Here is a 60,948-nt window from a genome sequence, read left to right as displayed (position 1 = left end):
GGCACAGTGGATAAGAATCCGCCTGCCAGTGCAAGGAACATAGGTTTGATCCCAGGTCCTGGAACATTCTACATGCCTCGGGGCAACGAAGCCTCGGGTCACAGCTGTTGAGCCTGTGCTCTAGATCCCCCAAGCCGCAACTCCTGAGCCCACGCGGTGCAAGTACTGAAGACTGTGTGCCTAGAGCCGGTGCCCTGCAACAAGAGAAGCCACTGCAGTGGGAAGCCCGGGCCCCACAAGAAAGAGTAGCCCCGCTCGCCACACCTAGAGAAAGCCTGCACAGAGCAATGAAGACCCAGCGCGGCCCTAAATAACTAAATAAAATTATATTAAAATAAGAGTTCCGGTGTGATTTGTTCCATGCAACAGCTAGCCTATTCTGGGGTGGCAGAGGCAGAGAGATGACCAGCATCCGGTGGTCACTGAGGCCCCAGCGTATCCCCTTCAGACACGTTCTGTGGTGTGATCGTGGCTGGGTTATGGTTGGAGGCCAGCTGCCCGTTGTGTTCCCTCGATCACTTTCCGATCCTGATTCTCTAATCACTTCTGGGAATCTGTGAGTGATCCCAAGTCCTCTCAATCAATTCCCTTCCTGCCCCAGAGGAGGCTTCTGTTCCTTGTAACTAAATCTGTGACGCATGCTTCCATGTTCTGTTTACACTGAATTACCTTTTAACTCATCTTTTCAGATGCAGCTGAGATGTTCCCTCCTTCTAGAAGCCCTCCCTGACCTTCTCAACTGAATCAGCTGTTTGCTCTGGGTTCCTGCAGCCCTCTACGTTGCCCTCCTTGCCTGGCCTGGGACTGAGCACAGGGTGGGGGCTACCGGGATGGCAACTGGTTTAAACTTAGGCAGAGGGAGGCTTGGGTTCCTTCGGGATTGGTGATGCAGTGGGGAGACACGTCCATTGCCACTTTGGAAGAAGGATCCCACGAGGAAAGGAGGAGAGAGAGATGAGAATGGACCGTGGGAAGACTGGGTGTGTCACTCTCAAGGAAACGTGGGGGCTTTTGGTCTAAGGGAATTAGAACTTGGGTATCTGGGTTTAAGGGCTTCCCTGATAGCTCAGTTGGTAAAGAACCCACCTGCAGTGCAGGAGACCCCAGTTCAATTCCTGGGTCAGGAAGATCCGCTGGAGAAGGGATAGGCTACCCACTCCAGTACTCTTGGGTTTCCCTTGTGGCTCAGCTGGTAAAGAAAGTGAAGTGAAAGTCGCTCCTGAGAGACCTGGGTTTGATCCCTGGGTTGGGAAGATCCCCGGAGAAGGGAAAGGCTACCCACTCCAGTATTCTGACCTGGAGAATTCCATGGATTGTATAGTCCATGGGGTCACAGAGTTGGACACGGCTGAGTGACTTTCACTTTCACCTCACAGGTAGCTCAGTGGTAAAGAAACTGCCTGCCAAGCAGGAGGCTCGGGTTCGATCCCGGGGTCAGGGATGATCCCCTGGAGAAGGAAATGGCAACCCACTCCAGTATCCTTGCCTGGGAGAAATCCCATGGACAGAGGGGCCTGGCAGGCTCCCTGCACGGGGTTGCAAAGAGTCAGACACGACTTAGCAATTAGTAGCAGCAGCATCTGGGTCTGGGGCCAGGATTTTTTTTTTTTTTTTTTTTGCCCTGATGAGGAAAGGCAGTCTGATGCTTGATTCTCTGAGAATTCCCAAGTTCTAAGTCCTGAGGGTGGGATTCCTGGGTCTGAGAGGGGAGGAGTCTGGGTGTCTAGACTCCTGGATCCAGAGGAGCTGGGTCCTCCACTCTTGACTCTGGGAACCCCAGACGCTTGTGTTAAGCAAGCCGGTGGGGATCAGGCCTCGGGCACCGCCGCCTACGCCAAGCTGCCCCCTAGTGGCTGCCACACTCCTCCACACACCAGAGGACAGACTGGGCTCGGCAGTTTATTTTGCATCGTAAACCCCTTCCAGCCCCTGGGGCTCCCTTCACGCAGCACATCTTGGTGCCCTGTGGGGCGGAAAGAGTGGCAGTTTAGATAGTATCACAGCAAGATAGGGTGGGGTTAGCAGGGCCAGGCTGAGGGCATGAACCTGGATGGGAAGGGGGCCTCACCTGGCATCCAGGCCTTCACGGATCCCTCAGGGGCAGATGGAAGGGGAGATTTTAGCTTTAGGAGTTTCTGCAATGGCAAGAGTTTAAAGGTGATGTTGATTTCCTAGCACCAGTGTTCCCCTTCGGCCCCCAGACCCCAGAGTCCCAGGCCCCAGCTCCCCTCTGCACTTACCCTCGGGCTCCCTCCCTGGCCTGGGGGCTGGAGGTGACTTCCCACGGGGCTGAAGCCTCAGTCCAGAATCTTGGCAAGGGAAAAGGAGCTCGAAGTCTGGGAAGGGTTGGAGGTGCCTGCAGGGGAGGAGATTAAGAAATTTCACAGATAAGCTGCAGCAGTACTTCATCTTCCAGGCCTGGACAGGGGTAACATGGTGATGGAGGGAGCAGGGGTGTGGAGTGGGGGGCAACCTGGTATGGTCTTGTCCCTAGTCCATGCTGTTTTGTTCCCCTAACACCTCTGGCTTGAGTAGAAAAAATTTCTGTTTGTCTATCCATACATCCACCCATCCATTCACCTATCCATCCATACCTCCACCCATCCATCCATCCATTCACCCATCTAGCCATCCATCCATCCACCCACCTGCTCACCTAGCCATCAGTCCATCCATCCATCCATCCATCCATCCATCCATCTATCCATCCACCCTTCCATCCATCTATCCATCCACCCTTCCATCCATCTGTCCATCCATCCATCCAGCCATCCATGCAGATATCTACCCATTCATCCAGGTATCTATCCATCCAGCCATTCCCCCTTCTGTCCCCTCATCCATCCATCTGTCCGACTGTCCATCCATCCATCTGTTAATCCATCCATCCATCTACCCAGCAATCTACCTATTCATTTGTTTATTCATCCATCCATCCCACAAATTTCCTGAGTAGCTACAGTGTGTCAGCCACTGTTGTGGGCTCTGAAGAGACAGTAGGAAGGAGACAGACAAAACTCTCTCTCCTCATGGAGCCAATAGTCTATTAAGGAAGAGGTTTAACATGAGTCATCAGTGCACAAACAAGGAAATATCCCAGAAAGTTGTGCATCCTTCAACGACCTGACAGTGGATAGGGTGAGGAGGGTGGTGGTCAAACCTGAGGGTGGCTGGGGAGAGCTTCTTGGAGGAGGGGGAGACTGAGCAGAAGTCTGAGTGCAAGAAGGATGTGAGCAGAAGTGTTGCAGTCGGGGTGGGCTTGCTGGTTTTGTTAGAACAGTACGGAGTCCATTGATGCTGGAAAGGAGTTGAGGGGGTGCTGGGAGGTCAGAGTGCTGGGGAGGGGTCTGATCTTCAGGCCTTATGGGCTGATGGAGAGGACGGTGGCTTTAATTCTTGGAGTCCTGAGGTCTTGGGGGCTTCTGAGAGGTGAGGGAGGGGATCTGATTCAGGTTACAAATGCCCAGTCTTGCTGACTTCCTTACAACCCCTGGGGTCCATGCCATGCTTGTCCCCATATACTCCACGTGTAGGCACTGAGGATGGGAGAGGTCCCCAGTGGCCGCAGCAAGGTGCCTGGGTCCCTTTGAATGACTGTTTCAACCCCCAAAGGGGGATTTCTCTGCTGGAGAACAGCATTGTGAGGGAGCATGCCCAGTCAGGGGATTCATCATACCCACATGGCAGGGACTGGCATCATACCCATTTCACAGACAAGAAAAACAAGGATGGACTCTGGAGTCTGAAGCCAGGGGCCTGGGTTCCAGTCCTGACTCTCATATCCTTGAGCTGGGTGGCCTTCAGATCTTGGAGCCTCAGTGTACCCCTCTATGTAACAGGGGTCATAATAGCAACTACCTTATCAGGTTGTCATGGCAACTAAATGACTCCATTAAAAAGCAGCACCAGGGAGGGACTTCCCTGGTGGCACAGTGGATAGGAATAGGCCTGCCAATGCAGGGGACAAGGGTTCGATCCCTGGCCTGGGAAGATTCCACAAGCCACCGAGCAACTAAGCCCGTGTGCCACAGCTAGAGATGCCTGAGGAGCCCAGGCACCTTGAGTACAAGTAGCCCCCACTGGTTGCAACTAGAGAAGGACCATGCAAAGCAATGAAGACCTGGTGCAGCAAAAGCAGAACCAAGCCAAACAGTGCCAGGAACTTCCCTGGCAGTCCAGTGGTTAAAACTTCGCACTTCCCCTGCAGGGGGCACGGGTTTGATCCCTGGTCAGGGAGCAAAGATCCCGCATGCTGTGTGGCATGGCCAAAAAAGAAAAAAAGTAGCCCTAGGCCTATAGCGAGAGTTACACACACATATATGAGCTATTTTCATTATGACAGTCACCTTGCTGGGAAGTGGCAGACCGGGGCTCCCTCCTGCAGCATGTTTCAAGCAATGAAGGGAGAAGAGTTGACTGGAATTTGAACTGGGAAGGGTCTGGGCAGAGGAGGAAAGAGTCTGCCGGGCGGAGGGCACAGCCTCGGTGACGGTGAGACCATCTGGCCAGAGGGGCCCACTGCCCTGTGTCCCTTTCATCGCCCGCTGGGAGCCGGCTGAGTGCTTCTCACTGTTCCCATTTGGTTTTGGCTGCAGGTCGAGATCTGTTTTTAGCTTCCCTGGCTGGTGTCACCGTCCACCTCCCCGCCTCCCTGGCCCCCCTTTCCCCGGCTGGTTCTTCTGTTTTCTGTGGCCGAATAATGTTCCCGGACTTCCTGAGCTGTTTGTTTGAAGACTGCCCAGTATCGATTGGATCTGGTGTGTATTCAGCCTGAAATCTAACAGAGACCTCCCCTTACCCCCCGCCCCCACTCCAGGAAGCTAGGATTTGGAAAATGCTTGGGTGAAGAGTGCAGGGGGAAACAAGCAAGGTGGGGGCTTGCTAAGAAAATAAACAGATTTTTGTTTGTTTGTTTAAGGGTTTTCTCTTCTTTTAGGCTGTGTGTTTGGGCAGGTGCAGTCTCCTCTCTGAGTTTTTTTTGTTTTGTTTTTTTCTTCTGGAAAACGAGGAGAGGAACATTTTCGACTTCCTAGGGCTATGGGGAAGGCTCATTCCACTGGCTCATTCAGTGTCTGTTTCTTGAGCACCTACTGTGTGTCAGGCACAGTTCACATAACAGAGAATGAGGCAGAGTCCTAACCTTCGGGAAGATGACAACCTGCTGATGGTGACGGAAAAGAATGGATTATATGCTCTGCCAGCCTGGTGAGAGGACAGGGAGAATTCAGACAGGCAGGGGCTTGGAGGGACGGGAGGGTGGGGGTGAGGGGCACTCTTTTCTTTCTTGGCCACACCTCGTAGCATGCAGAACGTCCCTGACCAGAGATTGAACCCGTGCACCCTGAAGTGGAAGCTAGGAGTCTTTACCACTGGACCACCAGGGAAGCCTCCGAAAGTGAAAGTGTTAGTCCTCCGTTGTGTCCAGCTCTTTGCAACCCCATGGACTGTAGCCCACCAGGCTCCTCTGTCTGTGGGATTTTCCAGACAAGAATACTGGCGTGGGTAGCCATTCCCTTCTCCGGGGGATCTTCCCAACCCAGGGATCGAACCCAGGTCTCCTTCATTGCAGGCAGATTCTTCACTGTCTGAGCCACCAGGGCAGTCCAGGGAAGCCCCATGGGGGCGCTATTTTCAATAAGTGGTCAGGGAAGGCCTCCCTGAGGAGGGGATGGGAAAGTGAGCCTTGGGAAAGGAGATCTAAGCAGAGGAAATAGCTGGCGCAAAGGCCCTGGGGTAGGGCATGCCTGGGATGCTGCAAGAGGAGCCAGAAAGCCAGTGAGGTGGGGTGAGTAAGGGAGAGAAGAAGAAAAGAGGCCCTAGAGGTATGGATGTCAGATGGCATCTGTAAATGGGTGCAAAGAATGGGTGCCTGGCCTGCACCCCTAGGCATCCAGCCAGACTGGGGACCCCAGGGGTGAACGGGAGCCACCTGCCCACCCCAGACCAGTGCCCCACTCACCACCTCCAGCTGGCCTTTGCTGCTGGGGCTCTTGGGGCGCAGATCCAGCCGAGGGGGCAGGGGAGGACCTGAAGCGGCCATCTAAGGGAGACAGAGGGTGGGGAGGGCGTGTGAGCCGTCATTTTCTGCTCACCTACATGTGCCCCTGCCAGGAGGCCCAGCATTCAGGTGCTGTGTAGGCTTTGGAGGCAGAATGGAAAATGAGACAAAGTCCTACACTCGGGAGGGTTATACTAGAGAAAGTCATAGCCCCAGACCTTAGGGGAGGCGAAAGTTCGTGTCCTTGGGAGCCCAGAAGCCTGTCACCAGCTCCCTCCTCTCTCAGACCCAGGGGTCCAGACCCCCATCCCTCCTCCCTCAGACCCAGGATCCAGACCCCCAGCCCCTCCTCCCTCAGACCCTAGGGATTCCCGCTCCAGCTCCTGCCTGGCCCTGCTCACCTGCCCCAGCTCCTCCTCGTCACTGCTGTGCTCTGGATCCTCCACCGTGGTGCTGACTTGGAACTGATGGATACTCACAGCCTCTTGGCCCTTGATCTCGCAGCGGCAGAAGGGGCAGGTCTGGCTGTCTGAGCACTGGGGGAGGTGGAGAGGGAAAGGATCAGGGTCTCCTTGTTCCCACCACGTCCCCTGGGACGGCAGGGGCCTTTATCCCCCACCAAGTGATGTGGGGAGGACAGAGGGAGGGAACCAGAGAGAGAGAGGAGGAAGAGAGAAAGATGGAGAGAGAGATGTAGGATGGGAAGGAGGGGCTGCCTGAGGTCAGGAGGAGCCCAGGGAAGACAGGGTGCTATGTGGGTCTCAGCCTCGTGGTAGAGATGCTATGGGGTAGGAATGCCTGGGGAAGACTCCTAAGAGTCTCTTGGACTGCAAGGAAATCAGACCAGTCAAGCCTAAAGGAAATCAACCCTGAAGATTCATTGGAAGGACTGATGCTGAAGCTCCAATACTTTGGCTACCTGATGCTAAGAGCTGACTGATTGGAAAAGACCCTGATGCTGGGAAAGATTGAGGGCACAGGAGAAGAGGGTGACAGAGGATGAGATGGTTAAATAGCGTCACCGACTCTATCAAATGGGTATGAGTTTGAGCAAACTCCAGGAGATGGTGAAAGTCAGGGAGGCCTGGTGTGCTGCAGTCCATAGAGTCACAAAGAGTCAGACACAACTGAGTGACTGGGCCGCAAAAGGAATGCCTGAGACACTTGCCTGGCCTAACGTATTCATTGTGGGGGGGCCCCCATAGACACCCCCTGCCACTGGGGCCAGCGTTGTGGCTGGACCGGCCCTTTGGTTCTTAAGACTGCCGGGCGCATCTCAGCATCAACCATCAGGGACTTTGAAGAACAAGACTTCCTACTCACAGGTCCTGGAGGGTGGAGGGCAGAGGAGGCAGACCTGGGGCTCTGCCTTTATTGGGGGTGGAGTGGGGTGCCTAGGATTTCGGGCATTCACTGTTGACTGGCAAATTTAAAGCAGGGACTGGAAGAGAGAAGCGGGACACTCCATGCTCAGTTACTTAGGGCTTTCTTAGGGGAAACTTCAAGGCTCAGGCTTGATAGTCCCTTATCTAGTTGTTTTGCTAGTTGCTGAGTCCGGCAGAGGGATGTCTTTGCTACGATAATCCCCCCAATCAAAAGCTTAAGACCAATCACTTCCGTCACAAAGGAAAAGCTGTGTATTAGGCACCCTTTACCCACAGGGGCTCCCTCTACCCAGAGGCCTGAATCCTCCCCTGAGGTCACTAGCCTCAGCCGCATTCCCCTGAGAAGGCAGATAAGGCTCAAAGAGGTAAAGCCTCTGGTCCAGATCACCCAGCGAGGGACTGCTGATGCTCGGGCATGTGAAATGTGGCCAGTCCCGTAGACACCACTGTCTCCCACTGGGGCCAATGCAGCATTTTCCATGAATAATATAACTGGAGATGGAGAAACAGAGGCGGCCGGTGTAGAGCGAGAGAGGCAGAGGCATAGGTGGAGCAAGCCTCTGCTCTCCCTGGGCCTCAGTTTCCCCATGTGGTCGACGAGGCATGTGGGAGATGCTCTCAGTTCAGTCGCTCAGTCGTGTCCGACTCTTTGCGACCCCACGGACTGCAGCACGCCAGGCTTCCCTGTCCGTCATCACCAACTCCCGGAGCTTGCTCAGACTCATATCCATCAAATTGGTGATGCCATCCAACCATCTCATCCTCTGTCATCCCCTTCTCCTCCTGCCTTCAGGGGAGACGCTCTACTGGAGGAAAGGGGTATGGGACGGGGTGGTGGGGAAGGAAGGGCGGGGTCAGACCCACCAGCCAGGCAGCCAGGCAGCGGCTGCAGAGCAGGTGCCCGCAGGGCTCTATCTTCACGTCCTTGTTGCTCTCGGCACAGATCTTGCAGAGCTCAAACGTGGAGTCCATGGCCCAGTACAGCTGCAGCTGCTCCTGCCAGGTGAGAAGGGGACCACCAGAAGCAGGGGTGCTGTCAGCCGCGAGCAGGCAAGTCGGGCCACTGGGAGTGAGTCCTGAACCTCAGCACCAGCCTTGAACCCTCTCCCAGGTTCAAGGCTGTGTGTCCAGCTGCCTCCTACATGTGCTTTTGTTATCAGACTTGTTCTCTGGGGCTGGTCTACACTGAGGGTTGCCAGATTCAGCCAATAAACATACAGGATGCCCTGTTAAATTTGATTTTCAGATGAACAGTGAACACATTTTGAGATCTAAGTGTGTCCCAGATATTGCATGGATACACCTTAAATTAAAAAAAATTTTTTTTTAATTTTTTGACTGTACTGCATGGCATGTGGGATCTTAGTTCCCTGACCAAGGATCCAGCCTGTCCCCCTGCACTGGAAGTGCGGAGTCTTAACCACTGGACTTGCAGGGAAGTCCCTGCATGGGATACACTTATACTCAAAATTTTGTTTGTCATTTCTCTCACCCCTTGGGATGGTTGGAAGACTAAAAGCTGCCACTGGTGAATGTACAAAGTGCATTAGCTGCCCTGATGATCTCAGCAGTATCATTTCCTGGCTTCATTACCAGGAAAGCCCCGGGGTAAGAGGCAGGAGGGGCAGTGTTTTCCAGAGAAGGAACAGAGAGGTCAAGCAATTTACCCCAGGTCACATGGCCACCAAGCCAGCACAAAACCTGAAGGCTTCTGGGAGTCTGGGGCCTGACTCATGGGAGAGGATCCCTGAGCTGCAGTGCAGTGTGAGTGGGGGGCAGGTGAGCCGGGGTGGGGGCCTGGGTCTCACCTCCGACACGTGGATGTGCTGATGCGGTTCCATGTGGCAGAGTTTGGTCAGGTCCGGGTTGTGGGTCTTCCCATCTGGGTAGAGGTAGCTGGGAGAAGGGAGGAGGTGGGTACAGGGAGGGGGGCATCCAGCGCCCCCACCCTACCCTGGAGCGGCTGTCCCAAATACATGGCCGACCTGGGGATATTTCCCTCCCTTCTCTTCAAATAGGAACTTGGGCAAACTGTGTCCCCTCAGACTCCCATAGAAGGACTCCAGCTCTGGAAACTCCAGATGAATGAGAACCAGGAAGCATCAAACCTCAGGTCCAGCCCTCCCAGAACTTCACTCATCCTAGAGTCTTCAGGCCCCAGTGTAAAAGCATCTTTTTTTTCCCCCTAAAACTGCAAAACCAGCTTCCTTCACAGCTCACCCCCATCTTTTTAAAAGTTATTTGGCTGGGACACGTCTTAGTTGCAGCATGCAGGATCTAGTTCTCCAATCAGGGATCAAACCTGGATCCCTTGCATTTGGAGTGCAGAGTTTTAGCCACTGGACCACTGGGGAAGTCTCCATAACAGCATCTTTGTCACAGATTGCAGGAGTGACCAGATCCTACAGTCTTAGGCCCGCAGGGCTGGAAGGACCTACACTATTCTCACTTCACAGAGGGTGACCGGGTCTCTGAATGAGAAAGGCGATGCCTGAGGCCATGCAGTCGTGCTGTGGGCCAGGTCTGATTGACAGGCTCTAGGACACCCCAGGCTCTGTACACCCTGAGTCTCCCATCTGAGTCATAAGTGAACAGTATTGGGCAACTCTACCTCACTGGCCTCAGTTTTCTCTTCTGTAAAGTGGACATAATCATACCTAGGCTAAAGATGGGTAATGAGGATCAAGTAAGACAGTGCTTAGAGAACACACAGGACTCAGTCCCCACACGTAAACACCCAGTGAGAGGGGAACTGCTAGGGTCAATGTTTAAAGACCTAGAAAACTGTCTCACTGTGAGGTAGAAATAGCTTGATGTCCCCTCCCCGCCTCTCTCTTGACTTGTCCATTTCTAGAATTGTGTGTGCATGCGCGCACTCATGTACATAGATCAGAGGGGCTAAACCAGATAGAAGGTGCTCATATTTATTTTAACTCTGGAGTCCTCCACCGAAATCTGACCTGGAACTCAGTACCTTAGAGTATATAGTATATATATATATGGTACATAGCATAAGGCATATAGCATGCCAGGGAAGCCTGGGGTGCTGCAGTCCATGGGGTCATAAAGAGTCAGGCATGAGCACACATGCTTACGTAAATACACACACACACACACACACACCCAGTAGATTTTCATTACTTGTGGATTTTGTGTGTGCAGACTTGCCTACTTGCTAAACTGTACTTGAAGTGAAGTGAAGTCGCTCAGTCGTGTCCGACTCTTTGCGACCCCATGGACTGTAACTTATCAGGCTCCTCCGTCCATGGGATTTTCCAGGCAGGAGTGCTGGAGTGGATTGCCATTTCCTTCTCCAGGGGACTTTCCCGACCCAGGGATCGAACCCGGGTCTCCCGCATTGCGGGCAGACGCTTTACTGCGGGAGGCATCAGGGAAGCCCAAACTGTCCTTGGAAGCTCAAAATCCATATTCCCTGCGGCACTTTCAGGATCATTCACAGCCAGGCCTGCTCCTAGCTGAGACCGAACTGGGCAGCGTTTGGCCTTTTCCTTTGAGCTCTCATATTATAAACGTGTTCTTTCCGCAGTCTGTGTAGTGCCCCATTTCAGTGCTCTGTCCTGGTGACTGCACCCCCGGGGCAGAGTGCTGAGGTGCTGTCTCCTGTCCCAAGCACAGGAAGGCTAAGATGTGCCTCATGGAGAAAATACGTGTGGGGATGAGCTTCATTCAGGCGGGAGTTATGTGCTGCTGGCCACAAGTTCAAAGCGAATGTATCAACGAAAGATATTAAACCAGGTGTCTTTAAATAGAAATACGGGCTTCCCTGGTGGCTCGGTGGTAAAGAATCCGCCTGCCATGCAGAAGATACTGGAGACGTGGGTTCGATCCCTGGGTCAGGAAGATCCGGGGAGGAGGGCATGGCCACCCACTCCAGTATTCTTGCCTGGAGAATTCCATGGACAGAGGAGCCTGGTGGGCTACAGTCCATGGGGTTGCAAAGAGTCGGACACGACTGAATCGACTTAGCACACACACAACTGCATATCTACCTGCCTGTCCATCCATCCATCTACTTATCTAGCCACCTGTCTAATCTACCTATCCTGCATTTTATCTGTCTCCCTATATCTATCCATCCATCCATTCTATCTATCTATCCAACATCATCCATCCATCTACCTACCTACCTATCTAATCTATCTGTTCATCCATTCTTTCTTCCTATCTATCATCTATGTATCCATCTATCATCGATCTATCCATTATCTATCTCAGCATACCATATAGATAGGATCGCTAGCTAAGGAGGCTCTGGTTAAACCTCCAAGGTGAGACTCAGGAACCCTGTCTACCTTTTTCACCCCTGCTGTCCCACACAAGTCAGACTCTGGAAAGAGGGGCCCTGGGGCGGTCAAGATTACAGACTGAAAACCCCCTTTTTGCTCAGTTCTCCTTCTGCCCTCACAGTCTAGATTGTAGAACAGGACAAGGCTATCTAGAAGCAAAAGCCTTGAGGGCAAGTCCAAGGAAGGGGACCCCTGGGGTTGTGCCTAGCTACCACACACTCCTCCTAGACCTGCGGCTCGCTTAACATGGCAGCTGTGTGGGAACTGACAAGGCCTGCACCTCTGCCTGCCACCTGGTGGAACACTGCAGTATTGCAATTTTATGTTGCCAGAGGCATGCTGTCTGTGAACCCTGTGCTCTCAGACGTGGTCATCCCTCCTAGGATGGTGACTCACAAGCCTTCCTTCTGTCCTTCCAGGAGCACCTGGAACAGGGGTTTGTTGAGAGGGATGGTCTGCAAGACTCTGCCGTCTGAGCTCACGTATCCGATGGCCCACTTCCCCAGGCGAGTGCAGCTGGGCCGGAAGATGTAGCTGGAGGAAAAGGTAGGACGGGATGGGGGAGGGAGTGGTCACCGCTGACCCTCTGGAACCCCCCGGCCCCTCACCCTGTTGGGGGCCCAGGTGTCTAGATTCTTGCTCCCGCATAAACTTCCTACCTTTTACACAAAAGAGGCACTACTAGGTCCCTGTCCCCACTTTAGCGAATGTCTGCGGTGTTTACCTGTTAAGCTCCTCCACCACCGTCACTGGGTTTAGACGACGCTGGGACTTTGGCTGGAAGTAATAGGAGCAAGGCACCCCATTTCTATAGGGGATGCTAAGCTGGTAGGGTATAGAGCTGTGGCTTCTGGAAAGCATTTGCCACCACAAGGAAAGACTATGTCTGAGAATGAGGCTAGCACAGAGGAAAGCTGGGGAAAGACAGGAACTGATTTCCAACAACAGCACTTGAGCACCTGGATACAGCTGTTCCTGAAATCCACACCTGGTCTTCTCAATTATGGCCATTGATTCATTCCTTTTTCTTTCCCTTTACACCAGCCTCAAGTATAACTGGAAAAGTGCTAACATTCCATCTTGGGGGTCCTGCACCTCTGTCCTGCAAAGACTTAGGAATCTGACATCCTATTCCTTTAACCTCTTGGTGTTCCAGGTAGCTCAGTGCCTCAATTTTTAGCCCTCTAGTGGGATCCAATGGCTCAAAACTCCCAGCTTGAAATACTTTAAGGACTCAGGTGTCTGGTTTCCCAGCAGGTGGGAGGTCATATTCCAAATATTTAACAGATGTGTGGGTTCTAACCTATGAGAAACAGATTGTATCCCAGGGCAGGATCTTCAAGTCCCCTTGCTGGACCAGGGGTATTGTCCCTTTAGCTACTGGACTGTGGGCGGGTTTAGGTGGTCCCAGGACAACCTAGGTTGCAGGGGCACTCAGCATTCTTCCTCTGAGTTCTCGACTCTCTGGGGTCCCATGTACCACGGCCCTTCAGTGCTTACTTTCTGAAGGATGTCTGGGTCACCCAGACACCCCAGCCCAGGATCCAGACCCTGCAACCCCCGCAGCCTCCTCCTCATGAGGCCCGGCCCTTTTACCTGCCTGGCTTGTCTCTGAAAGTCTGCAAACGGGCTCGGACCTCGTCGTATGTGAGGAAGGCCATGTAACCCGGGTGGTTGACCGCCAGGAGCTGCCAGTTCTTGAGGAGTGTTGGCCACGGCTAGGGCGGGGCAGCGCTGAGGTCAGGGAGGGGCTGAGGAGGCTGCCCACGCTCCTAGTGCCTCCCAGGGTTTAAGAACACAGACACCTCACTCACACCCACCATGGGCCTCAGGAATATCTTTGACATAGAAGATTCCAGGCCCTTCCACCTCCAGGACTCAGGAATCCAGGCCCCCAGCCCCTCCTCCCACAGACCCAGGAGTCTGGGCTCCCAACCTCTCCTCCCCCAGGGCCAAAAGTCTGGGCTTCAGACCCTGGCCTTCTCTGACCTGGAAGAGCCTGGTGAAGATGTCAAACTCGAAGATGGACACGTGGCCATTGCAGGTGAGGTCGATGGTGGAGCGCAAGGCCAGGGCCGTGGAGCCTGGCTCCACAGGGTGGCAGATGCATAAGACTGCCTCAAACTCAGCCCAGGGCAGCACACATCTAGATGGGGGTGGGGATGGGGGTGCAGATGAAGCCTCTGGGAGCCTAGCATGGGAGCATTCCTGGGAAGGAGCGGGGGCTGGACTCCTGGGTCTGAGGGATGAGGGGCTGGGGCCTGGATCCTGGGTCTGGGGGAGGAGGGGCTGGGGTCTGGATCCTGGGTCTGGGGGAGGAGGGGCTGGGGCCTGACTCCTGGGTCTGGGGGAGGAGGGGCTGGGGCCTGACTCCTGGGTCTGGGGGAGGAGGGGCTGGGGCCTGGATCCTGGGCGCCTGGTCAGGGGCAGGATGGGGCTGTAGCCGCTGCGGGTCCTGGGGTGGGCGCTCACTCACCGGGCTCCGCATCGCTCCCTCCAGAAAGTGTGGGCGGAGACCTCGGTGAGCTGGTACGTGTGGCCGCAGTACCTGCCGCCTGGGAAGAGCGCGGCCAGCTCTGCGTGCATGTAGCTGAAGATGAGGGCCAGCTTGGCCAGCTGCCGCCTGTGGGGATGGATTCTGAGGACTTGGACTTGACCTTGGGAGCCCCACTGACCCTTCCACGCTGTGTGGGGAACACCCGCAGGGACGAGGCCCCCAGCCTCTAAGATGTTAGTGCACGATGAAAGTCGGTTCTGAGACCACCTGTTACAGTCCTGACGCGTCCCCTCTGGGGACCTCTCTTTCCCCATCTGTGAAGGAAAGGGAGGTACCGCCTCATATCTGAGGCATCCCCCAGCAAGTGAATCCCAGTCTCTGTCCAAAGCCTTGCCTAGTCAGATGTGGGGAGCATTGGGGCTGGGGCCATTTAGGGTAGTCTGAGCTCGGAGACTCCCTATTGGTTTAAGCAGCCCTGGGTGGTGGACCCCTGGGCTTCCTCCTGCTCACTGCCTCCCTGAGAAACCACTCAGGGTGTGGGGAGTAGCAGAGGATAGCCCTGACACTTAGCTCTGTGATTTTTGACAAGTTCTTTTTTCCCTCTTCAAGCCTCAGTTTCCTCGGCTGTGAAATGCGTATAAATACAGGATAAGTACAGCCCCTACCTCATGGTGGGGTGGGGGGTGGTACGTGATGAGGATTCTTACCCATCTTATGAGCACATAAGATGCCAGGCACAACCTGGTGTACAGTCGGCATTCAGGGCATGCTACTTAGTTACTGTTCTTATTATTTTCTATTAATAGCCTCCAGGTCTGTCGGATTCTTGATGCCTTTAGGTTAAAGCGTCTGCCTCCAATGCGGGAGACCTGGGTTTGCTCCCTGGGTCGGGAAGATCCCCTGGAGAAGGAAATGGCAATCCACTCCAGTATTCTTGCCTGGAGGATCCCATGGAAGGAGAAGCCTAGTCCATGGGGTTGCAAAGAGTCGGACACGACTGAGCGACTTCACCTTTTATAGGGAAACCCTTGATAGTTTCTAAGCACCCTCCCTTCCCACAGTCTGTAATGCAGTCACTATTCACATGTGACTGGTCCAACTTGAAATGTGTTCTAAATGTGAAATACACACTAGGTTTCAGAAACTTAGTGCAGAAGTGAAAGTGAAAGTCGCTCAGTCATGTCCAGCTGAGTGGGTATCCTTTCCCTGGTAGCTTAGCTGGTAAAGAATCCACCTGCAATGCAAGAGATCTGGGTTTGATCCCTGGGTTGGGGAGATCCTCTGGAGAAGGGAAACGCTACCCACTCCAGTATTCTGGCCTGGAGAATTCCATGAACCATATAGTCCATGAGGTTGCAAAGAGTTGGACACAACTAAGTGACTTTCACTACTGCAAAAGGAAAAAAAAAAAAGAATGTGAATTATTATATTAAGCATCACCTTATATTTATTGATTATAAGTTGAGCTCATAATATTTTGGATATAATGAATTTTTTAAAGTTTCTGAAATTCATTTCACCTGCTTTAAAAAACATTTTGTAATATGTCTACTGGAAAATGAAAAACTGCATGTGTTGCTTCCATTAGATTTTTGTGGAAAGTCCTGGTCTAGAATCTCCATCAAACAGCTGCTAGGACCTCATGACTCTAGAAAATCCACTGAGCCACTCACTGAGTCCCTAAGCTTCCTAGTTTCTAGAACCTACTGAATCTAGAACAGTGGGCTCAGTGGAGTTATACTACCCTTCTAAGGAGCTTCTAGAAATTTGCTTGAGGCTAGATTGTGGGGGACCATCCCCTCCAGTAAGATTTTACCCACCCCCTACTCAACTTTCCAATGTCCCATCACACATTTGTGAAGATGGAAAATCTGGTTACAGTGCTCTGAGCTTAGAGTCCAATTCCATTTTACATAAGCTTTTCTTTTTTTGGCTTGCGGGATCTTAGGTCCCTGACCGGAGATCAAATCCTGGCTCTGCAGTGAAAGCAGAGTCCTAATCCTACATAAGCATTTTTTGCACATTGAAAATCGATTCCGAATTTTCCAGAAATTCACTATCCTATGTGTCAAGGGAAGTCTCTTTCATTCAGCAATGGATGATTATTTTCCCAGGTACAAGTGTACAAGAACCAGTCAATTCTACCTTCCAGAGTAACTGTAAGAGTACCTTAGCATTTTCATTCCAAATATAAATAATTTTATTATAAAGAACATTCCTTTGATCATTCCCTTATACTACAATTTAGGCATTATAGTGTTTTTTTCTTTTTTTAAGAATTATGCGTAAGTAGGTTATTCACTTGATGTATGTCATTTCAGAATAGATTTAAAGAGACACCACAAAATACTTGCTCTAAAGAAAGGGCTTGGGGGCCTGTTGGGGTTGAGAGCTACTGTTCCAACCCCTGTTCTGGCTTATATCTCAAAACTCTGCCCCTGTCACTCAACAGCCCTTTCTTGGAAATTCAGAGCAGGCAGCCTGCAGACAAAAAGGGAAAAAAAAAAAAAAAAAAGCCCTAGGTCCTGAGCTAGCCACCCAAGGAACTAAAGACGGGCTAAGGAACTAAAGACAGGCTCTGAGAGTGTCCCAGGCAGGGTTGGTGATCGGGGCTTCAGAGCCCTTTCTCCAGTGCTCCCCACTCAGGAAGCTTCCTGGGGTCCTCACGTTCCGTAATGTGTGTCTAAATCCAGGGGACGAACAGCTCGCTTCTGAGCCAAGAAAGGAGGGGACATGGTGAGCTCAGGGTCTCCATGCCCAAAAAAGAAAAAAAAACCTGGGAGGCTTAGTTTCCCAGGTTCTTTCACGGAGAAGGGCTTGCGATCGGGACTCCCGGTCGGAGGGAGGAGGATGCTCGGAGCCTGAGGGAGCCCCACTGACGATCTCAACCTTGTCCCGGCGCAAGGGCTCACCTGAGTCTGGAGCCCTCCCGGAAGAGTTCGTCGTTGGCAATCTTTCGGCCCGGGGGTGGCAGCAGCGCCGCCACCTGCCTGCTCTTGGCCTCCAGGTTAGCCAGATAGACCACCAGAAAGTCCCACGCCCCCCCGGGACCCTCGGGGACGCCTCTGCCGGCGTCCTGCCGGGCTTGCGCCACCTGGTGCAGCAGCTGCGCGGTGCGGGGCAGCAGGTCCCGAAGGGAGGGGGGACTCGAGGAGAGCCGGGGGTCCCCGCATTGCTCTTCCAGGCGCTGCAGCAGCCTCACCGCCCGGCCGAACGCGCGGGATTCTCCCCACTGTCGTCCCCGCAGGGCCACCGCAGCCATGGGTCCCTCTGATGCCGGAGGAGGGACGGGGCCCGCGGAGAAAGGCCCGGCACTGCCCAGCCCCAGGTAGGGGCGGGACGAGGCGGGAGAGGTAAGGGCGGGCCCTGGAGAACCCGGGGAGGTGCCGGTACCCGTGTGCCCCAAGGGGGCGGGGGCTGGGGGCTCTGGCACCTGGGTTCCTTAGAGATGGGGTTTCTCACGTCCGATCCCAAAGGAAAGCCGGATGGGGTGGCTTTGATGGGTGGCGACAGAACTTCCTGGGTGGGTGGGAATCGCAGGTCCGATGCCTGGGCCCTTTCTGGGGAGGGGTGGGGGGGCTGGGTCCCAAGTTAGCAGTGGAGGAGGGGTTGGGGGAATCTAGGACTTTTGTTGGGGGCGAGGGTGGGGCTGGGAGTTTAGCTACCCAGACCGTGAAGGGGAGTGGTGTTGGGAGGTAGCTTTCCTGGGTCGTGGGTCAAAGTTTGAGTCATTGGTCGTGGTATGGGATTAAAGGTTGGAGCTGAACCTTCTAGGAGGAAACGTTAGGGAAATAGTGAGACCCTTCTGTCCCAGAGAAGAAACACAGCGTGCCCAGACCCGTGGGTCCCCTAAGAGCAGGAGTCGGGAGGAGGGTGTCTGAGGGAGCAGGAATCTGGTGACATAATTCCTGGGTCCCCATAAGCAGGGGCCTGAGAGCAGTCAGGCTGGAATTGAGACACTCAGATTTCCAAAGGAGGTGGTGGGGGCTTCTGGGTCCCCAGCGGGTGAGGGGGGAAGATGGGGCTCATGACTGCAGCAGCTGCCCAGAGCAGGGCTGGAGAGAAGCTGCTACCCAGCCAGGGCTGCGCGCTGGGCAGCCACGCTGGGCCCTGGTAGGTCGGACCGTCCCTCGTCCCTCAAGGGATCCAGGCCACGCCCCCTGGCTTCCTGGCCACGCCCCGGCCAGGAAACTGGCCTACTTGTGATTACAAATGTGCCCATATCTAGAGAATTTCTTCCCTGGTGGCTCAGACGGTAAAGAATCTGCCTGCAGTGCGGGAGACCTGGGTTCGATCCCTGAGTTGGGAAGAGCCCCTGGAAGAGGGCATGGAAACCTGTTCCAGTATTCTTGCCTGGAGAATCCCCATAGACTGAGGAGCCTGGAAGGCTACACTTCATGGTGTCACATAGAGCCGGACACGACTGAAGCGACTAAGCACACAGCACAGAGAATTTCTAATCAGAGAATAATAGTAATAATAATAGTAGATCAAACCAGTCAATCCTAAAGGAAATCAACCCTGAAAATTCATTGGAAGAACTGATGCTGAAGCTGAAGCTCCAATACTTTGGTCACCTGATGCGAAGAGCTGACTCATTAGAAAAGACCCTGATGCTGGGAAGGATTGAAGGCAGGAGGAGAAGGGGACGACAAGGATGAGGTGGTTGAATGGCATCACCGACTCAATGGACATGAGTTTGAGCAAGCTCCGGGAGATGGTGAAGGACAGGGAGGCCTGACGTGCTGCAGTTCGTGGGGTCGCAAAGAGTCAGAAACCACTGAGTGGCTGAACAGCAGCAACAAGGCATTTATTTAACACTCTCTGTCGAGCCCTGTGTGTCAGGCTTTACATTTTCTCACTGAATTCTCAAAACCTGAGGTAGAAGGAGAGGGAGAAGGTTTAGGGTAAGATCTGAGGCCCCCATCGCACTCTACTTCCCTCCTCAGCCCCCATCCCTTATCTCTTAGAACCTGAGAATCCTTAATTTGTGGAATCTTTGAATTTTCATCTCAAACTAAATGAAGACTGGGTCTTTGTGGTCAGGACAGAAGGGTCCACCTCCCAGCTCCTTGACTTCCTGCTCTCTCTCAGCCTGTTTCCACCTCCAGGAAGCAGGGTGACAACCCACTGGCCTGGCAAAAATTCAAAATTTTGACCATGCCAAGTGTTGACCAAGAGTTGATGGAAGTATAAATGGACAAATCAGGTTTGAGAGTGATTTGACAGGATCCAACAAAGCCTTGGCAGGGCAAGTCCATTGCCAGCTCCGTCCTTCAGAGCTATGGCTTGTAAACACTTTTGCTCACATTGAGACATTATATACCTGAATCAGTTCCACGGGGCAAGCCTTACCCCATCTATGCACATGCGCTCTCGTATCTTTTAGTTAATTTCATTTCATTAAAGGAAAAATTGTGTTTGCAACCCACTAAATTGATTTCACAACCCACTAATGGATCTTGTTGGGCAGGTTGAAAAATACTGCCCTAAAAAACTCCAGGAGACAGGTTCAGGGATATCAATTGCAGCCTTGTCGGAAATGGAGAAAACTGAAGACAAGGCAAGTTTCACTATGAGGAGAAGGAATGAATACATTGTGGTATCCTTCCACAAAGGACTTCCATACAGCAGTCCAAATGAATGAAATGGACACACATTCCAATAGTGTGAATCGTAAAAACGTAATGATGAGTGTTACCGGGTTGAATAGTTCCCCTCCCCCATTTGTGTCCACTAGAACCTATGAATGGAGCTAGAAAATGAGGTTTTGTAGGCTTTAACCAAGTTTAGATGAGGTGTGCCATACATCCAGTCTTCCCAGGTGGCCCAGTGGTAAAGAATCCACCTGCCCATGCAGGAGACGCAAGAGATGCGAGTTCCATCCCTGGGTCGGGAAGATCCCCTGGAGGAGGAAATGGCAACGGACTCCAGAATTCTTGCTTGGAAAATCCCATAGACAGAGGAGCCTGGTGGGCGGTAGTCCACCAGGTCACAAAGAATTGAGAACAACTGAGCGACTGAGTATACACACACTACGTCCAGTATGGCTGGAAACCGGGACGCAAAAACAGGTATCCTGCCTGGGAGAAAGCCATGTGACGATGGAGGCAGCGGATGGAGTGATGCGCATATAAACCAAGGATTGCTGGCAGAAGCCTGAAGCCAGGAAAAGGCAAGGAAGGACACTCCCCTAGAGCCTTCAGAGAGAGCGGCGCTCTGCCAGCACACTGATCTGGGGCTTCTGGTCCCCAGGACGGTGAGGGAAATGTGTTGTTTTAAGCCGCTCAGTTCGTGGTTCTTTGTTACAGCAGCAACAGGAAACTAATACAATGACTTTAGGAAAAAAAAAAAAAAAACAGCAAGTACAGAGGAGTTAGTATAACACAATGTTATTTACATGTGTCTGCTCAGTCATGTCCCGCTCTTTTTGCGACCCCGTGGACTAGCCCTCCAGGCTCCTCTGTCCGTGGGATTTTGTAGGCAAGAATACTGTAGTGGGTGGCCATTCCGTCCTTTTTTATACCAAGTAAGAAAAATTGCGAAACCAGTACACTATATTACCTGGGGAATGCATTGTTTGTGATAATAGGATGAAACCATGAGTGGTAACGCTGAGCACAAAGTATAAGACACAGCAAAGGGAAAAGACGGACTCCGAGGATATCGTTAATGCTTTAAAAATATCTGGATCACATATGGCAAACTGGTTAAGAGTTCATGTAGCTGCAAAGTGGATACAAACGAAGTGATGATAAGAAAAGATACTGAAAAAGACATGATAAGTCAGGGAAACGAAAATCGAAACCACAAGGAAATCCGACTTCACACCTGCCAGGAAGGCTGTAATAAAAAATACAGATACTAGGATTTCCCTGGTGGTCCAGTGATTAAGACTCTGTGCTTCCAATGCAGGGGGCATAGGTGCCATCCTTGGTCTGGGGCTAAGATCCCACAAGCTGTGTAGCGCTCCCTTCTCCAAAGACAGACAATAAGTATTGGAGAGGCTGTGAAGAAACTGGAAGCCTCAGGCACTGCTAGTGAGGATGTAAAATGTTGCAGCTGCTGCAGAAAATAGTTTGGTAGCTCTTCAAAATGTTTAACACTGTCATCACATGGTCCAGGAGCTCCATGCCTATCTCGACCTATCGCAGAGAATTAAAAACATACATCCAGGAGCTTCCCTGGTGGCTCAGTGGTAAAGAATCTGCCTGCCAATGCAGGGGACAAAGGTTTGATCCTTGATCCGGGAAGATCCCACACGCTCTGGAGCAAGAAAGCCCGTGTACCACAACTATTGAGCCTGTGTTGCAGAGCCGGGAGCCACAACTACTGAGCTCTCAAGCTGCAACTGCTGAAGCCTGCACAGCTTAGAGCCCCTGCTCCACAACATGATAAGTCACTGCAATGAGAAGCCTGTCCACCGCCACTAGAGAGTACCCACCCCCGCCACTTGCCACAACTCGATAAAAGCCCGTGTACCAATGAAGACCCAGCATAGCCAAAAAGAAAGAGATAACATTTAAAGACATATATCCACACAAAGATTTGTGGAAACAACTTAAATGTCTGTCAGATGAGAATGGATAAATGGGTAAATTGAATGCAATATACGATGGAATATCATTTGACCATTAAAAGGAATGGATGAACCTCAGAAACATTACGCTAAAGTAAAAGAAGCCAGTCATAAAAGACCACACGTTATATGATTTGATTTATATAAAATGTCCAGAATAGGCAAATCTACAGAGACAGAAAGTATATTGGGGATTGCCTGGGGCTGAAGGAAGGGAGTTAGAGGGAAATAGGGAGTGATTTCATGCAAAGATGGGCACAAAAAAGGACAGAAATGGTATGGACCTAACAGAAGCAGAAGATATTAAGAAGAGGTGGCAAGAATACACAGAAGAATGATACAAAAAAGATCTTCATGACCCAGATAACCACAATGGTGTGATCACCAACCTAGAGCCAGACATTCTGGAATGCAAAGTCAAGTGGGCCTTAGGAAGCATCACTATGAACAAAGCTAGTGCAGGTGATAGAATTCCAGTTGAGCTACTTCAAATCCTGAAAGATGATGCTGTGAAAGTGCCACATTTAATATGCCAGCAAATTTGGAAAACTCAGCAGTGGCCACAGTACTGGAAAAGGTCAGTTTTCATTCCAATCCCAAAGAAAAGCAATGCTAAAGAATGCTCAAACTACTGCACAATTGCACTCATCTCACACGCTAGCAAAGTAATGCTCAAAATTCTCCAAGCCAGGCTTCAACAGTTCATGAACTGTGAACTTCCAGACGTTCAAGCTGGATTTAGAAAAGGCAGAGGAACCAAAGATCAAATTGCCAACACCCGCTGGATCATCAAAAAAGCGAGACTTCCAGAAAAACATCTATTTCTGCTTTATTGACTATGCCAAAGCTTTTCATTGGGTGGACCACAACAAACTCTGGAAAATTCTTAAAGAGATGAGAATACCAGACCACCTGACTTGCCTCTTGAGAAATCTGTATGCAGGTCAGGAAGCAACAGTTAGAACTGGACATGGAACAACACACTGGTTCCAAATAGGGAAAGGAGTACATCAAGGCTGTATATTGTCACCCTGCTTATTTAACTTATATGCAGAGTACATTATGAGAAATGCTGGGATGGATGAAGCACAAGCTGGAATCAAGATTGCCGGGAGAAATATCAATAACCTCAGATATGCAGATGACACCACCCTCATGGCAGAAAGTGAAGAAGAACTAAAGAGCCTCTTGATGAAAGTGAAAGAAGAGAGTGGAAAAGTTGGCTTAAACCTCAACATTCAGAAAACTAAGATCATGACATCTAGTCCCACCACTTCATGGCAAATAGATGGAGAAACAGTGGAAACAGTGACAGACTATTTTCTTGGGGTCCAAAATCACTGCAGATGGTGAGTGGATCCATGAAATTAAAAGACACTTGCTCTTTGGAAGAAAAGTTATGACCAATCTAGACAGCATATTAAAAAGCAGAGACATTACTTTGCCAGCAAAGGTCCATCTAGTCAAAGCTATGGTTTTTCCAGTAGTCATGTATGGATGTGAGAGTTGGACCACAAAGAAAGCTGAGCACCGAAGAATTAATGCTTTTGACATGGGGTTTTGAGAAGACTCTTTGAGAGTCCCTTCGACTGTAGGGAGATCCAACCATTCCTTCCTAAAGGAAATCAGTCCTGAATATTCATTGGAAGGACTGATGCTGAAGCTGAAGCTCCAATACTTTGGCCACCTAATGTGAAGAACTGACTTAATTGAAAAGACCCTGATGCTGGGAGAGATTGAGGACAGAAGGAGAAGGGGACGACAGAGGACGAGATGGTTGGATGGTATTACCGACTCGATGGACGCGAGTTTGAGTAAGCTCCAGGAGATGGTGATGGACAGGGAGGCCTGGCGTGCTGGCGTGCTGCAGTCCATGGGGTCGCAAGGAGTCGGACACGACTGAGCGACTCAACAGTTTTTAAAAGTGGAGGCCACACACCAGGGGTAGCCACAAGAGGGCGCTCTAGGCACAGATTTACTCCTCCCTTGGGAACTCAGTTTCTCAGGCCCTATTGGTAGGCTCTGGCCACACCTCTGAGAATCTGTCCACACCCAAGGATTTGGCCGGCCCCTCATTCTGGCCACGCCTGAAACTTTGGCCACGCCCCCAGGGCCTTGACCACATCCCTAGACCTTAAACACACCCTAAAACCCAGGTCACACCCCAAAGCAGTCTGAAGCAGCAAGTTCACTTTTTGCGACTCCCCGAGGTCTGAGCACAGATGCGTGCACAGACTTATCCTCTTAGAAACGTGGAGCCTTAAAACCGTGACTTTTAATTTGCAGACTCTTCTCTGTTCCAAAATCATTTAAAACTTACAGAAAAGTCGCAAGAATAGGACAAAGACGCCTTGTATACCCTTCACCCAGATTGACCAGTTGTCGGTTTGCCAATTTGCTTAATTATTTGCTCTCCTTTCCTCGAACAGTTTGAGAGTAAATTTCAGATTTTATGCCTTTTTGCTTAGAATCTAAGGACATTATCTTACACATTCACCGTATGGTTATCAACAGCAGGACATTTAACAGTGATCCAATACTGACATCTAACAACACAGTTTATATTCAAATCGCCAGTTGTTCCCAAACTGTCCTTCATAGCAAGCTATTTTTTTTCAGTCCAGTATTCAATCTGAGATCACAAGCTGCATTTAGGTGTTTTTTTAAATTATTTTTAATGTGGACTATTTTTAGTCTTTATTGAATTTAGTACAATATTGCTTCTATTTTATGTTTTGGGTTTTTGGCCACATGCCATGTGGGATACCAGCTCCTCCGCCAGGGATGGAACCCACATCCGCTGCACTGGAAGGCGAAGTCTTAGCCGCTGGACCGCCAGGGAAGTTCATGCCCTTAGTTTTGATGTCTTTTTTAGTGTCTTTCAGTCTGGTACAATCACTCAGCCTATCTTTGTGCTTCATGAACTTGTTTTGAATCAATCGCAGGCCACTTCTTAGTTCTTTAGTAACAATGTCTAGGATTGGGTTTGTCCGACATTTCCTTGTGATCAGATTCTGGTGGCAGGACTATTATAAAGTCCTGATGCTGTGTCCTTCTCTGAGCATCACATCAGAAGGTACACGGTATTGGTGGTTGCACTCTTGATGATGAATTCCATTGCTTGGTGAAGGTAAATCCTGGAATCCCGGACTCATCGCTGCACCAAGTCAGAGTTTCCCCTTTCTGGGCCTCAGTCTCCCTTTCTGTTAAATGGAGGTGTGGCTGACCTCAGGGTCTGCTCACATACCTGGAGCTCACACCTACACTCTCATCAAATCCTTACCAACCAGCTGATGCACTCTGTTTAGTTCTAATGCTCTTAAAAGCATCTGAGGGGAATAGCACCCATATTTAAGATTTGGAAAATTTCTTGCATGCACTTGGAGCTTCCCAGGTGGTGCTGGTGGTACAGAATCCACCTGCCAATGCAGGAGACAAGGGTTCGATTGCTGGGTCGGGAAGATCCGCTGGAGAAGGAAATGGCAACCCACTCTAGTATTCTTGCTTGGGAAATCCCATGGACAGAGGAGCCTGGAGGCTATAGTCCATGGGGCTGCAAAGAGTCAGACACAACTGAGTGACTGAGCACAGCACACAGAAACAGCAATGCAGGCACTTGGAGGTGATATTCTCTGACTGAGCGTGCAGGCTTGCCCAGGGTGGTGGTTACAAGTGAAACTTTCCAACAGGAGTGAGGCTCATGGAGAACTGCTTCGGAAGTATGACTTCTGGCTCAAGAATGCACGGACTTTCACAGAGGAGAACGGTCTTGGTGGCACTGGTTGAGGGAGGCGTGTTTAATTCTGGGAGAGCTGGTGTAGGGGGGCTGGAGACCCTCTCTATGACCCTCCTCTCTACCTCCTAGGAGTCTGCCTTTCTTCAGGGGAAGGGGGCTGGGTGTGGAAGGACACGTGCCCAGTCCCAAGGTCAGGAGGCTGAGTGGGGATTTCCATTCGTGGAGAAGCCAGATCCTTTGTTTTAGAGAAGTAGCTTGCCAAGGTCAGGGGCTGGGTTCAGCTTTTGAACCCAGAGATAGTTTCCCACACACAAAGAGGCACATCACCCACTGTCTGGACCCACAGATACAAGGAGATCCTGACACACACATTCCAGGCCAAAGATGAGGCTGGTTCCTCTCCTCTCATCAAACCATCGTCAACCCATTGACCCCGAGAAGTGGACATTATTCCCATTTTACAGTTGAGGACGTGGAGGCTCAGGGCTGTGAAAGTCACCCAATCCAGGTCACACAGCTAGGGAGCAGAAGCGCAGGACTTGAGCCCAGTTCTGACTCCAGGGCCTGTGCTCTCAATCACACACCTGCTCTCCTTTCCACACACAGGTGCCCACGCACACACTTAAAATAATGGACACAACCACACACTACCTTCCTGTGAGTCAAGAGGGCCCGGGGACTGTGAACGTGGGTTTAGGAGGCAGCAGACCTGGCCTTGGACAGGCAGCTTGCTCTCTGTGAGTCTCAGTTTTCCCATCTGGAATATGGGCACCATTATGGTCAATGCAGGACTTCCCAGGCAGTGCTTGTGGTAAAGAACCCACCTGCCAGTACACGAGACGTAAGAGACAGGGGTTCAATCCCTGGAGGAGGGAATGGCAAGCCACTCCAGTATTCCTGCCTGGAGAATCCCACGGGCAGAGGAGCCTGGCGGACTACAGTCCACAGGGTCTCAAAGAGTCAGATGTGACTGAAGCGACTTAGCACGCATGGTCAATACATTGCTGCTAATATTTGTCCCCACGTTGGCCACACTGTGGGACAAGGGATCAGACACAGTCATGAAGAATCACAGACACCGTAGTGCATTCTGCCATCATTTCTCAGGGGTCTGCTCCGTGCCAGGCAGTGTGCTGGCTGCTGTGGGTCAGGCAGCAAGAGGACACTGCCCTCCCAGAGCTCACTGTCTGCTGGAGAGACCAGTCATTGCACATGACCTTGCTCATGTGGTGGGATTATCACAAGGGAAGTTCTCACATGCAGCTGCTTACAGCGCCCAAAAGTCCCCCATGTAGTGGGTTGAGCTGTGCGTGCGTGTGTGTGTGTGTGCGCTCAGTTGTGTCTCTTTGCAACCCCACAGACTGCAGCCTGTCAGGCTCTTCTGTCCACGGGATTCTCCAGGCAAGAATACTGGAGTGGGTTGCCATTCCCTTCTCCAGGGGAATTTTCTCCATCTCCCGCATTGACAGGCGGATTCTTTACCACTAGCACTACCTGAGAAGCCCTGGGTTGAATAGTGGCCTCCCCCAAGGAAACATTCCGAACACCCCAGAAATTGTGAATGTGATCTTATTCGGAAAAAGAGTCTTTGCAGATGCATTTCAGGTTAGGATGTCGAGAATGAGATCATGTGCTGGATGGGGTCTGGGTGGGTCCTAAGCCCAATGAAAATGGTCCTTATAAGAGACAGAAAAGAAGACACAGATACACAGAGAAGGCAGCCATGTGAAGAGGGAGGTAGAGATGGGAGTGATGCGGCCACAAGCCAAGGAATGCCAGCTGCCACTGGAAGCTGGAAGAGGCAAGGGCGGATTCTCTCCAAGAGGCTTTGGAGGGAGTGTGGCCTATTGACACCTTGATTTTGAACTTCTGGCCTCCAGAACTGTTAGAGAATAAATTTATTTATTATTTATATGTTAGCCTATTTGGCTGCAGCATGTGGGATCTTTAGCTGTAGCATGCAGACTCTTAGTTGTGGCATGTGGGATCTAGTTTCCTGACCAAGGATTGAACCCAGGCCCCCTGCATTGGGAGTGCAGAGTCATAAGCACTGGACTACCAAGGAAGTCCCCAAGCAAATCCCTTTATCGAATCTTTTATCCATATACCTTTTGCTAGTAATGTTGTTTCTCTGACTGAACCCAAGGAGTTGGCTGAATAAAACTCCCAATGATATCCACATCCTAACCCTTGGAAATCTGTGACTGTTCCTTTATATGGCAAAAAGGATTTGGCAGATGTGAGGAGGTTAATGGTCTTGAGAAGGGAGGTTATCCTGGATTATCTGGGTGGACCCCAGGGAATCAGAGGGACCTCGTAAGAGGGGGACAGGAGATCAGAGTAGATGTGCAATTGGAAGACAGAAATTGCTCTGATACAAGGACGGGGCCGTGAGCCAAGGAACACAGGAGGCCTCTGTGGGCTGGATGATGCAAGGGGACAGATTCTCCTCTCTGGCTTCCAGAGGGAAGCAGCTCTCCTGGCACTTTGACTTGGTGAGGCTGATTTTGGACTGCTGACCTCCAGAACTGTAGGAGGATGAAGTTGTGCTGTTTTAAGGCACTGAATTTGGGGTGCTTTGTTCGAGTGACAACAGGGAATGAATGCAAACCCTGACTGATACATAAGAAAGGTGTCCACAGAGTCAAAAATATATCTGGGGACTTCCCAGGGAGGGGGAGCCAGTGGTTAAGAATCTGCCTTCCAATGCAGTGGGCGAAGTTTCAATCCCTGGTCGGGGAATTAGGATCCCACACGCCCCACAGTGAGGCCTATATAAATATATGTGTGTGTGCATAATTATATACACATATGTATATATGTATATGTGTGTGTGTGTACATGTGCTAAATTGCTTCAGTTGTATTCAACTCTGTGACCCTATGGATTGTAACCCAGCAGGCTCCTCTGTCTATGGGATTCTTTAGCAAGAATACTGGAGTGGATTGCCATGCTCTCCTCCAGATCTTCCTGATCGAACCTGTGTCTCTTATGGCCCCTGCACCAGCAGGGGAGGTTCTTTAACCACTAGTGCCACCTGGGAAGCCCATATATGTATATATATACACATATATACATATGTGTGTGTGTATATATATATATGTATGTATGTTGGTAGGGGGGGGTGCCCTGGAGCCACTGAATAAATGTGATACACGAAGCAAAGTGGTCACACAGAAACAATCACACAGTAACTGCAGGTCTCAGTGTTAAGAACACTCATGCGTGGAGACCCAGAGACAGCTGGAATTAACAGTTTACAACGGGTCAACACAGTCAGCTGTGGTACCACAGGGACCATACAAACCGCAGAGTCCTTCAGAGACACACACACACACACACACACCCCCAAGGTTACTATGGAATCCAATAGGGTCCTCTGGAAAGATATCACACTTCACATCACTCTCCGAAAACAACGGCACAGTGACACAACGATGTTTACAACACACCCGGAAGTCCCAGCATCGCCCACACCTGTCATTGTTAGTCTGAGACTCACGTTGAGTCAGCTGGATATGGCATCCAGGTGCGTGCGTGAGCACGCGCACACACACACACACACACACACGCTCACACTTCCTCCCAACCTCCTCATGTAAGAGACCCAGCAAAGCCAGGGATATGGTACAAAAATAGTTTATTACAAAAGAAATACAACCAAAACGCCTAATAATTTACATGGATATCAGTGCCTGGAGTCAGCCCATCTCTCCCTCCTCTCTGAAGTGGGTTGAGTGCAGAAGGGAGAGCTGTTCCTTGGTTCCACCAGCTCTGGGAGAGGAGAAGGAAATGAACGTTTTGGGGGGGCAGTTCCAGACGAAAGACTGGGAGACCAGGATGCCTGAGAAAAATGGGGGTAAGAGTCCTGGGTTGGGGGCGGGGCTGAGATGGAGGAATATCCGTGCTGAGAAGAGGGGGTTTATGGGTAGATATATGTGCCTCTGTGCAAATCCTGATCCAGAAGACTGGGTGGGGGGGGGGGGGGCAGAGTGAGATCTTCACAGTTTCCAGGAGGGCTGACCCCACAGGGTAGCGAGGTCCCTCCTCACGAGTCCAAGATCTGCCCCCCCATTCCTCTCAGCTACCTCCTGGAGCTGGGGAGGGGGGCACCGGCCGGCCAGGGGCTCGGAGGACCCCGGCATAGGGCAGGAAGGTCGGTGGAGATGAGGGAGGAAGGAAGAAACTGGGGGGAGCCATGGGGAATCCAGAAGGGTCCTTGGGGGGAGACTGGGAGGGCGAGGAGGGTGGTGATGCTGACAGAAGGCCTGCAGGAAGAGAAGAAAGACGAGGGGGTGAGGGCGGCCAGAGGCCAGAGCCAGGGAGGAGGAGGCTGGGGGTCCCGGCCCCTGGGTTCTGGGAGCTCGGGGGCTGGCCTGCGGTCTGGCTTCTCACCGTTGGAGCTGAGGCGGCTGCTGCTCTCAGGGGACGTGGTGGTGCTCCGGTCCGGGGAAGGCTCCGGCTGGGATGCCGGAGCAGGCCGTGTGGCCTTGCCTCTCAGGATGTCGATGACCTGTGGGACGCTGCACGATCACCTCCGGGCCAGCCCTGCCCACACAGCCCTGCCTCTCTGCATTTCTCCCGGTTCCCGGTTCCTGAGTCTCCTAGCTCAGGGAGCCTCGCCTCTCTCTCAGGACGTGCAAGAGGGCAAGTCACTTCTTTCTTCGGGCCTCAGTCTCTCCTCTGCCTAGAACTCACACCCACGCGTCAGGCTGCACCGGCTCGCCTCCACGCCCTGGCACTTACACGCACACACATGCCACTCATCTGTCCCATCCTTGCAGACCGGCGCTCGGGCACAGAACCACCCCCCATTCAGCCCCGACCCCCCACCAACTCCCGCAACCCCCCACCGCCACCAGCGTGCGCACTCACCCGGCGGCTGCGCGCCACCATAAGCGGTGTGTCGTTGTGGCAGTTCTTGAGGCCGCTGTCTGCGCCGCTGCGGACCAGCGTGCGCACGAGCGGGAGGAGCCCGCGGCCGGACGCCGAGTGCAGCGCAGAGCTGCCGGAGTACATCTGCGCGTTCACGTTGGCGCCGTGCTGCGGGCGGGGAGGCGCGAGTCAGGACCACCGCCTGGGTGGAAGGGGGCGGGACCCAAGGGCGGGGCCACACGCTGGGGCGGGGCCAGACCCGGGGAAGGTCAGAGAAGGGTGGAAACTGGAAACAGGGGCGGGACCAAGAGGGTCGGGGGGCGGCACCGAATCCGTTGGCCATGGACTCGGCAGCCAAGGCCAAGGCAAAGGGGGCGGGGTCAGAGAAGAGACCGGTACAGGGGTCTGGGCCTAATCGTGGACGGAGTGAGGGCGGAAGGAGCGCGGGGACTGGACCAAAGCCGGAAGACAAGGGTCAGCAAGACTCTAGCTGGGAGGGGCCTGGAACGTTTTGGGGGTTTAGAGGAAGGAATGCGAGATGGCCTAGGACTGGTTCGTAGTCTGGAGGAGTGAAGTCCTAGGGTTGGCGGAAGGAGGCCTAGGAGGAAGGGTCGGGGCTGGAAGCGTAGCAAGCACAAGTGCAAGAGCTGGAAGGAGGAGGGGTCGGTGGCAGGGATGGAGTGACAGGCGGTCAGGGCCAGAGGAGACGGTGGGCGAGAGGCCACATAAAGGGGCCGTACCCACCTGCAGCAGCAGCTGGACCATGCTCAGGCTGTTGTTTTCCACGGCGTGGATGAGTGGGGAGCGGCCGCTCTTAATGTCCTGCGGCAAGGAAGGAAAGTTTTGAGCGTCCCCTTGCTCTGCCCAAGCAGCTGGAGGCCCGCATCCCAACGGCTGGGTCCAGCATGTTTCCTTAGGTACTTCGAGCCCCGCTCCGTTGGCCCCGCCCCTCCCTGCTCCTCCAGGCGCCCCCATCCCACCCCCCCCCCCCCCCCGCCCAAGCGCGCTCACCACCGCGTCGATGTCCGCGCCGTGCTCCAACAAGAGCAGCACCGCTTCTTGGCACTCGGTGTTCACGGCCACGTGCAGGGCGGTGAGCCCTGAAGGAGCGGGAGACTCAGTTAAACGTAGGCCTGGGGTTTTGCAGCCTCAGAAGGACTCCAGGTCCTACCAGACAGCCCCCACCCAGCGCCCGGGTAGGTGCTCACCATCGTAATTGCGGGCCTCCAGGTCCATGGTGCCCCCGGCCGCGCTGTCCAGCAGGGCCCGCAGGCAGGCGGGGCTGCGGTGCTCGCATGCCAGGTGGGCTGCTGTCTGGCCGTGGCGGTCCAGTGCCATGGGGCTGGCACCGGCCATCACCAGGAGCCGGACCACAGACGGCAAGGTGGTGATCACAGCTAGGTGTAGCGGTGTCTGGGGAAGAGAGACTGTGAGGGACTCCTGTTTCCTGCCCTGCGACCCAGTCCTGCCTCCCTCAGAGTCTCCGAGTCCTGACCCCCAGCAGTCGTCTGAACCAGAAATCTGAGCACCTCCTCCCTCAGATTCAAGCGTCAGGGCCCCCAGCTCTTCTTCCCCTAGGACTCAGGTCCCCAGTCTCACCTGCCGGAGGTTGTTGTAGATGTCCAGCTCCCGGCCGCCGTGCTGGAAGAGGTTGACGAGGCGATGCACAGCTGGCAGATTGCCCTGCACCACGGCAATGTGGAGTGGCCTGGGGGTGGAGAATCACAGGCATGAGAGTGCTCACCTCTCACCCCTGTACGCTTAGCAGTGCTAACTCCAGAATGCGCAGGATGCTTTAGAAGTGACGCGGGTATCCAACCACCGCTCCCCATTCCCTCCATCCTGGTTCAGGCACCATCATCTCCCTCTTTACTGGCCTCTCTACTTCCACAGTGCCCTGCTGTCTGCTCCCCACATAGCAGCTAGAGAGACCCTTTTAGAACCTAAGTCAGATCATGCCCCTTTTCTGCATGGAATTCTCAAAGTCCTCACCATGGCCCACAGGCCCAGGGGTGATCTTGTCTCTCCCTCTTTTGATGTCATCTCTGTTCACTCTCCTCAGTTCACTCTGGCCACTAGCCTCCTTGCTGTCCCTCAAACATACCAAGCATGCTTGCCTCCTAGGCCTTTGCACTGGCAGTTCCCTCTGCCAGGAACAGTATCTCCCCCGCCCCCATATCTTTAGGGCTAACTCCCCTCACTGGGGCCTCTGCTAAAATGGTATGGCAGCGGCTCCCTCCCACCCCCAGGCTTTATTTTCCTCCACATCATCACCTGACATCTTACACTGTTTCCTGTCTGAATCTCCCTCGATAGAATGTCAGCTCCACCAGGTAAAGCATTTTTCCAGTGCCTACGACAGTGGCTGGTGCTGAGAAAGTGCTCCACAAACACCCTGAATAGATGAGGCCCTCTCAAGGCTCCCTGACCATCCTTGAAGCTGGGGACCATGTGCTCACCCCATTCCAGGCCACAGTTTTCTCATCTGTGGAATGGGTTGGGGATGAACTGGATGATCTCCATCTGTGGTGACTGGAGATCACGTTCAGCCTCCAACCCAAGAGTAGGTACATGGGGCAAGTTTTGTCCAGAAGGGAGATGACGGCACAGGTGGGACAAACAGGGATGATGGTTGTTGCTTGGGAGGCCTGACTGCGCAACCCAGATCCCCACTTTAGGACTGAAGGACTCCATTTCCTCAGCTTCTGGGAAGGTTGTCAAGTCTCGGCCCTCTCTGGGAATTACCCACCGCTGAAAAGGGCTGCTTGCCCAGGTCATGGGGGTGGGTAGACGCCACCCAGTGGCATCCGCTGACTGGTCCGTGCCGGCATAGAAGGCCCAGCCTTCTGGGCCCAACTCTCTGAAAGGCCGCTCCAGCTGCCATATTCCCTGCGGGATCCCTGAGGCCCAGTTGAAACTACAGAGCACCTCGAATTCTCCCTCTGCCCAGTCCTGCTGTCTCCATCCCCTCGGGCACTGAGCTGGAGAACCCTTTAAACCTCCTGCCAGCTTCTCAGGGCCCCCGAAGCTGGAAGAGCCATTCAGAGCTGAAGACAATCTGGGATGAGTGTAGGGGGATGGGGGGACGCTGGCGCTGAGTCCATAAGGCTGGCTGAAGTTACACAGGCCCCACAACCTCTATTTAAAGGCCACTTACTGGGGTCAACTTCCTTCTCACCCGCCGCTGCTTGCTGCCAAACCTGGGCCAGGCTAAGAGAGGTGAACGGTGGTCCTCCCCACGGCGGAATAGACTTCTAGAATCCACCTCCTAAATGCTGGAGGCAGAGAAGTTCTGCCGCACCTGAGGGCTTTGCGGGGGCTGAGCCAGGGTTGTAAATCTCTCTTGCCCTGAAGCGTGGGCAAAGTCACGTGGCCCTTTACCGCCTCGGGTTTCTCCTCGGTAAAGTGTCTCCCGCAATAGCTCCCAGCTCCCAGGAAGATTCTGCAGGTGAAACGCTGAACCCGGATACTGAACCGGGAGAGCCACGTTTGAAAAAGAAATCTCGGGGAAGGGGTCGGACCTGGGCCAGGGCCCCCCGGGGAAAGGCTCCGTCCCCTCCCCGCATCTCTCAGGACGCCCCGCCTGGGTCCCCTTCGGGGCGGGCGGGGTTAAGCGAGGGCAGAGGGAGAAATGATTTCAGAGAAACCGTCCAGGCCTGAGTTCCCATAAACGCGCGGGCCGCAGGGGGTGGGGCGGGGCTGGAGGAAGTGGGGACGGGAGGGGCGGCCCAGCCCTCGGACTTCCAGTAACAGGTCTGCTGGGCGGGGCTCCGCTTCCTGCTCCCTGGGGAGGGAAGCCTGGCCCTTCGGGGATCTACCCTGGCCACCCCGGCACCCCAACTTCCATCCTCGAATGAGGCGGAGAGGGGAGCCCGACCCAAAGAGCTCTCTCTAGTTACCTTGGGGGCAAGAAAGGACCCCAATTGCTCCAGCCAGGGGACCTCGCTAAGACTCCATGCCTCAGGGTTCAGAATCCAGCTGCCTCTCTGTCCCCCACATCCTGGCATGCATCCTCCTGCGACCCTGGCATACGATGCCCTAACTCTTGAAGGGTACAGACTGTCCCCGTCGGGCCGAGTTTTAGGCTCCCCCGGCTGCCCTGCCGCCCGGCGCCTTACTCGCTCAGCGGTCAAGGCATGTAGTACCCCAACTTCTGCCCTCCGGGACTCAGAACGCGTCCCCTCTCCCCCCCCCCCCCCCCACCTCGTGGAAACTCAGACTTCCAGCTCCCCACTGCCAGACCTTTGGGAGGGGGTGGGTGGGTGATTGCAAATGCCCTGAGATCTTACTGCCCTGAATACCTCGAAGTCCAGCCTCCCAACCGTAGCATTGCCCCTTTGGGGATCCAGACCTAGCGTGTCCCCCCACCCCCGCCCCCGCCCGGCCCGCTGCCCATTCCGGTAAAGCCTCGGCCCCAGCGGAAGGGGTTAAGGTTAGAGGGAGCGCCAGGAGGGGGAGGCTGCGAGTGAGTGACGGGTGCTGACGTGGGGAAGGCAGAGCAGCTGGGCTGCGGTCAAGTTCTGCGGGAAGGGATTTCCCCCACCAGGCAGCTGAGGCAGAAGTGTTTGCTTTGGGGGAGAGGGGGGAGGGCGGGGAGGGAGACTGGGGCGTGGGGCTGGAGAGTGGTGTGCCAGGTCTTCTGCACCCGGCTTTCACAGGCTGCAAACAAACCACCCCTGGGGACAGAGACAAATTGAATCTATTTCACAGATGACCCCACAGGTACCCAGAGGCGGCGGGAACTAGTTTTACCGAGGCCTTTGTGTATAAATATATTTATCTTTATATATATACATATATATAAAGATACATTTATAACTCAGACACTTTGTCCTGCTTGGGTTCGCAAGGATAGTCCACAGCCACCCTGGGAGCTCTGTTTCAACAAAATCCACTCCCATGTACTGAGCATCGACTGTGTGCCCGGCCCTGTTCTATGCACTGTAAGTCCTGTACTTCACTGCATTGAATCCGCATTGTGATCACGAGGCCTGATTTCCAGATAGGGAAACTGAGGCTTGGGGATGTGAAGTCACCCAGGGGCCAGTGGTGGAGAGCCCCCCCCCCCCCGCCACTTTCCTTGCATCTCCCCCTGTGGTTTCCAGAGTCCCCAAGCCCATTCCTAGACAATTGCTTTATTGAAATCATTTCTTTTCTGCCTCATAGAGACCTTCATCTTGTGGTTCTTGTTTGTACAGCGGGAAACTGAGGCAGAGAGGTGTGAGAAAGTGACCAGCTGAGATTCCATCCGAGGTTGGTAGAATTACCATAATAACCATGGTGGTCAAGTGTTTTTCTGAGTGCTAGGCCTGGGCTAAATGCTCCCATGCAGGATTTCTCGGTGGCTTCATGCAGCTCAGAAGCCTGTCCTTCAAATAATAGATGATAAAACCGTGAGATTTGTGAAATCAACTTAAAAAATTGTGAAATTAATTTAGTGGGCTATGACCAGGAAACAGCGACATGACTAGAATAGAAAACCCCAAAGTAGCTCCCATGTTGTAAGCATGAGTGCTGTTTTGTTCTGTGCAATTTTTATTTCAAGTTTATATATGTGTGTGTGCTTAGCAAAAGGTAATAATGATAATAATAACATTAATTAATACAGATTGAGCACTTTCAATCTACAAGGCTCTGTGCAAGGAGCTTAACATGTATAATTCATATAATAAGTCAATCTAAAATGTCTTTCCCATTTTTGGCTTTTGGTAAAAACTTTAAAAGCCCACTGCTTCAAAAACAGTCCTGGGAGGTAAGTGTTCTCAGGGTGCCCATTTTTCAAAAGAGGAAACTGAGGCTCAGAAAGGGAAAGGGGCTTCCTCAAAGTTGCATAGACGGGGAGACAGGATTCTAACTCAGTGCAGGTAACTTGAAAGCTCGTGCTGAGTGCCCCTGTGTTGCAGTGGGTGGGTGAGGTGGGAGGAGGGTTGGCCTCCCCACCCTTCTATTCCCCTCCATGAATGGGGGACTGTCACTCACGTATCTCCATCCTCATCAGCTCGCGTGGCCATGGCGATGTCAGCTGACAGGGGGTGTTCCATGGAGCACACCATGGGGTACAGAGGTGTAGGCAAGTTCAGCAGAGGAAAGGGGGAACCCATGGTCGGGGTGGGGTACAGGGACAGTAAAGGTCCTGGTAAGAGAAAGGACATGCATGAGGCCAAACCCACAGATCATCAGCCTGCCCCCTAGCTCCAGGCCTTCACTCTGTGTCACCTGCCCTTTTCCCTTGGTTCCTTCTGCATCTCCTCCTGAGCCCTCAAGGCCCAAGACAAACTCCTCTACCACGGCCCTCCTCTGCGCTCCTGCAGCTCCCCTCCCCAGCCTTGGACATTGTCACTTATCTTTATTTCTGTCTGACCCCTCATCTTCTACTAGGCAAAGATTCTGCACTATCGCCCAGCATGGGGACCTCAGGACCAGTTTGCTGAGTGAATCTGTGGCTGAGGAAGGTAAGGGTGGATGAAGCACCAGGTGGAGGGGGTGGGATGAATGTGTACAGAGTTTGGGGAGAGTGCGTAGTGCCAGAATCCGGCATAGATCAAACTGCTGGAGGGCACCGAGGTAGCTGGCAAATCTACATCTACCCATCACTCAGATGGGGAAAACTGAGGCTCAGGTTTTCATGGGGGAATGGGAAAGGGGAGAAAGCAGTGACAGGCCTGACGGAGGGCTTGAAGCTGTACCCTGAGGGGGTGAAAGGTGCAGAAACTGGGCAAAGTTCTGGAGGCCCAAGGCCTGGGGTCTCTGCAGCTCTGGGGGCCACACGGAGATTGTGACGCAGGCACAGCTGTGGGAGAGGCTGCCCCCTCCTGGATATCAGGGACGGAGACAGGATGGGAAGACTAGTGCCTGTTCTCTGTCATCTCCTGGTCCTTGGGGGCTCCATTCCTGAAATCCCAAGTTTCCTAGTCCTTGCATGTTCAATGCCAGGCCTTGGTGCCCTCAGGGCTTCTGCCCAGAGACCCCCAAATCCTCCCTGGCCCTATATCCTTGAGGCCCAGAACTCCCCAGTCCTGACCCCCAGTTCTTAGAATCCTCAGTCCCCAAATCCCCCCTAAGGCCTCCTGACGTCATGACACCAGTGAGACACTGATCACTTGCAAGCACACAGAAGTGGGTGCTTGGAACGCCAGGTCTCTGTCCTGCTGACTCTTAGGACCCCTGGTATTGGGATCGGTTTCCTTGGGTTTTTGTGATCCCAGATATTGGGGTGCTCAGTACTCCCACTCTGTTCCCATCTTTTCCCGACATCTGGGTTCCCGAGATTTTGACAAATGGGGATATGTCTTCTTAGAACCCCAGCCTCTGTTCCCCTCACTCTCTTTGACCCTACATAAAGTTCAAGGATCCCAAAACCCCCAGCTTCTTGGGTCCAGCCGCTGATTCCTTATAACCCTATTTATCTGGGTTCTTAAGAGTTTATAATTCTGTGGTCCTGGGACTTGACTCCCTGAGACCCAATATCTGGACTGCTAGGCTCTGTCTCCTGGTTCCCTATAGGTGGGTCTCAGATCTCAGGACTTCGGACACCCAGCTTCCAAGAGCTCTGGTGTCCCAAGGTGCTGGCGCTCTGAAGCTCCCATATCTGCACCCTTGGGACCTCAGGCTCTGCCCGCAACTCCCCAGGAACCCCCTCTCTGTGTCCTTGGGACCTTGGCTTTTGTCCCTCGGCTCCCGAGGCCCCCCTGTGTTAAGGTCGGAGCTCTGCCGCCTGACTCGGGTGGTGACCCTCTGCACTGCCTGCCCACCACCCGGCCATGACCTGCGGAAGCCACTCACCCTGGTAGTAAATTGCCTCTGGTCGCGCCAGGCCGTGAGGGGGCGCGGGCACAGTCGGTGTGTCGGAGCCACCGCGGAGGGGATCCGGGGGGACGACGGGGCCCGCAGCGCCGCGCGGGGCGGCGGGCTCCGGGGAGGGCGCGCGCAGAGGGCGCTTGCGGAGCGGCAGCGCGGCGCCCGGGGGTCCAGTGGCCTTGGGCCGGGTGCGCAGGTCCACGGGCCCCTCGTCCATGGTCCCCGCGGGGCATCGGGGCATGGGGCCGCCGGGGACGGCGGCCGAGCGGGCGGCCGGAGCGCGGCTGGGCTCGGCGGCACGGGAGGGTGGTTGCGCCGAGCGCCGGGACTTCCCCTGCCGCCGGCTGAACTGAAGGGACTTTTGTCGGCCCGGGCGGTGCCGGCCGCCCGCCTCCCCGCCCCCGGCCCCCCCGGGGCCACCCGTCCGCCCCAGGGGTTTCCTGGACCCGCCGCCGCTCGCGCCGTCCCGCGGTGCCGCCCGCCGATCGCCCCGCCCGCGCCGCGCCCCACGCCCGCCCCCTCCCGGCCCCGCGGCGCCCGGGGCGGCTGGGCCTCGGCGGGGGGCGGGGGCGGGCAGGGGGTGGGAAGGAGGCGGGGTCGCGGGGTCCCCACCCCTGCGGCTGCGGGCCTCAGGCTGCGTCCCCGTGTGTGTGTGTGTGTGTGTGTGTGTGTGTGTGTGTGTGTGTGTGTGAATGTCTCTTTCTGGCTGTAGGTCTCCATCTCTGTATCTCAGTCTGGAACTGTCCCTGACTCGAGGGTCAGGATGGATGTCTCTCTATCTCTGTGTCTCTCTCTGTTCTCACTGTCTCTGTCTCCATCGTCTCTGGGCATCCCTTTCCGTGTGTCTGTCTCTGGAGCGCTGTCTGCTTCTCAGCCTCTTCCTCTCCCCCCGACCCCACCTCCCCAGGGAGGCAGTTCCCAGAGGCCCTTGGGGTCGCCAGGACGTGGGTTCGATTCCAGACTCCCACTTCCTCGCTGGGTGACCTTGACCAGGCACTTCCCTTCTCTGAGTCGTTTCCTCCTTTGTGGGAGCGAGAAGACGCACCCAGGGCAGGGACTACCCTCGGCGGGCGCCCGGGCACGATCCCTCTGCCTGCCCTGCCCCCATCTCTGCCTCCTCCATGTGCCTGCTCAGTCTGGGGTGTGAACTTCGCTGGGGGCGTGAAGGGGGGGAATGTTCGGTGGGGAGAGCACAGAGAAACCGTGAACGTGTCTCTCCCCTCGGGGTCCCATGACCCAGCCTAAGCCTCCGGGCACAGGGTGGGTGCCCCCGAAATCCTCGATACACAGAGAAACAGATGTGGCAAAAGGGGTCCAGAGGTCGTGAAAGGCCAGGTAAGAGGGAGACGGGGAGACAGCAAGAGCCAAAGCCCGGGTCCAGAAGACAGGGGGCCGGCGGGCTTCCCTTCTGCCCCCGAGTCCCCCTCCCATCCTGGGCGGGGTTGGTGGGTGGGGAACAGGCCAGGCTGGTTGGGGGCATGACTCAGAGGCAGGCTGGAGCTGGGGGCGGCGGGGCCAGGGGGAGGGAAGGACGGAGGCGGGCCTCTCCCATGACCCCGCCCTTGCCGCCCTTCTCCCCGCCCCGGGGAGGGGCCCAGCCGCTCGGGGCTTTCCCGGATTTCCCTGGAGGCGGGGCTGTCGCTGGGGTTGAGTCCCGGTCACTGACTTACGGGAGGTGGAGCGGAAGACTTGGGGGACCTAAAGGGGCGAGGGAATGCGTGCTGCACCCCGGGTCTGTCCAGGCGGCACGCAGGGTCTTCCTGGTTTTGTGTGTCTCCCCCGGTCTCTGGATCTCCTTCCTTGGTCTCCGTCCCTCTGCCTCCAGTCCCGCCTTGTCGCCTTGTCTCTCCATCTCTGTCTGTATCTCAGTCTCCCCATCCTGGGACCCTGAAAATGGGTGTAAGGCCCCCGGTTCTCAGGAAGGGACTTCGCCCAAGACTGGGACTCCACCCCAGTGATGTCAGGAGCAGCTGTGGGCAGACAGAAGCCTCACTCTCTTCCCTGCTTCTCTCCTTTCTGCTTCTCTGGGTCTCCCCCTCGGTGCTCTGTAAAGGGAGAGCGTCTGGGGGCAAGATCTGGGTTCAAGTCCCACTTCCACTGCTTGCTGACAGCGAACCTTAGGTCGTTTCTCTTGAGCCTCAGTTTGTTCTTCTGGAAAATGAGGCTGAGATCAACCCTTGCCCCCAGAGTTGTGGGGGCTACAGGGGAAGAGGTGAGGGAATTAGGCTGGGAAGTCTGGCGTTCCCACCCACTCAGCCCTCACCTCTGGTGACTCTCCAACACAGGGGAGGGATGGGGTGTAGAGCACTGCCCCGCTGTACAGAGAGCAGCTGAGCCTGGGAGAAGCGAGGCTTGTCAAGGTGATGACCCCAGGAGGTAGGGTTGGAAGGATGCCCAAGGTCCTCCCATGCCCTGGCTCCCTTGCTGCAGGTGGGGCAATGACTCTGGGCCCAGAGGGGACTAGGGAGGGGGTGTCTGCTTTCGGCCTAGAGGGGGCTTAGAGGGGCCGAAAGAGAGGATGCTGCTGGTTCTGAATCTGAGGGTGGAGGAGGGATGAAAGAGTCTGAGGGAGGAGGATATGAAGGAGGAAGACAGGGCCAAGAGGGAAGTAGGTGGTCTGAGGGAGGAAGTGAGGGTCTGAGGGGGGATTTGAGGGTCTGAGGGGGGAGTTGAGGGTCTGAGGGAGAGAGAGAAGAACTAAATGAAGCCAGTGGCTCTGAGAGAGGAGGAGAAAGTGGAGGGTGGGGGAAAAAGGGCTTGAGGGAAGATGAGATCTGAAGAGGCTGTGAGCGTGGAGGCAAATTCTGAGGGGGAAGATCTGAGGGTCTTGGGGTGGCGGCCATGGTCTGAGGGAGGGGGATCAGTTGGAGGGGGGCCTCCTTGGGGCAGAGGGAGGCATGCTTGGGGAACCAGCAGGGACTGAGGGGAGGGAAGAGAGGGGAGGCCTGGAGTCAGCCCCGCCCCGCAGCTGTCTCTAATTTCCCAGAATCTTCTGCTGCTCAGGAAAGTCCCAGCTCCCACAGCCGCCTCCCTCTTGTGTCGGGAATGGAGGATGAGGAACCAGGATGGCTCCCCCCTCCTTTCCCCCCTTGCTCCCTGAACCCTTGTCGGGGAGGACTAGGGTCTCCCCTCTCTGGGCCATGAGCTCTGGAGGGCCCCCCCCCCCCACCCGCAGGGGCGGCCCCTGGATGAGTCCCAGAAACTTCCCAGATGAGGCTGGGAAGTTCTGCTTGGTGTCTAACCACTTTCCCCACGCAGGCCAACCTTTGTACCTGGTCACACTGCCTGCTACTGCTTCTTCTCCTCTTGTCCTTCTTCAAACCTCTCTGGGGAAGGAAGGGCCACGATTATACCTGCTCACGGTCCCAAGAGGGAAGTGAAGTCCCACAGCTAGAAGGCTGTGATTCTGGGCCAGCTTTCTTGCCCTTGGGGGCCTCCATTTCTCCTAAAAGGAGAAGATTGGGCTGGTCAGACCCTAAGTTCCTATTGGCGTAATTCCTGGCCTTTGTTCTCTTTGCTTCTGACTGAGAAGTCCTGTCTCCAGCTTTCATGAGCTTTGTGACCTGCAGCAGTTACTGAACCTTATGGAGGCTTAGTTTCCTCATTTATGCTGCTAGGTCGCTTCAGTCGTGTCCGACTCTGTGTGACCCCACAGATGCCAGCCCACTAGGCTCCCCCGTCCCTGGGATTCTCCAGGCAAGAACACTGGAGTGGGTTGCCATTTCCTTCTCCAGTGTATGAAAGTGAAAAGTGAAAGTGAAGTCACTCAGTCGTGTCCGACTCTTAGTGACCTCATGGACTGTAGCCCACCAGGCTCCTCCGCCCATGGGATTTGCCAGGCCAGAGTACTGGAGTGGGGTGCCATTGCCTTCTCCGTTCCTCATTTATAAAACAGACTAAATCAAGAAAACATGCTTCCATTCTGTAGGTCCTGAACTATAGAAAGTGCTTGATACAATGTAGCTGCTAATATTATTCTTCCCATTATAACCATTCTTCCTGTTATAACCTGGCATAGGAATAATACCAATTCTTATTAATCCATTAACCCAAATTTTCAATGGCAGGATCAATTTCATTGATTCAACATGCTGGGTTTGAGCCCTCGTTCTGCTGCGTGTTAGCTATGTGACCTTGGATAGGAGGCTTTCTCCCTCTGGGCCTTCCTTGTGACTTTATGGTTGGGAATGATGACAGCTTCTGCCTCTCATGATTTCTGGGCAGATCGACACCAGGTGTGCAGAGTGAATGGCTGACTGAATGAATGAAGGGTATCTACGCTTCACGCTGTGTGCCTTCACCACCAGGCCAGGCCTTTGATTATTTGTATTTTTAAATTAATTACTTAATTTGACTGCACTGGGTCTTAGTGTGTGGTTCGTGGGATCTTTGATTGTCACTGTGTCATGCGGGCTCTTTTGTTTACAGTTGCAGCATGTGATGTCTCAGTTGTGGCATGCGGGATCTAGATCCCCGGCCAGGGATCGAACCCTGGGTCCCTGGCATTGGGAGTTCCGAGTCTTGGAGTCTTAGCCACTGGACCACCAGGGAAGCCCCCAGGCCAGGCCTTTCTTGTCATGCTTTCCACCCAGAGATGAGACTAGATAGGCCCATTTGCTCTGCCCGAGCTCCTACTTAGGAACAGGCTAACTTCATTCTCTTAACACCCAGTAAGGAAAATTCAGTGTAAATCTCCATTTCAAAGGGAAAGGAGGGGACACAAAGCAATGAAGTCACTGTCTAGGGGAACATGATGAGAGATGGGTGGGGGAAGCACGATTTTAAACCAATTCTCTGTGGCCCCAGCATCTTGATTGCTGCACCACGGACCTGCAAGGGATGCTCATTAGTCCCAGAGACCGTCAGACTCCCCTCTCAGCTCTCATCCTAGCCACTTCCTGGGAAGGAATCATTTAGATGGGGATAGGGAGAGGCGAGGTCACATGCCTGAGTCTGCGTTCTTGCTAGGGTGCTCTTCTGCAGGCCAGGGAGGGTGGAGCAGATGGAGAGAAGATTGCCTTGCAGCAGGGCTGAGTTAGATTTAAGAGAGGCTTGGGAAGAGCAAGCAAATTTTGCAGACAAGAGGGAAACAGAGATGCTGAGCTGGGATGGGAAGGGACTTGCCCAAGGTCACATAGCCTCCCAGTCACACAGTTTTGAGCTGCAAGTCCCTCCTGGGTCAGCAGACAGCTCCCGGGCTCCACCCCACCCCCAGGGGTGAATGCAGGCCAGCTTCCTGGAGGCCGGCCTGCACCTCCTGCTTCCTCCCCACCCTGGGGCCTTGGCAACTGCTGGAATCCTTGGCACCAGGCTGCATAGCCCATTTTGGGGCTTGGGCCAAGACTTAATCTTCCCCTTTCTCCCTCCTGCTGGGTCTGCACGCATGCTGCTGCTGAGTCAGAAGATTGCAACATTCTCCCCAGGCGAGTTTGAAGACTGGACAGCCTCCCCCTGCCCCCCAATTCACTGCTTTGATCAGACAGGGGAGATGCAGTGGGAGGGGTTTGTGGATATCAGCATCTGCCCTGGGGGGATGGGGGTGGGAGTGGGGTTCTGGGAACGTCAGGTGTAAGGCAGAGCCACCCCAGAGGGGTGATGGTGGACTAACAGGAGGTGTGCTGCAGGGCCTCAGTGTCCTCATCTGTAAATGAGGCTCATGCTTTAATTGAGGGTCTTCAAACCCCAGCTCTGCCACTTAGCAGCTGTGTGACCCTGGGCAAGTGACTCACCCTCTCTGAACCTCAGTTTCCTCATCTATAACACGGGGTGAAACCAGTGCACGTCTCACAGGATTGCAGCGAGGGTCAAAGGCGTTAACACATGTTGGCGCAGGCTGGTGTGGAGTAGGTTCTCAGTAAATGGAAGCTGTTATTTTCAGATGATTGCTATTATTAATATAGGGTATGGGAGGGCTGCCACAGAGGCATGCTGCTTGGATGCCTTTTGAAGAAAGGACTTGTGGCCCAGCTGCCCAGCGTGTAGATGGCTGGCAGTTGGCTCCTTCAGGGTCTGCCTCAGCTTGCCAGCTGGGGATTCTGGCCATTGGCAGAGCCAGGTGGGGTCAGAGGTCTGGCCATTTTCTGTCCACTGTGGGATTCCTCATGGGCAGTCTGCTTCCAGAGCTGCCCCTGGGGCTATCCTGGCCTGCTGGTCCCCTACCCACTCCCGCTTCCCCCACATGCTGCTCTCCATAAACCTTTTGCCCTCCTAACTCTAGGCCACCTGATGCGAAGAACTGACTCATTTGAAAAGATCCTGATGCTGGGAAAGATTGAAGGCAGGAAGAGAAGGGGATGACAGAGGATGAGATGGTTGGATGACATCACTGACTCTATGAACGTGGATTTGAGCAGACTCCGGGACATGGTGAAGGACAGGGAAGCCTGGTGTGCTGCAGTCCATGGTGTTGCAAAGAGTTGGACACAACTTAGCAACTGAACAACAGCAACTCTAAGTATCTGCTTTCTGGGGGTCCCCGTAGCGACAATGGGTTTTGCAGTTAAGATGACCTGAGTGTGAGTATCAGCTCTGCCTGTGGCAGAGTGGCATCTGATCTCTCTGGGTGTCAGTATCCCCCTCTGAGTCATCATGGTGGTGATAATATGATGGCTGAGTGGATCCAGCGAATTTTCCTAGGGTCTCTGGCACGGTTGCCGATGTTATCCTCACCTGTAAGGAGTGAGACGAATCGAATCTGGGTCTACCTTCCACTCTGCCAGTTTCCAACCCTGTGGCCGCTGCCAAGCGCTTTGCCCTCTGAACCTGGTCTAGTGGTCCTCGGGGTCCTGCCCTCCTCCATCAGACTAGCTCATTGAGTGGTGTCGCTTAAACCAGCCATCTTACTGGGAACACTTAATGAGACTGAATCTTGTCCCCAGTTTTGAAGTGCGTGGGTGCTGTTGCCTCAGTCATGTCCGACTCTGTGCGATGCTATGGATTGTAGCCTGCCTGGCTCCTTGTCCATGGGATTGTCTAGGCAAGAATACTGGAGTGGATTGTCACGCCCTCCTCCAGGATAGAAGTACAAGCTATAAATTCCCCAGGAGGAAACGGGGTGTCTGCCTCCCCCATCAGTCTAGACCCTTCCCCAGATGAGGCGACCCTCCCGGCAATGAACTGGGAGCCACCCCCCGCTTCTCGAGCCCATCTCCCCAGGGCAGAGCACAGAGGCCACCTCAGACGAAGGGACAGCACCTTCCCTGAAAAGCTGGCCTTTTCCCTGGAAGTCGGTGCCTCCCCAGCGGGAGACCACAACCTCCCCAGCAGCCACCGGGGCTTAGAAACACAGATGCGAAAGTCCCCCAGGCTCCTGGGAAAGCAGGTCAGGCCTGACCCTCCCTTCCTCATTTGAGCGGGGGCCACGCTGGACTCACCTTCCCTGGCTCCATTCGCCAGTCCCAGTCGGGGCCACCCCTGCCCTGCCGCACTTTCCCACCAGAGTGAGGACCCGGAGGGCGTGTCTCGGCTACCCTGTCCCGAGGAATCAGGTCGCTGGCTGCACCGCAGCCTCTCAGCTGCGCAGCCCTGGCAGGCTCAGTTTCCACATCAGAAAGCCTGGGGGTGGCGCCAGGCGTCCTCGAAAGGTTGCGCCCCTGGACCCCTGGCTCTGGGCTGGCTGGTGAGAAGTGGGGTGCCCGGGACCTCTTACTGCCAGGCTCCGCGGGAGGTGGGGGTGGGGTTGGCTTGCGGCTGTACCCACCTCTGAACTTGTCCCTTCGGGCCTCCTGTGGTCACACGGTCCCAGAACCCTCGCTCACTGCTGGGAAAGTCAAATGGTATCTTGTGTTTCAGATCCCAGATTCTCTTCTTGTGGCTTCCCACAACCGTCTCCTGCTGCGCCGCCCCCCCCTCTCCCGCCCCCGCCCCTCCTCCCACCTGGCTCAGAAATCTTGCCCCCTTGGAGAACCGAGTCATAGGAGAAACGGAGAGATTGTGGAATCATGGGATGAAAAAGAATATAAATCTTCAAATTATGAAATATTAATATAATGTAGAGAATCGCATGACAGATGATGCTCCATTTTGCCAACTCGTTTCAAAGGGACAGTTAGGTTCAGAAATGGTTCTGCCAGTTCCTCTAAGGCTTCTTCCCAATTGACCTCTCTCTTTTCTCAAGGTAACCCATTCTTTGGTGCTGTTATTATTTTACGTTTACTACCTATGAATACACACCTGACCACTACAGTTTTTAATTGATTAATTTATACTTTTGTTTATTTATCCTGAAGGACTGACACTGTCTTTATTCACATAAGGCATGTGACACGGGACATTCCATATCTATGAAAAGCCACCATAAATAGTAATTTAGTGAAGGCTTCGAATGTGAGGTCAATTTAAAAATGACAACTTTTTTAATGACAATGTATTTCTTTTTTTCATTTCTTTTTTTGTTATTTAATTTAATTTATTTTTATTTATTTTTTTTTTTTGGTGATGCTAGTGGTAAAGAATCCACCTGCCAAGACAGGAGATGCAAGAGATGTGGGTTCCATCCTTGGGTCCGGAAGATCCCCTGGAGTAGAAAGTGGCAACCGCCTCCAGAACTCTTGCCACAGACAGAGGAGACTGGTGGGCTATAGTCCATGGGGTTGCAAAGAGTCCAACAACCTGAACACACACAACAGTTGATTTACAATGCTGTGTTAATTTCAGGTGTACAGGCAAAGTGATTCAGTTATACATATATATATATATGTATTCATTCTTTTACAGATTCTTTTCCCTTGTAGATCTTTATAAAATGTTGAGTATAGTTTCCTGTGCTATACAGTAGGTCCTTGTTGGTTATTTTTATATATTGTAGTATGCCTATGTTAATTTCAAACTCTTGATTTATTTCCCCACCGAGTTTTGAATTTTTTCTTTTTTTTGGCTACACCACTAGGCATGTGGGATCTTAGTTGCCTGCTCAGGGTTCAAACCCATGCCCCCTGCCATGGAAGCTCAGAGTCTTAACCACTGGGCTGTCAGGCAAGTCCTTTGAAGTTTTGATAAAGAGAATCTTCCAGTGCAGTCTCTTGGATCTGGCTTCTTGCACTCAGTCTTATGTCTGTGTGTGTGTTGTGTGCTCAGTTGTGTCCAACTCTTTGTGATCCCATGGATGGTAGCCCACCAGGCTCCCCTGTCCCTGGAATTTCCCAGGCAAGAATTCTGGAGTGAGTTGCCATTTCCTTCTCCAGGGGATCTTCCCCACCAAGGGATCAAACTCGTGTCTCCTCCATCTCCTGCATTAGCAGATGGATTCTCTTCTTTTTTTTTTTTTACCCCATGGTCTATACAGTCCATGGAATTCTCCAGGCCAGAATACTGGAGTGGGTAGCCTTTCCCTTCTCTAGGGGATCTCCCCAACCCAGGGATCGAATCCAGGTCTCCCGCATTGCAGGCGGATTCTTTACCAGCTGAGCCACAAGGGAAGCCCAGCAGGCGGATTCTTTACCGCTAAGCCACCTAGGAAGCTCTCTGTGAGGTATGTCTGTGAGGTTCATGCATATTCTTACATCTGTTGGATTTTCATTTCCATGACTGTGGAGCACTCTCTTGCATGGAAATTTATAAAACCATTTGCCTGCTGATGGGCATGTGAGTGGTCTCCAGGTTCTGCCTTCTTTTGACAATGCTGTGTACATCTCCTAGAGCCCATGAGCACACACATTTCTCCCCATAGCCGAAGAATGGCATCGTTGGAACACAGGGTGTGCAGATGTCCAGATGTGGGAGATACTGCCAGACCGTTGCTCCAATTTTCACTCCCATCTCAGTGTCTGCTGTGGGTTCTCCTTCCCCCACAACCTTGTCAGCACTGAATCTGGTCAGACTTTGAAAATACGAGTCATCCTGGTGTGTGTGTATGTGTGTGTACATGTGTGCATCTCATGGTGGTTCTAATTTGCACTTTCTCACTCTGCAGTGAGATTGAATCCACTGTTCACTTGAACGGAAGGACAACAGACTCGTTAGGACAAAAAAACTCTAGAAACGTAGGTAAATCATAATGGAAAAGAATATGAAAAAGAAAATATATATGCATAAATGAGTCATTCTGCTGTACGGCAGAAATGAACACACCTCAGAAATCGACTAGACTTCATTAAACAACAATACCAACAACTGTGGGACCTTAGAATCTTAGGAGCAAAGAATTCTTGAGTCCCAGACATGACTGAGTGACTGAACTGACTGAGACTTTTTAGGAGCAAGGCATTCCAGAATCCTGTGCCTCCGTTTCCTCATTTGTCAGTTCAGTTCAGTTGCTCAGTCGTGTCTGGCTCTTTGCAACCCCATGGGCTGCAGCACGCCAGGCTTCTGTGTCCATCACCAACTCACAGAGCTTACTCAAACTCATGTCCATTGAGTCGGTGATGCCATCCAACCATCTCATCCTCTGTCGGCCCCTTCTCCTCCCTTCAATCTTTCCTGGCATCAGGGTCTTTTCCAAGGAGTCAGTTCTTTGCATCAGGTGGCCAAAGTATTGGAGTTTCAGCTTCAGCATCAGTCCTTCCAATGGATATTCAGGACTGATTTCCCTTAGGATTGACTGGTTTGATCTCCTTGCAGTCCAAGGGACTCTCAATAGCCTTCTCCAACACCACAGTTCAAAAGCATCAATTCTTCTGCTCTCAGCTTTCTTCACAGTCCAACTCTCACATCCATACATGACCACTGGAAAAACCATAGCTTTGACTAGACCGACCTGTGTTGGCAAAGTGATGTCTCTGCTTTTTAATATGCTGTCTATGTTGATCGTAACTTTTCTTCCAAGGAGCAAGCGTCTTTTAATTTCATAGCTGCACTCACCATCTGCAGTGATTTTGGAGCCCCCCCAAAATAAAGTCTATCACTGTTTCCACTGTTTCCCCATCTATTTGCCATGAAGTGATGGAACCGGATGCCGTAATCTTTGTTTTTTGAACGTTGAGTTTGGTAATGGGGATTACTCAAGTCTCTAACTCATAAGGTTGGAGGCAGGATTAAAGGAGTTACATGTGGACACCTAGAATTGATCCTGGTACCTTAGCCCTCAATAAATGTGGTTTCCCCTAGGGCAGGAATTTCATCTTGTTGTTGTTGTTCAGTCGCTCAGTTGTGTCCAACTCTCTGCGACCCCATGGACTTTAGCACATCATGCTTCCTTGTCCCTCACCATCTCCCAAAATTTGCTCAAACGCCATGTCCACTGAGTCGGTGATGTCATCCAACCATCTCATCCTCTGTTGTCCCCTTCTCCTCCTGCCTTCAATCATTCCCAGCATCAGGGTTTTTTCTAATGAGTCAGCTCTTTGCATCATTTCATCTATTTTTTCCTTTTCGGTGTTCTTGGCACTCACACAGGACAGAGGCTCAATAAATGTTTACTGAATGAACGAATCTGAGCCTCTAAGGATCAAAGATATTTGCCACTGTGGAACTTTAGAAGCCAAGACTAACAGAATTTAAGAAATGAAGAATGATCAGATCGGAGAGTCTGAGGAACTAAAGAATGAGAAAAAAATGCATCTTTGGCAATGCAGCTTTAAAGTATCATTGTGTTAATGCTTTAAAAACAACAAAGCTGCATTAGCAGAGACCTCCTAGCTCTTGGAAGGGTCTTGGGTGGGACCTAAGAGGCAAGAACTCTGTCTTCTCACTCTACCTGTGAAATGGAGCAGGACCTCATGGTCCTTCCCTTCCCACCCCGTGTCCTCTGCCTGCCTTCTGTCTGTGGAAAACTTTAGTCAAATAATAAGTTTAATCAGAGATACAAGAAATGAAGAAACAAAGGAAAACAGTAAAGGAGACCAAATAATAATGTGGTCATTAAGCAGAGTCAAGGGTCTTTACTTCTTTCTCAAGGGCTACAGCTAAATATTCTGAGACATATCCTGTGAGCTGTCTTACAGATACCAAAGCACCAGGGTGAAGAAGTTGACTACGTGAAGACTAGATGGTACCCAGGACACGAGCTGCCACGATTCTGAGAACTGGCCTCAAAGAAATGAGAACAAAGGACCCTGGAACTGAAGATGAAGTGTCCCTAGAACAATCAAGATGATGCTGGTCAGATCACTGATGACCAATTTGAAGATGACTGTCAGAGCTGACTACTGTTTCTGCAAGTAGCCCCCCTCCCCGGCCACTTCTGTCTATGAAAACTCTTGCCACCCTGGTTGCCAGGAGTGGGGGGTCGTCAGCCTTTGGACAGATGTCTGCCCCCACCCGCATCAGCTGCCGGCATCTGAAATAAAGCAAACTCTCTTTTCCACCAGTCTGGCCTGTTTGTTGGCTTTTGAGCAGTGAGCACCCTTCGGTAACATGTGTACCCGCTTCTCCATGTGACTCCGACAGTCACCTCATTCCCATCACTTCCCCTGACCCCTCCCAGCTTCTTCCCACCTCAGTCTCCCTGCACACATGGAGGGATCTTGAGACAGCTGCTCCTACCCGGGCATGAGAGGGAGAAAGTCCAGGCTCCTGCCAGGGTGGCCTTGAACCAGGTACCACCTCACTCCTGTCTTATCTCCCACTGTTCAGCCCCCACCCACACCCCTGCTTTTAGCAGCAGCCTCTGCCCCAACCCTTCTGCCCACACACTCCCCTTTCACTTCAGCCTCAAAAATAGGCTCTTCCACTGAGTCCAAACCAGGGTGCTCAGTAGGTGTTCAGTCAGCATATTAGGGCTCAGCTCTGGCAGCCTGTCCTCCAGAAAGCCCTCCCTGATTTCTCTCCTTAGGGTGGGTCGTGCCCCTTCGGGATTCCCCAGCCTGAGCCCCCAGCTCTTCTGGGATATCGCTGATATATCTCATTCTCCCCTACGTGTGAGCCGGTGAGAGCAGGCCGGGGGCTGTACATACCCAAACTCTGCCCCAAACAGCTGAGACGGCAGGGACCTGATCTGGCAGTTCCATCTGACTGCTGAAAAAGGCTCTCTTACAATGTCCTGAATTGTGCATCCCTGACGCCATCCCTCTGGGGCCCACAGATGCTTCTCCTCACTTTTCTAGGTCAACAAGGAGTGCCTGGTGGTTCAGAGGGACTCAGGAAGGGCCTGACAGGGCTCAGTTCAGGACCTGTCCTTCCAAGACACAGGAGCCCTTGTCAGCAGCTCAGCTGTCTGACCCTAGTTTCATCCTGCTGCTGCTGCTGCTGCTAAGTCGCTTCAGTCGTGTCCGACTCTGTGCAACCCCACAGACGGCAGCCCACCAGGCTCCCCTGTCCCTGGGATTCTCCAGGCAAGAACACTGGAGTGGGTTGCTATTTCCTTCTCCAATGCATGATAGTGAGAAGTGAAAGTAAAGTCGCTCAGTCGTGTCCAACTCTGTGCGACGCCATGGACTGCAGCCTTCCAGGCTCCTCCATCCATGGGATTTGCCAGGCAAGAGTACTGGAGTGGGGTGCCATCCTAAAGCCTCATAAAGCCCCTCTGCTTTGTTTGTAAATGTCTCTTGTGGGTACTAGTGTACCTAGGTACCCATGATGAGACCCAAGACCTCAGCACCCACCTCCTCCCCAAATCTTTCCTCCTTCACTGGAGGCACAGAGATGTTAGGGGCTTTGCCTAAGGTCACACAGTCAGGGAAAGGCAAGGAGAGATAAGATTTTTTTTTTAAATAAACATTTATTTTTTAATTAAAAAAAATATTTACTTATTTGGCCATGCTGGGTCTTAGTTGCCACACATGGGATCTTCGATCTTCTTTGCAGATGCCGGATCTTTACTCGTGGCATGCAAACTCTTAACTGTGGCATGTGGGATCTAGTTCCCTGACCAGAGATTGAACCGAGGTCCCCCTGCACTGGGAGCATGGAGTCTTAGCCACCCAACCACCAAAGAAGTCCTGAGATAGGATATTTAAGACCGACTTTATTGGGGCTTCCCCTGGTGGCTCAATGGTAAAGAATTGCCTGCAATGCAGGAGGCATGGGTTCAATCCCTGAGTCAGGAAGATCCCCTGGAGGAGGAAATGGCAACCCACTCCAGTATTCCTGTCTGGGAAATCCCACGGACAGAGGAGCCTGGCGGGCGACAGTCCATGGGGTTGCAAGAGTTGGGCATGACTTAGTGACTAAGCCACCACTACCACTTGAGATTAAATTATATTTAAAACCCCTCCAAACCCAATTTTATTGAAATGTAATTTATCCTGCAGTATGATACAATAGAAGGCGCTCATTTTAAGTATGTACAAAGTATGACTTTTGATAAAAGTTTATAGTCATATCATCAAATCGCAATCCAGATACCATCAAGTTCCATCATCCCAAAACTAGCCCTGTGCCCCTTTGCAGTCGACCCCTCCCCTCATCCCCCAGCCTGGGCACCCACTGGTTTGTTTTTTTATTCCTATAGTTTTGCTATTCCAGCATGTCATATACATGGACTCCTACATTAGGCACCCTTTTAGTAAAACTCATGAAAATATTTGCATACAGTAAAATTTACTTTTTTCTCTGTGCTGCTCTATAAGCTCTGTGCCACGCATGCGGCAGTCACCCAGAATCAAAATGCAGATGGTTTCCATTACCCCCAAAATCCCCTCCTGCTGGCCCTCTGTGGCTACACCCTTCCCCCACTCCGCCCCCACAACCCACAGCTCTCTCTGTCACTACCGAGTGGCCTTTTTCAGAATGTCTTCTAAATGGAATAATAGAGCCTCCCGAGTCTTGCTTCTTTCACTCAGCTGAACGCATCTGCCGTTCATTCAGGCTGTCGAATCCGAAGTGTGTTGCATTTTTCTGGCCACGTGGGGAGGAACCACAGTTTTGCTTTTCCATCTCCCAGCTGAAGAAACATCTGGGCTGTTTTCCAACTGCTAGTGATTCAGAAGAGAGCTGCTAGAGACAAGCACATACAGGTTGTGTGTGTGTGTGTGTGTGCGCGGGTGCGCGCAGAGGTTTTCATTTCTCTTGGGTAAACACCCAGGAATGAAAGGGCTGGGTCATATGAGAAGTGTATATTTAACCTCTGGGGAGATTGGCAAACTGTGTTCCAAAGTGGCCACTCTGGTTTGCATGCCCACCAGAAGCGTGTGGGAGATCTTGACTGCAGAACCACAATGTGAGGCCAGGGGGTCTGTGAGATGGCGCTGAGCTCTCAGCCGCCACTGCTCCTGGAAAACTGTGATTGCGAAAAAAACTCTTTCCCCCTTGGTCACCATGCATGCAGTTGCTTAAAGAGAAACAAAAAAAGAATGAGGAAGCAATCGGAAACTGATGTGGTGTGATCTCCTAGATGTCTTGCTAGGAGGACACTGCAAAGCAGGATAAGAGTGTGTGCCATTTGTGGAAAGAAAGGAGGGGGAAGAAACACATGTACACGTTTTCTCATCCTTGCAGAGGCTATCTCTGGACAAGACCCTGGGACGGGGGAACAGCACTGGGAAGGGTCAGGCCAGGTCGATAGGTTGCTGTGGTGGGTAGGTTGCTTCTCACTTCCATTTCCTGTCTTTTGGATTTTGAAACTTGTGAATGTCTTACAGGTTCAAAATAGAGGCATGCAATCCACACACTTCACCGACAGGTATTTCGGGCCTTGCTCTGGTGGTGAACCAATAAGGTCTGGCCCCTGGGGATCAGAGTCTAGTTCTCAAGACAGACTATCAATAGGGCAAGGAAAATATAGAGAGTGTCAAGTATCTGCTGAGGAGAAAAATGAAGCCGGCAAGGATTCCCCAGGCTGACAGGCATCCACCTGCCAATGGAGGGGACTCGGGCTGCATCCCTGCTCTGGGAAGATCCTAGGAGCCGCGGAGCGTCTAAGCCCGTGGGGTGCGCTAAGACTACGGAGCCTGCGCGCTGCAGCTACTGAAGCCTTCCCGCCCAGAGCCTGAGCTCCGCAGCAAGAGAAGCCACCGCGATGAGAAGCCTGTGCACCACAACGAACGTAGCCCTGGCTTACTGCAACTGGAGAGAGCCGGTGCACAGCAGCAAAGACCCAGTGCAGCCATTAATAAATGAAGAACCAAAAAAAAAAAAAAAGAAGTCAAGGGACTGGGTGGGGGGAGGGAGAGGTGGAGAGTGGTTTCAGTTCAGCGCGGTTGCCCAGTCGCTCAGTCATGTGTGCGACTCTCTGCGACCCCAGGGACGGCAGCACACCCGGCTTCCCTGTCGATCACCAACTCCTGGAGCTTGCTCAAACTCACGTCCATCGAGTCAGTGATGCCAGCCAACCATCTCATCCTCTGTTGTCCCCTGGTTTAAAATTTTTTTAATTAATTTATTTAATTCTTCAAGCTTCTCATTTCATATTGGAGTATAGTCAATTAACAATGTTGCAATAGTTTCAGGTGTACAGGAAAGGGACTCAGCTGTACATATACAGGCATCCATTCTCCCACTATATTTATTTTTCAAATTTATTTATTTATTTTTGGCTGCGTTGGGTCTTCACTGCTGCTCCAGAGCTTTCTCCAGTTGTGGCTCATGGGCTTAGCCACCCCTTGGCATGAGGAATCTTTCCAGACCAAGGACTGAACCTGTGTCTCCATTGGCAACCCCTGGACCACCAGGGAAGTCCTAAAGTGTTTGTTTTTTATAAAAATCCAGAGGCCCCTATTTACTGTTTGGTCGCTAAGTCATGATCCGACTCTTTGTGACTCCATAGACTGTAGCCTGCCAGGCTCCTGTGTCCATGGGATATCCCAGGCAGGACTACTGGGGAGGGTTGTCATTTTCTTCTCCAGGGGACCTTCCTGACTCAGGGATAAAACCCATGTCTCCTGCATTGGCAGGCAAATTCTTTACCCCTGAGCCCCCAGGGAAGCCCAGACACTAGAGTAATTCATTCTAATCACTGGATTAGACTTCCGAATTCATGGATGTAAATGTTTTTCCAGGAGTACAGCTTTGTGTTCATCATGAGGTGTGAAATGTAATGCTCTCATCCTCTTTTTCTAAATTGTCTGTAATTGCAGTTTTTATTTCCTCTTTTACCCAAACACCATTAAGGAGACCGCTTTAAAAGTTCTAAGTAATTAGAAAAAAATGTTTTGCAGTGAATTGAGAGGCCCCTATAAGGAGTGACATTTGGGCTAGGTCGTGAAGGAGGGGAGAGAAGGAGTCGTACGGACATCTGGGAGGAAGAGTGTTCCAGGCTGAGGGGACAGCAGGTGCCAAGGCCCTGAGGTGGATTGTGCTGGCTATCTGAGGCCAGTGTGGCCAGAGTAGAGGGAGCAGGGGGGTAGGATGGAAATGAGATTAGGAAGACAAGGGGTAGAGGGAGGCTTGAACAGACTGTTCGGGTTTTCCGGGTTGCAATGGCAACCCACTCCAGTACTCTTGCCTGGAAAATCCCATGGATGGAGGAGCCTGGTAAGCTGCAGTCCATGGGGTCGCTAAGAGGGATAGGACTGAATGTCTTCACTTTCACTTTTCACTTTCATGCATTGGAGAAGGAAATGGCAACCCACTCCAGTGCTCCTGCCTGGAGAATCCCAGGGACGGCGGAGCCTCGTGGGCTGCCGTCTCTGGGGTTGCACAGAGTCGGACATGACTGAAGCGACTTAGCAGCAGCAGCAGGAGCATAAAGACTTTGGCTTTTATTTGGAGGGAGATGGGAGCCCTGAGAGGGTTCTGAGCCAGGCCCCAAGGGAGGGATGTGATCTGATTTAGGATTTAACAGGGTCTCTCTGGCTGTGATGATTCAGTGGCAAACAACCCTCCTGCAATGCACGAGATGCAGGTTCAATCCCTCAGGAAGATCCCCTGGAATAGGAAATGGCCACCCACTACAGTATTCTTGCCTGGGATAATGCCAGGGACAGAGGAGCCTGGTGGGCTACAGTCCATGGGGCCACAAAGAGTCGGACACAACTGAAATGACCACACAACAACTCTGGCTGCATGAGGGCCAAGGACAGAGGCAGGGAGCCCAGTAAGGAGGAGGAGACACAGTGGTCCGGGCCACAGGTGATGTGATGGTGGGTGGAGCAATTGCGATGGAGAGAAGTGGCTGGATTCAGAGGCTATTTTGAAAGTGGACACCACAGTGTGTCTTATTTCTACCTGTAAAAGGGGCTGTGTGCGGGGCACAGGGACAGGAAGGGGAGGAATGAGAGGCTCAGGCCTGTTTTGTGGAGATCAGGGGAAACTGTCCTTGGGGCCCTGATGTTTCAGCTGAGACCTAAAGCAGCTGGGGAAGTCTGATGGAGGAGAACACTAGGATTTTTTAGAAAAACGGAAAGGAGGGTGGAGGCAAGCAGTAGGCAGGCCACACAGTGCCCAGTAGGCCTGGAACTGAGGTGTAGCCCTCAGGCTTTCTCCTGAGGGCACTGGGGAGCCGTAGTCAGTTCTGAGCAGAAGTCAGGACTGAGTCTTTTTTTTTTTTTTTTTTTGGCCAAACTGTGGAGCTTGTGGGATCTTCGTTCCCTGACCAGGGATCCAACCCTTGTCCCCTGCAATGGAAGCTCGGCATTCTAACCACTGGACCGCCAGGGAATTCCCAAGCTTGAGTTTTGGAAAGACCCCTCTGACTGTGCAGGGGGACCAGCTGTCTGCCTCAAGACAGCAAGTGGCTTGGGTTGGGAGGGTAGGTGCAAGAGGAGTGGAGAGGGTCAACCGGAGAGACTCAGGAGATAGACCCCTGGGGATGGGAGACAGTGGGGGTCCATGTTGACTTCCAAGGTCATCGTCAGCCATTGAGCCAAGTGTTTCTCATCTAGGAACTCCTCGAGTCTTCACAATCACCCAGGGGAGCATCCTGTTTTCATAGCTGGGGAAACTGAGGCTGGGAGATCCTGCAGAATTTCCACTCCAAGGCTGCACAGTGGGGAACCAGAAGTGGGGAGATTCGAACCCATGCCGTGTCTCGCTCTGTGGAGACCAGGATGCGGTCCAGCTCATTCCCCTCCAGGGGTGGCCTCAGGCAGGTTAGGTCGCCACCGTCCCTCCTTCGGCGCCCTGAGCCCCAAGCCCAGCTCTGGACTTTACCCCCAGCCTCCACCCCGTGCCAATAAAAGGCTGCCGAGAGGTGCAGAGGCCTGCGGGCGAAATTCCCCTACTCCTGGTGCCAGGGGAGTTACCCAGGGCGCGGAGGGCAAAGGGCAGGCGCAGTGAAGGGGGCAAAAGGGGAAGGCGAGCATTTGCAGTTCCACCTGGCCGTGCAGCCTCGTGGCTTTGGGCCTCAGTTTACCCCTCGGTAAAATGGGCGTGGCTCCTTCGAAGGACTGGCAACCTCCGGCGAATCTTCCCCTGGGGCGGTCGGGTGGGAGGGGTGGTGGTGGTGGGGGGTGGTGCAGGGAGATACCAGAGGTCCCAGCCCAATGGGGACAATAAAGTGCTCTTATCAAGTCTGAGGAGGGAGACAGGATTTCCCAAGTAGGACAGAGAAGATAAGGCCCAGTTCCCTGGATGGAGAACAGGATTTCCAGTCTGTTGGGGGAAGGTAAGGAAGGCTCATTCTGATGTGTGAAATGAGTTTCTAATCTGAGGGAGGAGACTGGTAGCCCCAGTCTGATGAAGGAGTTAAGAATACCGCTCCCCCCATCCCCAACACACACACCACGACCCCGAAGCGGGAAACTAGATCCTCCAGTCTGAGTTTCCAGTGTGATGACAGATAAAATCTGCTGCCGCTCAGCCAGCTCTTTCCGGAGCCCTCCGAGTCCGAGCAGCACCTAAATGCTTAAAATACCACCGTGAGCAAGCCCCAGCTCTGGAGGGTCCAGGACCACAGGACACAGAAGCAAAGGGCCTGTGGGGTTTGCTCCTACCTGGGCTCCGTGCCGCGGGTCTCTGGGCCGGACGCCCCTTCGTGAGCTCAGAACCCGCTGGTGGTGACGGTGGTGTCCTAGCGCCACCTAGCGGCTGCTACGGACCAAGCCTCCCGTCCAGAGCTGGAGCCCCCCAAGAAGAACGGGACCCCCTCCTTCAGAAGCTAGGTTCAAATCCTCCCCGCCCTCCCACCTCCAAAGAAACCCATCTGCGATTCTAAGGCTTCATCGCGCTCATCCTCTAGTGGTGGAGGGCGGTGTCTCTGACTTATCAGCCTAATCCTGTCTCTTCTCTGCGCGCAACTCCCCAGTGCCCTGGAAGGAAGTCCACACACGGGGGCTGTGAGGCTGGCCTCTCTAACCTCTCCCAAACCGCCCTGTGCCTCAACTGAACCTGAGTAGTTTTGGGAGCTTGTCGTACTCGGAACTCACCTTCAGGCCTTCGCACAGGCTGTTCCCTTTGCCGGGAATGCCCTTCCCTGCCTCTTTCCCAGCATCTCTCTTATTATTAATTTGTTTGGCTGCGCCAGTTAGTTGCAGCATGTGGGATCTAGCTCCTTGAAAGGGGATCGAATCTAGGTCCCCTGCACTGGGAGCTCAGAGGCTTAGCCACTTCCTTTCTCTTGTTCTTCTCCCTCAGGTCTTGGAGAAGATGTCTCCTCCTCCAGCAGTCCCTCTCTGACCCCCTCTCCAAGTCAGGGTCACAGTCCCATGGGAAGGGCTGTGTCCGCACAGGTCTTGACGCTAGCTGTAAACTTTAGGGAATGTTAGTTTGAATGAATGAAAGAATGAATGAATGAATGCCAGGCAAAAGAGTTTGCCAGCAGCCACAGGAGCGTTTAATCAGAGGAGGTACAAGGTTAGATTTAGAAGTCTCCAGGTTCCTCCTCTTAATCCTGGGCCTTCGCATATGCTGTTCCCTCCGAGTGGAATATTTGCATGAATTAACTCCCTCCCACTCATTGTCTAGGTCTCAGTGAGCCATCCCCTCCTCCAGGAAGTCCTCCCTGACTCTCCAGCTGGCTCAGCCATCCCCAACCCAGAGTGCTGGGCCCCCTCCATCTCAGCCCTGACTAATGCTGGGTTGTCACTGCCGGTGACAGTTATGTCTCCCCTACTAGGGTCCTGGGAGGATGGGACTGGATTCTGTTCACCCATCGCCTTGTCTGCAGTGCTTACAAAGAAGACATCCTTCTGTCAGGACCTGGGTTTCAATCCCAGCTTCCCCACTGGTGGAGCGTTTTGGGTGAGCTTGGGCCTCTCCTAGAGTTTTCTCGTGAGAAATGAGAAAAGGATGGTTGCTTCCTCTCCCAGCCTCCCAGGACTGTGGTGGGACATCAAGAAGACGAGACCCTGGGTCCTGAGCTGACCGCGTGCCGGGTGACTGTGGGTGACCCACTTCCCCTTTTGGGGCCCATCTGGCTGGCTGCATGGGTGGCAGGGGCCCCATCCTGCTGGGACATTTCAGGAGGCCAGTGCGGGGCTTCCCGAGGCGGGAGGGTCAGGGACAGGCAGAGGGGAGAGGTGTCTGCTGGGTTAGGGGAAAACCAGCCTTCCCCATCATAAAACGGATGACGGGAGGGAAACAAACAAGGCTGGCTCCACCCGGGCGTGAGGGGAAGTTGGGGGAGAGGATAAGGGGCCCCTCGAGGTGGGTGAAAACCACAGTCCACAACTTGTGCCAACTTCCCTCTCGGAGCCTGTGTGCCTTGGGGTCCATCCAGGCCATCTACCCGATCACTGGCCTCTGAAATGTCACATGGCTTCATTCCAACCTCAGATCCCACTCTGCCTGCAGCCTTCCAGCCTCATGCATGGTAGCCCCTCCTCCCGCGCCTGCTCAGAGAAAGGCTGAGAGACCCCTTGGCTCCTCTCTTCCCTCCAGTCCATCAGCAAATGCTGTCGACTCCGGCTGCAAAATCTCTCCCCACCTCCACGACCATCATCCTGGTCCAGCTGCCGTCCCCTCCAGTCAGCACCGCTGCCACCTCCTCCCTGCGTTCCCGGCTCTTATGTCTGCTTACCAGAGTGTCTTCCAAGAGGTGGCCAGAGAGATCCTCGTAGAACCTGAGTCAGAGCCCGTCCAGCCTCTGCACAGAGCCTCCTGGCCTCCCATCTCTCTCAAGGTGACAGCCAGGGTCCTCACCACAGCCTACAAGGCCCTGCACCTTCCCTGTCCCCCCTTGGCCTCGCCTCCTCACCTGTGTTGACTCCACTCCTGCCACACTTAAATTTTTTATTTATTTGGCTGCGCTGGGTCTTAGGTGCGGCAGGCGGGATCTTTTAGTTGGGGCAAGTAAGACCTTAGTCACGGCACATGGGATGTAGTGCCCTGACCAGGGATGGAACCTGGGCCCCCGGCCTTGGGAGTGCAGAATCTTAGCCACTGGACCACAGGGAAGTCCCTGCCTCACTGGCTTGAATCTGCTTTCCTTCCTCCTGGCCGTTGGTTTGAAATGCTTTCTCTGCCAACTTTCCGCCCAGCTCCTCCGACCTTATGACAGGCTGAGTAATGCTCCCCAAAGAAATCTGCTACCCTCATGGTTCAGGCGGTAAAGAATCCGCCTGTAATGTGGGAGACCTGGGTTTGATTCCTGGGTTAGGAAGATCCCCTGGAGGAGGAAATGACAACCCACTCCAGTATTCTTGCCTGGAGAATTCCATGGACAGAGCAGCCTTGTGGGTTACAGTCCATTGAGTTGCAAAGAGTTGGACACGACTTAGCACGCAAAGAGGTCCAGGTCTGACTCTGACTTGAGAATGGTACCTTGTGTGACAAAAGGGACTTGGCAGAGGCGATGAAGTTCAGGGTCGCGAGCTGGAGAGACAATCCTGCAGGATTTTGGTGGGCCCTCAGTGGAATCACAAGCATCCTTGTAAGAAGGAGGCAGAGAGAGAGCTGACCCCAGAAGAGACGGCGAGATGACGATGGGAGTGAGGCTGGCAGCCGCCAGAAGCTGGAAGAGGCAAGGAATGGATTTTTTTTTTTTTTTTTCCTGGAGCCTCCAGAAGGAACCAGCCCTGTGACCCCCTTGATTTAATCTGTGTAAAACTCATTTCTGACTTCTGATCTCCGGGACTGTCAGGGA

General features: G+C 53.1%; 2 protein-coding genes across 2 annotated transcripts; both read right to left on the bottom strand.

Moving 5' to 3' along the window:
* Positions 1 to 2,112: 2,112 nt before the first annotated feature.
* On the bottom strand, positions 2,113 to 17,449 carry CBLC (Cbl proto-oncogene C). The gene is made up of 11 exons (XM_052656444.1): positions 17,100 to 17,449; positions 14,167 to 14,313; positions 13,680 to 13,836; positions 13,287 to 13,408; positions 12,087 to 12,224; positions 9,192 to 9,279; positions 8,248 to 8,379; positions 6,400 to 6,534; positions 5,960 to 6,040; positions 2,241 to 2,356; positions 2,113 to 2,135 (listed from the first exon to the last, which is right to left on the bottom strand). Exons 1-11 carry the CDS (start codon positions 17,447 to 17,449, stop codon positions 2,126 to 2,128), a joined length of 1,476 nt encoding a protein of 491 aa, XP_052512404.1. The 3' UTR covers positions 2,113 to 2,125.
* An 11,682-nt stretch (positions 17,450 to 29,131) lies between these two features.
* On the bottom strand, positions 29,132 to 38,609 carry BCL3 (BCL3 transcription coactivator). Its single transcript, XM_052655990.1, has 9 exons — positions 38,160 to 38,609; positions 36,357 to 36,510; positions 31,977 to 32,085; positions 31,586 to 31,790; positions 31,389 to 31,477; positions 31,122 to 31,199; positions 30,378 to 30,545; positions 29,898 to 30,015; positions 29,132 to 29,770 (listed from the first exon to the last, which is right to left on the bottom strand). Exons 1-9 carry the CDS (start codon positions 38,413 to 38,415, stop codon positions 29,583 to 29,585), a joined length of 1,365 nt encoding a protein of 454 aa, XP_052511950.1. The 5' UTR covers positions 38,416 to 38,609; the 3' UTR covers positions 29,132 to 29,582.
* Positions 38,610 to 60,948: the final 22,339 nt, after the last annotated feature.

Source organism: Budorcas taxicolor, chromosome 18 (assembly GCF_023091745.1).
Source record: "Budorcas taxicolor isolate Tak-1 chromosome 18, Takin1.1, whole genome shotgun sequence".
Lineage (NCBI taxonomy): Eukaryota > Metazoa > Chordata > Mammalia > Artiodactyla > Bovidae > Budorcas > Budorcas taxicolor.
Note: the sequence above shows the minus strand (reverse complement) of the source record. Positions and strands in the feature narration are given on the sequence as shown.

Coding starts and splice junctions, on each gene's coding strand:
- CBLC (XM_052656444.1), bottom strand. CDS start 17,449: ATGGCTGCGGTGGCCCTGCGGGGACGACAGTGGGGAGAATCCCGCGCG. Junction 6,535..8,247: donor GCTGCCTGGCTGCCTGGCTG/GTGGGTCTGACC, acceptor CACCTCCCCCAG/TGCTCAGACAGCCAGACCTG. Junction 6,041..6,399: donor ACGAGGAGGAGCTGGGGCAG/GTGAGCAGGGCC, acceptor TGTCTCCCTTAG/ATGGCCGCTTCAGGTCCTCC.
- BCL3 (XM_052655990.1), bottom strand. CDS start 38,415: ATGCCCCGATGCCCCGCGGGGACCATGGACGAGGGGCCCGTGGACCTG. Junction 31,478..31,585: donor GGAGGCCCGCAATTACGATG/GTGAGCACCTAC, acceptor CCGCTCCTTCAG/GGCTCACCGCCCTGCACGTG. Junction 30,016..30,377: donor TGGTGGCGCGCAGCCGCCGG/GTGAGTGCGCAC, acceptor AGCGTCCCACAG/GTCATCGACATCCTGAGAGG.